The sequence below is a fragment of the Anas platyrhynchos genome, chromosome 1, assembly GCF_047663525.1.
Source record: "Anas platyrhynchos isolate ZD024472 breed Pekin duck chromosome 1, IASCAAS_PekinDuck_T2T, whole genome shotgun sequence".
NCBI classification, from domain to species: domain Eukaryota; kingdom Metazoa; phylum Chordata; class Aves; order Anseriformes; family Anatidae; genus Anas; species Anas platyrhynchos.
This window is the reverse complement of record NC_092587.1, coordinates 32,728,834-32,800,046: the sequence shown is the minus strand read 5'-3', so window position 1 is coordinate 32,800,046 and position 71,213 is coordinate 32,728,834. Positions and strand designations below refer to the sequence as shown.

Below are 71,213 nucleotides of genomic sequence, written 5' to 3'. Positions count from 1 at the left end.
AAAGTGAAAAATAACCTCCTTTCTTTCAGTAGCCATAGGAGAGGAGGTGGAAATAAGAAGTCACTCCATAGACAGAGGAGAAAAAATTTTGTGGTGACACCTCATAATGTTGCATGATACATGTCACTTAATTCTCCTAGTGTAGCAATTTCTAGATTTTGCATTGTGGTGTCCTTTGACTGGCTCTCTACCTGCAACAGTTGAGTTCCACTTGGCTGGGTTGATTTCGAATGTATGGTTTTCTTGAAACTTGTCTGTTTAAAGTCACGTACATAACAAACCACCTGAAAGAGCAGCTTCAGTATTAAACCACTGTTTTGTCACCTCAGTTAGACATTACCGTCTTCCATGATATTTCAGTCATAAATGTAACATTATTTATAAAACATTAATCCATTAAGCCTAAGCCTATTTTTCAATATTTATGATAGTCTATGTACATAACTTGTATGTGTGTATATACTGTAAGTATAATGTATATAATGTAGGTTTGGGATTCGGGATTTATGTATATATTCCTCTCTCATTACTAAATATTACATCATTTCAATGAGTTGTTCATGTTGTACATCTGTGTAACAACTGTCAAAAGAAAGGTCCTTTTACAACATGGAATACCTACAAAAATGGAGGTAACATGTTAACACCTGAGGTGTGTAGGAAACACTACGGTTGTATTTATTACAAATGTATATGTTGCAGTAAACACAGGCGTCACTTGGGTCCATAAAAAGCGTAGTTCAGGTTTGTGTATGCTTTTCCTGTAAAATCTACCATGGATGTTACAATCTCCTGAATGCAGCAATTTAACAACTTTTACGATCTAACAGCTGTTAGGCCATCGGCTTCAGGCATCCTACGGTACATCCGTGTACATATGTGAATATCCACTGTATTGTTAGAGGCCAACAGTCTAAGGGCACTTGTTGGCAAAGAGCGCAACACAGTTTCAATGAAACATTGTATGTTTGTTTTAACTGAATTAAATAAATAAACAGATAATCTTAAACAGTGTTGTGGTGGTTCTTGAGGGGTGGAGGCATGGGGAGGTTTTTCTGTAAAGCTGGTATTAAAGTGCACCTATAATTTCATGCATGTTTAATAGATTTACGAGCACTTTTTAGGAAGGAAGCAGGGGGAATTACATCCAATGAAGTCTACAACTTATAAAACTGCCAAAGTAACCAGAATAAGTCTGAACATCAGAGAAAATGAGAGATGAAATTCAGCAAGAAAGCTCTGTTATGTCAGTCTTTGCAGCACAGGCACAAATACCCGCAGACAAGATTTGTTCTATTACATCTTGTATAAGCATAATAAATGAGCCTTGCCAAAATCTCGTTCCATTTTCCTGCAGATTAATCTCTAGGAGAGTGACTGAAATTCTGTAAAAAAAAAAAAAAAAAAAAAAAAAATCAAAAGGGGGGCTTCTGTGTGTTTTGAATTATATCTTATGGCTAAGATACATATGTAACATACCAATTTTTTCATTGTCCAGAAATTTGTATCAATTTGTATGAATCTTCATCTTTCCTAAGTATTAAGAATGAGATTTGAAAGAAGAATAATGAAGGTATAACTGTTGTATTTGCTACAAAATTCTATATGAAATGACTACTAAAGACATACGGTTAGGCACCCTGAAATTAGGGAATTACTCAATTAAGGTTGCTTTAATTACAGGGTCATATAGTTGTTTGTGTTTGTTTGTTTGTTTGCTGGAACCCCCACAGAGTAGCTAACTGTTCATTATTTTCTATCACATCCAGTACGTTCACAGCATTTACGTGTTTCTCAATGACCAAAGCCCATTCTGGTGAGTGATGGACATGCTCATTTCTTCCCAGTTCTCATTTTAATGACATCTCTGTGAAATGTGAATGATTATTCATTTTCTCAATGTTGCAGGCCTGTAAGAAGGTGTTACTGTTCAGTCCACACGTGGGGACAGCACTGTGAAGCAGACATGCATTTGAGGGCACAGTTTAATGTCCTGCACTCACTTATTTCAGCATTTATTTATATGCATCTGAAGCCATAACCCTAATGGATGTAAGACAGAGGTTTGGAGTGATCATCATCCTTGAAACAAGAGCCCTAAGCACCATGTTAGCCACCTGCAAGCAGTAGCCATGTCTGGAAATGTCAATTCTCCTAACTTGCCTACCACCACACAGGCTTCATAGCAGTCTAGGAACCATCTCCTTATAATACCACTCAACTTTGAACAATTAACCCACCCTTCTGCAGTCAGGCATCTCCATCAACTTAGATAATAGGGGAACTGGGGGAGTGGAGGAGCCGCAGAAGTAAGTTATTGTTGATATACTCATAGATATGGGCTCACCCTGTATGATAAATGAGAGAGTGTAATTAAAAAAAAAAAAAAAAAAGACCTTGCACGGTGTAACAGTGTATGTAAAATCGTGTTCTCCAAACCCCTTTACCCATCACGAGGCCTCTACAGAGATAAGCTGTCACTTAGGGAGGTTTTATTCACAATGCTCAGACTTGGGGATTTCTGGAGTCCTCTGCAGGTGAGAGGCAGCACCTTCACATTCTCCTGGCTCCCCTCTCCTTTTGGTCTTCCTTCCCCTCCATCCTTGCCCAGCAGCTCTGTCCTGAGGCCGTGCCTACTCTCCTCGCCTCCAAATGTTCGTGCAGTGCCTAGATCCTGTCAGATGGTGCCCAAAGGCCCCCATTACTTAGCTTGTGTTCCTGTTGCAGAGCAGCCTTGCTCCCTTCTAATAAGCATGCCTGGGCTTCTCTTCTAGAGAAAACAAGCAGAGAGGCGGTGTATGTCCAGGTTTTGGTGCTGGAAGGAGCCCAGATGCCATGAGGGACCCCCAGTCCTGTCCTCCCAGGCGTTTGGACATGCCCTCACACCTCCAGTGCAGAAGTGTCCAGTGCCTGTTTCCCCAGCCTCACATCACGGTTTCAGTTCCTCAGATGTGACAGCCTAAACCCCACCTCCTCTCAAGTCCATTCCCTTCCCCATCCCATTCTTGCTTCTGTCCTCACACACCTGGTTTGGGCTGCCATAAGGCGGCTCGTGTCAGCTCCGTCGCTCTCGCTCTTTGCCCAGTCCCAGCCTGCTCCCTGGTCCCACCACCCCCAGTTCTTCCATGAGCTGCCTCCTCTCATCATCCACTGCCTGCCCGACCACCTGCCACAGCCCAGCTTCCACCTTTCCTAGGCATGGCGAGAAGTCCTGTCCATTGTCCCAGTCTCTTGTACTAGAAAGTGCCAGGACGAATATCTGAAACTAGATAAAACTTCAAAGAACAGAAATACGTTCCAGTAAGAGAACTGTCAGGTAATCTCTGTACTAGGTGGCATCATCAACTGAGCTCGACAATGTTATTTAAATTATAAGTGATATTTTTTATTTTACATATATTAATTTTTTTAAAGGTTTTCCAGTTGCAAAACATAAATTGATAGATAATATATGTTGGATAGGTACCAACAATACCATAATCATTCATTATGGGTCTCGGAAAGGAAGTGTAGGTTCTGTAACTCTCCTCTTGGTGACCCTTACATTTTCTTCACATCCTCTGCAAAGAGCTCAGACTGCAGCCAAACAAAGGGGAGCAGAGCAAAGTGATGTGCAGTGTGTATCCCCAAATGCTTTGGAGTCATTGGGCTTCTCATCCACTTGGACCCACCTGGAAAGCCAACAAGAGGTCAAATGGGAAAGAGAAGCCCACGAGTCCCTCTTGTAGCAAACCAGACAAAAACTCACACCTACACTATTTTTCTCCATCCCAGAAAGGTCCGTGATTTGCCCATTGCATGGGCAAAATGCAACATTGCATGTTTTTGAAGCACAATTTGAATGCACATTGCATGTTTTGAAGCCTGTGCTCACTCTGCTAGCTGGCCTTCCACCTCTGGTTCTTCTGCAAGAGCATTCATTTCGTGTACACCATACTGCACCTCCATGGCTCCATCAGACCTTTAACAGCCAATTTCAACCCCAAATCCACTATAAGGCAGAAAGGCAGCAGCCTCTCCTTTTCCCAGAAGCCAGCCCCAAATTCTGCAGTAAGCTCTTCTGAACGAGCAAGGAAAGCCCAGTCCGTGTCACCAGCTGGATGACACCAGCATATGAACTGTGTTTCCAAACCAAGTCTGTCGTTTAACATAAAACAAATGTTATTCCTCGCTGCCACAGATTTCCAGCCATTATGGCAGGTCAAACACAGCACTTCCCTATTCCTGCACTTAACAGAGCTGGTTTCCATCTTGTGGTTAAATTTCTCAACCCATTTAAACAATCCCTATCTTGGATCAACATGCTGCTTATCTCCGGGTCCCAGTGGAGAAGTCTTATGACGGTTATTATGTCTGAGTGTGGCTAACTGCTAGCACATCCATCCATCCTCCCCTGCAAATTTCAGCTTGGCAGGCAGCAGCGGTCTTCTTCTCTTCTGCATTTTCCAGCAGCGGCTTGACCAGAGCTAAACCTCTGGAGTATTTTCTTTCTCACTTGTGTATGGCTAAGTGTGGGAAAGAATCACTTCCCCTCTTTGTCATCCAGAAAGTCTGAAGTAGGGTAAAACCCTTCTGAAAACTGTCCCTTTTAGCAAAAGGCATCGACAACTCCTTTGGTAACTAATTCACCTTCCAATTTTTATAAATACAGAGGAAATATACAGAATCTGAAATGCTTTTATGGGTGATTTTTTTTTCTGTCCATTCTGCTGTTCCCTGACTAAGCAGCATTGCCGTGTGCCACCAGACCTTTCCCTTGCCCATGACACGGGTGCTGTCCCCATCCGTGGGCCATGAGTTATTGCCCACGGCCAAACAGCACACAGATAAAGCTAGAGGCGCCCTTCTGCAAGATCATTCCTGGTTTCATTTCTTTTTCTCTTCAGGCTAATACGCTGTGGCTTTCACTTCTCCCCTCCACCACAGCCATCCAAAAACTTTCAGTTTTCATACTCATATGAGGTTTTGCAGACTTCTCCGGACTTCTTTTTCCAAAAAGAAAAGCCTTTACTTTCCATTTGCTACGTAGTTTCCCGTGTAAAGATCCCAGAGGCTGCAAAGAATTCATTTCCAAGAGGAAGTAAATATGCCCTTTTCACCCAGCCTAGCAAACATTGCCAGATGATAGCTTTACAATGGGATTTTATAAAACTACACAAGAGGGGGAATTTTTGCATGACTCAGTGATAAATATTGCAGTGTCAGCCAGTGTGACAACCAACAAGAGAGGTGTCCGAGAGAAAAATGGGGATGTTTGCCGTCAAAGGGGGAGCAGCCAGGCGATGGGACAGGGTGGTCCCAGCCTCAGGCCCCCCACACCAGAGCTGTGCCCCTAGGTGGGAGCTGCCACCACCAGCAGCCATATCCCAAGGTGATCCCACCGAGATTTGTTGGCCTCTCTGTCTTCTCTTAGAGGGAGCAGGGGCAATGTGGAAGTAGTCCTGAAGGAGGTACGTATAACAGAATGTGGGAAGCACTCAACACCAGCCAGCCCAGCCCGCAAAGCCGCTTAATTAATAAATTTTCATTTAAAAAATCATTTAAAATTATTTTGAAATCATGTGAAAAAAAGGGCAGGAGAAAATGGTAGATGCTGACAGCCTCCAAGAGAAGCCTGAGTCATTACTTAACTCCCGTTCCTTAGTGCCCACAGGACTATCTTCTATCCCACCGGCACATTAACATAAGCAATAAAATAAATCACCATAAGCCAGAGCTCTTTCCTGCTGACGGAGCAAATACTGGCATCTAAGTGTTTGGTGAAATGAAGGAGACAGCCTGTCTGAAGAGCATGGAGGGCCAGATCTCACGTGCACATGGTTCCTCCTCCTTCCTCCAGATGTACATTGAACATGCAGCCAGGTGCGTGTCGCTCCCCAGAAAACCCTTCTCTGCCATCCTGGAAAGTTTTTGCAGTGATGAGCTTTGATGCTACAGATGTAAGAGGTAAAACTGACTTGCTTTGCAGGAAAATGCTCAGCCTGACCCCTGGCCCCAAAGGACATACTCAAAACCAAACCATGCCAAGACTGCCCTGCACTCTTCCATGCAGTCGATTAAAAAACTCTGAATCACCAGGACCATGTAAGAATTTCAACATCACAAACAAGGCTCCAACCTTGAGTCAGTAACTTCACCTTCTGAAAATAAACTAGTGGGAAATGGTAGATTTGATGCGATTTTCCAGGATGCAGACAGGAAGGGACACAGGCGAATACTTCCTTCCAGCCAAGAGATTGATGAGAGGTATTCACATCTGAAGGGAGGAATTTGCTTGACTCATAGGAAATATTTTTGTTCTTGGGGACTGAAAAACAGCTTTTGTGGAACAAAATGGATGGTCTGAGCCATCACTGCGTCTCGAGGAAGAATAGCTTTGTCTACTGAAGAAACTAACAAGGGGAAGAAGTATTTTAATGGTGTGAGAGGGTGGTTTTTGGGTTTTGTGTAGTTTTTCTTTCCTTTTTTCTTATAGCTGGCTTTACAAAAGCAGAGGACTGGTGAAATGTTTTTGTTTGTTTGTTTGTTTGTTTTTTAAGAGTATAGCAACAGTAATTGAACAATATTTAGATTTTGAATGATTAATTTGGGTTATGATACTTCTTGTAAAGCTGTTCACTTATGTAGAAGAGACAGAAATGGATAAATCTTTTGCTCTGGAGACATTTTAGTATCAGCATTAGCAATCTCATGCAACAACAGTTCTAGCAGTCACACCTCAACCCCAGCTCACTCTTTTTAAGCCTAACGTGAAGCTAACAAGGGTTAGCTGAGGCAACAACAGAGGCAGAGACACAAATCCCCTCCAGCAGCCCATGAAGGCATTCACTCCTCTTTAATTGACCTTTCTAGGTAGAAGGGTGGCTGGAGCATTAATTAAAATGATCTCCAAGTGTGAATGTAGAGCCACGACAGTTGGAGGGCTGCCTTTTTGCAGGAACATGAGTATCTGTACACCACGCACGACGACTGAGCCTCCGAGGATGGTGTGGGGAGCAGTGCCCCAGCCCAGGTGGCTGCCAGGACCTGAGCTTAAAATAAGTTATTTCTGTACTCAAGTACATGGAATTAATTCAAAAGCCAAAAGCAAGAAAACAGAACTCAAATTCTGCACCGCAATGAGACAGTGACCCAGGTGCTTGCAGGGGGAGAAGCCCTGCGGCACAGGAAGAGTTACCCCACTCCCAGGCCTACTGCTTATTCCTAATCCTATTAGAAATTGTGTCTGGATCATTACCAAAACTATTCTTGTGATATTTTCCAATTCAAGACCAGAATGCCTGTGTGTGCCTTACAGCATTGTGCCTGGCACACGGGGCACAGCTTCCACAGGGCCAATAAGGCCTGCTGTGGAAAAACTTGCGGTGTTTCTGGGACACATTTACCAGGTATTTGGTCTTGGAACTCACCTTTTTTTTTTTTTTTCAGTTTTGTGATCTCTTAGAGACATTCAGACACATTACCCAACCAAGGAACTTCTCAGAGCTGCCCCGTGGCAGTAAATGGTTTGCTGCACAGATATGGTTTGATAGATATAGGTTTACAGATATAGGTACCACAGATATAGGTTTGATGAACAAATGGTTTGATGCTCAGATAACAGACCTGAAGGCACCTGAAGACAGGTACGGGCGGTCACTCGTGGATGGACATAGGGACCCCATCAACGTGCCTGTGCTGAAGCTGTGGGGTTGCCTGTGGGGCTCTCAGTCAGATTTGGGGGTTTCCACACTGCCTGGGGAAGCAGCCAGGGCAGCACTTCCGCCAGCTCAGCATGCAGGGCAATGAAACCAAGAGCATCCACTGGAGGTGATGCAGCACAGAGCTGCATTTGTGTCTCCTTCCCATGGGCTGATCGCAGCCTAGTCTCGTAGAGAATTAGGACAACGCTTGTCTGATGTTATTAAGCAGAATGATTATGGAAAAAGCAACCACTCGCTTTGAATCCACTTTCATTCTCCCTCTTGTTGCCAGCATTTTTTGTTCTGCTGTGATATAAGGTTTTTTAACATTATTTTGTGTCTGCTAAGTTTCCTGTGTGGGAAGCACCATCCTGACGCACTGTATTAATCCTTAAAGAAGATCAAATGAAAAAAAAATAAAGATAAAAAATCAAAATTTCAGAGTTACTACAATCCTCTTGAGGATGATTTTCTTGTTTTCCATTTCCTGTCAGAATTTGATTTTGCAAATGAAGCTGACATATGCGAACCCTGCTCACATCCTGCTCTTCACTTTATACTTAGATTTACAAGCATGATTTAGATTTAGTTTGGGATTATCAGGACCTCAGCTGCTGTTTTTGTTAACTCCAGGTTCTGAAAAAAGTCTCTGGCGGGAAAGCAAAGTCATGACCAACACCACCCTAGATCAATACAGGTATTATTTGTCACAACACATTTCTATAAAGATAAAGCACTTCCTGCTTTCTAAAAGGTGTGCACCTATCTCCCAGAATAGTGAAAGGGAAAAGGGACAAACCCATGTATGCCAAACGAAATGCATACCAAAACTTGTGTGGAAAACAGAACTCAACTAAAGAACTTTCGGTGTTGGTGTCAAAGAACCCACACTGAAATCTTTTTGCACATTTTAAGCAGGACTGTGAAAAAACCAGCAGAGAAGCAGGACGTACATTCCCAGAACCTGGACTGCCCTGCAAGAATTGTGATTTAATTTTGCTCCTTTCCTCAAATAACTTTGCCACAAGAGTATATTTTCTCCTTCACATGCTGTAAAGTGAAAAAATAGATTATGTTATCGCATAGCAAAGTAAGTTGTATTTGATGTGCATTTAAAGTGTGTCAAGAGAGGTTGCACTATTGTAGCCAAAAAAAGCATAAGGGACATGAGGCAAAATTTATAGGTAGAGATGATATCCTTTATTAGATTAAAAGGTCTAATTAGAAAAAAAAAAAAAGAAAAAAAAAAAAGAGTTTGCAGGAGCCCTTGGGAGCTCAAAAGTTTGAATATCACCTGGTTGGTGATATTCATCAAACTCGTAATGATGCTTATCTCAGCCTGCACACCTTGGCTTGCACGCTATCTGCACGCGCTGTCCCCTGTGTTTTTGCCACGCAGTGTAATGTGTTAGCACAAAATATGCCACAGGACAAGAAACCAGAGGGCAAGTTTTACAACAGCAGCGTGACAAGGATGTAAATAATTCAGGCATTAGCATAATGACATCTGCAACAGGCAAGGTATTAAATACTCTCGTGTCACTGGCATAGGGGAAAGCAAACACTTTTGCCCTAAGAATGATGGCACTTCACCCTTCCCATGATACGATGTTATCCTTGGCAGACCCCGGCCCTTAATAAAAGAAGGGGAAAAAGGGAAGAAAAAAGGTGTGTGAGGAGAAACTAAGTGTTGGCAGGGGGTCAAAACCATGAATTTTAATTCAGAAATTCAGAAATTTCCAAACATGAGATTAAAATGACAAAGACACAAATAAATAAATAAATAAATCTACTTCTAGAATACAGCATTGCTGCCTGCAGAAGGCCTGAACACAGAGGTCTTTGGTTGTGCTGCCTCTCCGCATTGCACAGCTCACAGCCCTGGCGTGGCAGCACGCTCCAGCAATCGATTCCCTGGTTCAGAAACATGGCTTAATGAGCCATAAGCAGCGGTGTTGGCCATGAGTGGCACGTGTTTGTTTAACTTACCTGAGAAATTAAATGTAAAGCATCAGCTGCCATTTAAAATTACCTGGACGTCAGAGAAAAGCAAACAGCTTTGTGCATGTAACATTAGATGCAGGCACTGAACCCTCCTCCTGCATGAAAAACGAAAAGCAAACATGGAGCGAGGGAGATCCTTGGGTCTGCATTGCCAGCAACAGCCAGCCCTGAAATAAATGGAAAGCAAATGTTTGCTCTGCTTAAAAAATGCTCAGATTGTAATAACTGCATAATGCTCTAAGCTTTGAGAGCTTTCTTTTGATAGTTTGTGGACGCTGCCTCTCTGCTCGCTGAATATTTACCAGGAGAAGGGTGAGGTTCCCATCAGTTTGATATGGCTCGCCCTGTGGTTAAACCCAGCACATTTTCAAACAAAGCTGTGAACGTGAAGTGAGCTCTGATGTGCCATATTTTTAGTTCCTCAGTTCCCCGTAGCACATGCTGCTGTGTTTGTTTAGCTTTTTCTCACTGCAGGCAGTGGGCATGCCCAAAAGCCCGGTCACTCTTTTAAGGTCCTGATTTTGATTTCTTAAAACCTTAAGATCTTGTTGAAAATTCACGTGAAAAGATTGTTACTCCCCTTTGCTGTTGGCAGCTGGATTTTTTTGTTGTTGCTGTTCAGTTTTCTGGCTCCCTGGTGCCCAATCAACAGTTGCATGGAGCAGGGGGAAACGCATGATCCCTTCCAGCTTCCCCAAATGCGTTATGCTTTGTTCAGAGTAATGTAATTTAAAACACATTTACAAAATACATTTATTCCTTCCTTTTACTACTGCATTAGGGACTATGTTAATAGCGAAAACATATTGGATCGAGCAGCTTAGTGTAGCCCAGTCCATAACAATATTTACAATACGGCCTCAGTACATGAGCACACAGAATTTGCAGGACCAGGCTATGATTTGCAGCCACAGCAAGGCTTTGGGAGCACAGCCTTTCCTAGTGGCCGTCTGAGACTAAGAAACCCCTCATAAAAACATGGTCAAGTTCATACATTGAATACACGTTCTAAACCCATTTGCTTTTTTTTTTTTTTTTATATATTTAAGAGGTAAAATAGATGTCTGCTAGCATAATACATATTGCGTATAATCCATCTGTAAATTTGTGGTATAAAATTGTTATATATATTAATTTTATGTATACCACATATTGTACCATATCTTCTGCCTTCTGGTTACCATGAGCTCTATGCACCAGACCTGCTGGTAAAGCACGTGTTACACTCATGCTGTAAGAACTTTTTCTGCTATCCCGTATATCCAGATTTTTTTTTAAGCCAACTACAGTCTTCTACATGGGTCTTAGAAATGTTACTGCACTTTTCTTCTGACCCAGCTCTGCCAAAACGTAACTTGCTTTCTTCACCTCCTGACTAAGTAATGTGAAACAGATGGAAAAATAGGAGGGATGTGCAGATGAGATAAAGCAGTGGGAACCAAAACTACCGAATCCCTTTTCTGGTGCGAACGGCCTCTACCGATGTCTGTGTATGTCCCACTGATAATTATTATCTCGTCTGCTGTGAGCATGTACACAGTTAGCTGCATGCATTGCTAAGTGAGCAGCACCTTCTGTTAAGCCCCGTTTACCAGAAGAGGACCAGGTTGTTCACTTGGTTATATGTCCAACTTCTGGTCACTCCAAGCATCCCAGCCCGGCCTGGCATAGGAGAGGGCTGCAAGCCCACAGCTCTGCAACACAGGTTTAGGTGGGTAGATATATGGCCACTGGGAGGCAATAAAACAAGCATTGGTGGGAGCAGGTTCAGCTTTCCACCTCCAAAGATGCCAGAAGCTGGCACGAAGGCAGACCTACCACTGCAGAGGGACATACTGATGGCTGAGAAAGACGTATGGAGTCTTTTTAAATGTCTTCTCTCTCTTAGTACTGTGCTCCTATCATTAATATTACCATGTAAGTCTTCCTAGTTGATGTGCAAGAGAGGGCAACAACTCTCAAAGAGAAAACTTGCAAGTGTTGTATCCAACAGGAAAATGCGCATTTGTGTTTTGTACCCAAAATCTGTAGCACTGGGTCTGGCATGGAAGACTCCTGGTTTCCATCCAAAAGAAACCCAACAAAAGCCCTTTTGCTGCTACAATCCTCTCAAGCACATTAAAGGGAAGGACAGCTAGCCATGCAAGCTGTGGCGCAAGTCTTGCTCCACAACTTGACAGGGAATCCTGAGTAAATCTCTCAGTATTCTCTCAGTTTTCCTCCAAGCGTTCAGTCTGCAGCGGGACTACTAATACTTGCCACTTGTAGCAAAATATTAGGAGATTCTGAGATGAAAAACAGTGTGTAAGTTCAAAGTGCTTCTCACAATCAATAATTCTACAATATGATAGACTCCTCACTTTAATCAAGTGCACTTTAAAAAAAAAATGATTTGCTTTAAAGATAAGTTCCCAAAGACTATCCTTGAAATCAGACGGTTCAGATAGGGAGTACTTAACGAGATTGCAGGAATGCATGCCATTTCTAGTCCTGTAATTAGGCAACAGAGCAGATCTAATCACTTCGTTGCTGTAATGACAGCTGCTACACGAAGCCTAAAAACAGAGAATGCAGGAGGATACCCCACAGGTACCTCAGAAAGTTTTTAGCTGTGCCTCCGAGCAGAGGCCTGCACACTTCAGCATTTTTGCACGCCGTTTTCCCTTCTCCTCACTGCAGCTTGAGCTCAGTGGCACGCCAGGGGGTGCAGCAGGGGTGGGCAGCTACGTGCAGCAGGGGAGGCACAGGGGAAGCACACAGTGATGCTGCACACTTCCCCATCTGAGGCAGATCAGGAAGTTTTGGTGTATTTGTAACAAGAATTTCCACCTAGCTTCACTTGATCTGTTCAATGCATTTCCCGCAGAACTTGACTCCTCCACAAACACATTATTAAAAGCTTGCACATTTAATAATCGCCGAGTGCACGCGGACTGCTGTGGCCTCAAGTGCTGTCACCATCTCTAGGGAAGGAATCTCCGGCATACATGATATCCAGAGCCTTGTAAATTACAGATTAAATTTTGCTTCCAATTCATTTAGGCTTAGCACACTGGAAAAAAAAAAAAGTTTGCATTGTAAAGAATTGCAAAAGAAAATGTAATTGTCAGAGGAGCAATGGCACAGGTACCAGATACCACATGAGTCACCTGTCCAGTCCTAGAGATGTGTTAACAGCCCCAGCTTTCAAATAACCTTAGTATTTCTGCTGTATTTCTGCCATATTTCCCAACATACCCTTGGGTATGTCAATAGCTGTCTTAGTTTTATTATTTTAAAAATATTAGTGATCAAGATTTTTTTTAAAGGACTTCGCTTTAATCTAGCCCTCTACTCTTAAATATGAGTTTCTTGTATCTAAAGCTAATCTGTATTAGTTTGTTGGTTACTGTGCTGATTTAAAAATTAGTTCCTCATTTTGCCACCATCCTGAAAGGCTGATTTCATCTTATTAGATAGGAATTGTCAAAATTAAGAATTCTCCCCCCTTCCTTTTTTTTTTTTTCAACTTTGTGTTGTTTCAAGGTCCCGTAACATCTCCAGGATACCTTACTGTGGGATTACAATATGGTCAGTATGTGCAACCTGGACACTTACAGGTTAGCTTCCAATTTCACACATTGTCAGGTAAACAAGCACGCCAATTGCTAGAGACACTGGGCTCCCTCAGCTCCCATAGATGTAAGGACCAACAGATGCTCAGCAACTTTGAGTGCTTCTAATTAATGGTATTTGGATATATAATATTTGGCATCCAAATTCTAAATTAAACTTCCACATTCTTTTATATAAGTATCTTATTATAAATCTTTTTTAACAGAGAATCCAATTGCTGGGCTGTGCGCTAGGAGGCCAATCCCTGATTAAAGAAATTATCTTCAGTATGATTTAATGCACAACAGTCACCAATCATTTCATGTTTCTAGGGACATCCCATCTTCCACAGCTACGCCTTATGCTGGGACTGGGAGTTGCAGGTTGCCAGGACCAATTCTGGCACCCCGACCTAACAGATACTTCCCCTCCACACGCTGAGAAAACCTTTAAAATTACTCTGTACAAATGGCTTGGCAAAACTATCCTTTTCTGGGGGAAAGGAGAGATAATCTCTTCTTTGCATTGTATCACAACACAGCACCATGGATACAACGAAGTCTGAATCTACTCATTCAGAAAGATCAAAGTTTTATGGTCTCGTCAGACCATATAAATTGGTCTATAGCACTATAAATTCATGGTAAGAAGCAACGCCTTAAATGAACATAAACAAAAGAGCATTTCATTACACATAGTCATACTCTTAAAGTGTGTTTTAGTGAAGTTTTCACTATCACTATCGGCATCTATCCCTTTGCTTTAGTCACCGGTATTTGCTTAGGCTCATGCAAGAAGTTTGAAGCCTTTCTATCCTAGTAAAACATTTGTTCAGATCAGAGAAAAGAGCTAGAGCAGATGTTCAGAAGTTAAGGAGAGAAAGCACAGCTACCTGGTTCCTTGCTTGAATTCCTGAATCTAAAAAGGAGTAAGAGAGGAGAGCTCCTCCCACTAAGCCAAGGGTTAGTCACTGCAGCTGAACACCACTTCTTGGCCAGGAAGCCAACAGATGGTACTATCGCATGATCATGGAGTCACAGAAATGCATGCAACATTTTACAGCCCTCAGAAAACTGACTGCCTCAACTTGCAGAGTTGGAGGCGGCTGAACACGTTTAAGCACAGCTGATGCTATCATTGTTCATGAATTCTGCGACAAGTGTGGGCAGTTCTTTACAGAGTGTCATGCAAGACCAGTCATGTACAAATCTCCCCATTACGCATCATTGTCAGTGATGCTCTTCCTTGCTCAGCTGTTAGACAAAATATCCTTGTCAAGGACCATCACGGAACCCACACTGGGACCCTGTGAGCACCAGCAGGCTTTCATCATGGTGGTACATTTCCAAGAAACCTTTATTTTTGTCTGAGAGCAAACCCTGGCACCATAGGTAATTGCTGAGAAGTTTACCTCCAAGAAGAACACTGCATGAGGCAGTGCAATAATTTGCTGTACCACTCTGGCAGAGTTCAGCCTCCTCAGTGGACTCTGAGCATACCCATGGTGTGCTAGTGCTTGAAGCACCCTCAGCCTTCAGGTAGGTATCAGCACTTTGTTCCTCCTTGCAGCACATCTGCAACACTTTCTGAGTACAATGTCTCTGTGAAGTCTTGATGGGAAGAGGGCCTTGCTGTTAAACTACTTCCTAAAGGAGGATCAGCCCTCCTGTGAACAGCCCAGTAGAGCTTAGATGCTGCTTTTCACAGGTCTAAGCTCATGGGTACTCTGCAGCAACAGGACATAGAGTTCTTAATAAAAATAAAAATTAAAAAAGGAGAATAATAATAATAAAAAGAAAAGCCCCAGAAGTCCATGTGCCCTTTATTTCAACTAGCACAAGACGTAGATGTAGCACAGAGGCACAGAAATAGCCATTGCCTACATGCTGTGCTTCTTCATCACCCTTGGCCATTCTTGAAAGCCCGTCAGGACTTCAGAGGTGTTCAAGGTTATTTTCTGGCAAGCAGCTTTTTCTGCAAAACACGAGATCTCTCATTTGTCTCTTTCATCTCCTTTCCTGTTTCTGATCTCTCTTTTATTCCCCCCTCTTTCACACATGCCCTAAAACATAAGTCCAAATGTGCCAATGATGGATGCACTAAAATAAAGAGAACTCTGTGAGCACTCCCCATGACTCCCCCTACCCACACACAGCCACCTCCAGCACAGTAACTGCTTTCCCCCGGGCTTTAGCCATGCATTTGTCCAGGGGTACAATATCAGAATGGGTAATCATCCCAAATCAACGACCCACCATCACCAGCTTTGTGTCAGGTGCAAGAGTCATGCCCAGAATCTCTTGCAGTCATCATTGAAATTTTCAACCATAAGAGAGCCAAGGAGCCAACCAAGTCCCCATTTAAAATGCACCCCAAATCAAGCAACATTCATAAACTGTGCGTGGAGAAGCTTGCCCAGTGCTCAGACGTGTGATGATTTAGTCAACCAAAGGATTGTTTGCTTTTTTTTTGACTTAAGTTCACTTGTATTCCATAGGTAGAGCATTTCATTGCATACCTGCAGTTTCTATTAGGCAGTTTGAGCTAGTCAATAAGCAGAAATTTCTGAAGGACAGCTCAGACAGGAAATTTCCAAACTCTGGAAGAACATTGTACTACGGAGAGCAGTTCTGAAAATGAGCACGGCTGCTGATGCATTTTAGGCAGCAGAAATGTAATCTACAGAACATTTGGAGGCTGCAGGTCTGAACAAAAGAAGGATGGAAATGGCGTTTTCACAGAAAGAGAAAGGCTCAAAACTGTTGCAGAGGAAAGGGAAGAGGATCCATTTTGATGAGATAAAGGTGCATTGAAAGGCATCCAAGGAGAGAACTGCCAGCTCTAGGCAGACAACAGGAAGAAAAACGATGGGCCTGAAATATAAAAGCAAATTCCTGAACCTTTCGTACATCCGAAGCCAGGGAGATTTAATACACAAAAAGATAAAGGCCCATGAGTGAATAAGGCCAATAAGGAGCGAATGGCATGAAAACCTATTGAAAAAACCTTACAAGAAATTGTAAAAGATAGAACTAGAAGGTGCTGGTCACAAACATCAAAGTTTCACAAAACATCTTGGCAAACAGAGCCAAAAGTGTCAAAATCAGGAAGAGACTGCGAGTGGAGAAGTATGAAATATTAAAAGTGTCAAGTAAAGTGCATGGTCTGGTGCTGTGCCCACAGGGCTGGATCCAGAGGCAAGTCCCTGTCGTGGATGCAACCCCACGTCCTTTGTCGATATGAAATTTCTATGGGGCCGCCTGGGAGTGATTCATTCAGGGGAAGAAGTGTCAAAAGAGCAGCCCTGGGCTCACCAACCCTGGGCAGCTCACTCCTCCTCTTGCCTGTTTCACTGCCAGGAGGGTGCGTGGCTCTCTTCCTCACAGGGTGCAGTGGGGTTGCTTTGTGGTTTGCTTCATGCCCAAAGAACGACCCTAGTGAGGAAAAACTAAAATGCTCTACAAGCACCGTAAAGGGAATCCAACTCCAACATGCAAAACCGATGATTTGAAAACCACAGGTCTTCATGTATGACATCTGCCTTTGTGGCCTGACATTTAGGGGCCCTGGGAGGGGATGTCCCGGAGCGTGCAGCCCGTGATGCTGTGGGTGGAGCAGCCATGGGAGCTCCCCAATGGGCAGCCGGGCTAGTGGCCCCAAAGCTGTGCATGCCAGTATCTGCTCCTTGCCTTGGGATGTCCTGTGTGAGCCAGCGCTGCGTGGGGTGAGGGCAGGGACTGCAGTGTCACCCCAACAGCCCTAGTGGCATCTAGCTTCAGGCTTGTTCCCAAGTTCTCCTTCCTTGCTGGAAGGCTCCTGTGGTTCTTTATGGATGTAACTCTAGAAATAAGCTACAGCAAATGGTCCTCACATCGAATCCTCCTGTACATCTGAACAAAACGTGTGTCTCGCCCTAGCTGAAGACGCCGTGACCCCGCACGCGAATCGCAGCGCTTGCAGCCCATACATCTTGCATGACGAAACAGGAAACGGGCAACGTGCTGGTGCCCAACCTTCCGTGGCCATTTCGGGGAAGACTCCACCAAAATAAATAAATAAGTAAGATAAAATAAATAAATAAATAAATAGAATTAATTGAGAAAAAAAAAAAAATGCGGCCTCCTTGCTAGAAGGGGCTCTCCTTTGGGCCAGCCGCGGAGCTGCAAAAAAGCGAGCAAACACCGGGTTTTCGTTAAAAAAATAAATAAAAAATAATTTAAAAAGAGTTCGCACCGCGGGACGGCGGCGGGAGGGGTCCCGGGCGGGGGGTCCCGGGGGGTCCCGGGGGGGCTCCGCGGCACCTGGCGGCGCGGCCCCGTCCCCCTGCGCGGCCCCGATGCCGCGTCGGCGGCGCGCCTGGCGCGCTCCCGGCCACCCGCCCGCCCACCTCCACATGCACACACCCGCGGCGGGAGGAGGAGGAGGAGGAGCGGCATCCTCTGCGTCCTCTGCCCTGCGATTTAATTCCAACCTCCCCCCCCCCCCCTTTCCCCGGGTCCTCCCGCTTGCGCCGCTGAGGTTATTTTATTGAATTTCTTTAGCGCATCCTCGCTCCGGGGGTGCCGCCGCCGGCAGAGGGGGGGATCCAGCGCACGTCGGGGGGGTCCCCGCGGCTCCGGGGAAGGTAAGGCGGCGTCTGATGCAATCGGGGGCCGGGGCCGCGCTCCCCGCGCCGCCTTTGTCTCCGCGCCGCGCACGGTGCTGCGGAGCCGGGCCCCGGCCCCCCGCCGGCAGCGCTTTGTCTGCGCCGCGAGCGGCCCCCACCCCAAAAAAAAAAAAAAAAAAATGCCAAAAGAAAAATCGTAGCCGGGTCCGACCCCCGAAAAATGCGCGGAGAGAGCGGGGCCGGCTTGGGGGGAAATGGGGAGGGGAGGTTTGGATCTGGGGAGGTTTGGAGAGGTTTGCATTTGGGGAGGTTTGCATTTGGGGGGTTCGGATTTGGAGGTTTGCGTTTGGAGGTTTGGATTTGGGGGGTTGAATTTGGAGGTTTGGATTTGGGGGTTTGCCTTTTTGGAGGTTTGCATTTTGGGGAGGGGGAGGCATGCGGCATTCCCCCCCCCCCCCCCTCCATACACACACACACACGGAGGGGGGAGCTTGGAGATAGGGGAGGAAAACGAAGGGGGGGGATGAGTGCCGGGATGCTGCCTCGACCCCAAAATGTTAAAGGAAAAAAAAATGTAAAATGGCAGTTAGCAGCCAGGAGCTTTCGCTGGCAGCGCCAACATGATTTTAAAAAATAATAGAAATTTGAAATAATGAGGGTTTTCACCCGCCTTGGTGGCCCCACGTGTGCCGCAGCGGGCGCCTGCTGCGGGCTGAGCCCTGCTGGGCCCCCCCAGTGCCTTTCCCTACCCAAGGGGCCCATGGGGTTCGGGTGGCTGTAGGGAAATGCAGCAGGGCCCAGGGCACGCGTGTGCATGGGGAACAGCCACGCTGCGTGCTCCTGGCGAGCCCAAGGAGCGGACAAAAAAGGGTCAGGTTTGGATGCACACTTATACATGTGCTCACATGTGTGCAAGGACGTTCGGCTCGCAGTACGAACACACACGTGTGTGCATGGACCTACAGCTCGCAGTACATGCACACGTGTATGCATGGACCTATAGCTCACAGTACCTACACACACTCGTGTTCATGGACCTGCAGCTCGCTGGTAGGGCAGTGGTATCGATCCATTGTTTCCCCGACTTTGCAACGCAACCTGTGGCTCTAATTTCCACCACCCTCCCCCCCAACCCCCCTCGTGCAAGAGGCGATGGGGAAGTGTGTAAAACTGCGCTTTGTTTATGTGACGCTGGAGGAAGTGAAACGAAAGCCCTTTGCGGCAGCTGGCTTCGTGGAAGGCACAGCGGGGATCCTGCCGCGTGCCGACAGCCCTGCTGCTGCTGGGCACCTCCGCCAGCGGGTGCGGGCATCCCGGGCTGTGTCCGTCCCCTCTTGGTGGCCTTGGGTTTTCCTGTTGCTTGAAAGGCAAAATAAGGGTGGCCAACCATTGCTGTAAAAGTATTAGAAAAAGTAGAAAAAGCTCCTTTCTGATTGATCAAACATGCTCTGGAAGGAACCATGGATATATTCTGAGCCTGACCACCTCAGAAGTAAAGGTGCTACAAGGAGAAAAAGCAAGAGCACCATTCCACCTAACTTTTTCTTCCTTCACCCCCAAAGCATGAACTTCATTTAAAAAGCCTCTATAAGGAAAATCCATCTGTTGCTGAAGGATGCATAGCACCAACAACTGCCGTTTCCAGGCTAGGAGCCCACTCCCAAATTGCTCAGAGGCCACCGAGCAGAAACCTGTCCGAGATCTGGGAACCACCACGCTCCTGGTGAGCAGAGGCCCTCTGCGGCAGCCTGGTGGCACGGCGCCGACTACAGAAGGGTCGCACCAAATGACTGCTATTTGACTTTGCCTTTTTGGAGGTTTTTAGTCCAAAGAGGCAGCACAGAGAGCGTGGTTCAGCGGAGCACGCTGCGGCAGCAGCAGCAGCATCCCCTGCCTCGCTGCTTGTGGCAGGGAGCAGCGGGGCCGGCCTGCTGGGCCATGCGAGCCCCGGGCACCGGGCCTCTCCCTCGCCTCTCTGCAGCCTGCGGGAGAACATGGAGGATCGATCCTCCTTCCTGGCCAAACCCTGCTTTTTACAAGGGTTTTAGTGCCTGGAGGGGGAGGAAGGGCGCTCTGTGCTTGCAGGCTCCTCCTTCTCCTCTCTCTGATCCAGATTTTCTAATTTGGGGGGGATGTTCTTTACCGGGGGCAGAGGGGTGACTGAGCAGAAATGGGACTTTCCTTCCTCCCCTGCTCTCTCCTTTCCCCCTGTGTTATTTCTCATTTTTTTTCTGAGCAACCAGCGTGATGATTACTGCTGCCTTAGAAGTTTGTGTTAAAAAGGCAAAACAAGATGTTGTGGGAATATGTAAATATTTCAAGCCTGAATGAAGTTTTCTTTCTGATACGTATTTACTGCTGTAACCTTAATCTAATCCAAGAAGCCTGAGCAGCCACTCTTGGGAAAAATAGCAGCTTTTCCATGTTGAAAGTGCTTTACAGCCCTTTTCCAGTTAACTCATAATATTTGAGCGAGGTTATCAGGTAAATACTACTCTGAGTCTTGTACAGTCAAGGAAAGTGAAGTAAAGAAATTACACGTAAACAGGAAAAAAGGAAAAGTGAGTTACATGTGAACCTACGCAAAGAGTTCTTCTTTCTGTGGTACAAAATTTATTTTAAATAAGAGTTTCAAAGCTGCTATTTAGCCCTTGTGGATTCATTCTGGTCGTCTGCTGCCCTGCTGTAGCCCATCCTGCAGCACTCCCACCGCACAGCCCCTGTGCAACACAAGAGTTCGTTTATTTGTGGGGGTGCGTCCTGGGATCTCTTCAGCAAAACCGAGACTGTTGAGAGGATTTCACAGAGAAATATAATTAGGAAAAAATGTGACTATATTCCTCTGCCAAATGCCTTCGCTAAAGTGACTGGGAAGGGCTCAGAACAGAAATGTACTTAAAACCATTTTCCTTTATGGCTCATCTTTAAGTGTTTTGCCTGAAGTAATGAATCACAGGGTGAATCAGACTAGGATTTTATGATTTCTGATTTGCCTGCCTTTGATCAGCTGAGTAGCCTGTCGAGACTTAATTCGGGGACTCTTCCCTTCCTTCCTGCAGCCTGGAAGGGCAGCACAGAGCGCGATGGGGCAGAGCAGGAGCGTTTTCCCGTTGCGAAGCAAGGTCACAGCGCCGAGGAGGGCTGAGCATCTGCGTCTGTGCACATCACTCCTTTCTCATCGCATCCTTCTCCAAGCTTCCTTGTCGAGTCTCCTCTCACTGGCTTGTTTCTCACCACTACCTTCTTTATTTTAACTGTTCCCTCTCCACGTGCTGGGAGGGCTCTGTGCGAGAGGAGCCTGGATGTGGAAGGTGACCGCTTGTAGTCACCGAGCCAACAGCTGCTGCAGCTGGGAGGGCTTTTGGTAACCTCATTCCCCACGGCCTGACGGGGTTGCTGCTGGTTTCAGGGGCACGCTGGCACCTCCTTGGCCCCCCCGAGCCAGGGTGGCTGGGGTGAACCCGCTTCCTTCCTCCCACTCCCAGGGCTGCAGAGGGGCAGTACCAAGTAGCTGGAGGCAGTGACATTTTCAGCAGCTCAGATGTTTGCTCAGTGGATGTGAGTCAGTCTTTAATTTCCAAGCTCTTTTGTTATCTCAGTGGCGCTTCTCTCATCTCTCCATTTTGTCCTTCATATAGGTTAGGAGTAAAACAGGAACTTGATGTTCCAGATGTCAGGTGTCACTAATGCTGCACAGAAAGGAGGTGGTTGATTCTCAGCCTTTCAACGTGATACTGTTACGTCTAAAACCTATTATTGCTTTTTGTCATCTAAGCAAATAGTCCGTACGCAGAGTTTCAGGCTCGGCGTTTCATTATTTATATCCATGGAGTCTTACCGGTCACGTTGCTTTTCTTTGAAAGAACTTTCAACAGTATGAGCAAAGAAAGATGTATCATATCTCAGTCTTTGCGGGAGTGAAACGGCGTGTGAGAAACTCGGGTGCTGGATTCTGATACCTCCTAACCGAACAAGAGGGAGTTCTATTGGCAAAACCCCTTCCGGCCAGAAAGTTGAGTCATATTTCAGCTTTTAAGTAAATTGTCTTGAATTCCATGCTTAAAATTGCTTAGTGTGTCTTGGATATTTGCCATCCCAAAGACTGCGGGAAATGTGCAATGAATGAAGTGTGCGGTGAGTGTACAAGTCAACGTGATGAAAACCATACCCAGAGATAGGCAAGATGGTGTCTGGCCCTTCCCAAACCCTGCCACATAGCTGGGCAGCTTCTGGGCAGCCATGTGTCCTAAGATGGCACTTTTTGAGTGATGGCATTTGCAGGGTATGACAACAAATACCTGTAAGTTACAGCATCACCATTACCACCAGTAGTGATATTACTGTTAAATATCCTGCTTCTAACAAAGGGTTTTCTGATAATACAGCTCTTCCAGGTACTGCCTAGAAAGGGTTCATGCCCGAGTCAGGAGAAGAATTAAGTTAGATTGTCTGCATGACCATATTTTTTCAAATACAAACTTTTTGAGCCTGTTTCTACTGTTGTGGAACTTTGACAGTCCAGAAGAGTGGAGTAGCAGGATTTGTTTTTTTCTTTTGATATTTCAGAAGGAAACAGAGAAGGGAGCCCAGCTCTTGGAATGTGCTTTAATGGCTTGTAAAGGTCTCCATGTCCTTGAGGAAAATAAACTTGTTTTATCTTCTTGTGTCATCTCACTGTCCTCCTCCTGAAGTCTGTGACCAGTTGTAATCTTTCCCATTTTCTGCAAGGAGCACACGATGAGTAAATTATCCATAATGGTTTTTACAGGACATGTCATGGGATGTCTAAAGAGAAATCCAAGCTCATAGGCCACTGCAGAGCTTTTTCTACTGAACTGAGGGCCTGAATCAGCTACCAAACACAGACCTTTGAGCTTCCTTTAGAAGTGACTTTAGCCTTTTCTGGTTTTCTCTCAGGGCAATTCATACTTCAGTGAACTATTTGCCCATGTGAGTGGGAAAGTTTGAAGTAAGGGCAGAATTCTTGTTTTGTTTTTGTTGTTTTTTTTTTTCTTGCTGATTTATTCTGTGTGTCTGGAGACTGTCTGGTTTGACTGCAAGTATCTGAAACTTCTCTGTTTGGGAAGTTTAACGATGGTCAGAGTAGCAAGCACAGTGGGATTGCTGCAGCCACTCTTCAGATTATTTTTAATTCATATTAAATAATCAAGCTCAGTCAAGGATTTTTTTTGCCAAGATAACGTTTTTATTTTCTTTTATCTTATGACATTGCTTGAATGAAAAGGCCTTCGGGTAAAAAAACATCCTTCTTCAAGTACAGCTCAGAATCAACATATAGTGACCCTGACTAGTTGAAGCTTTTCTTTTTCCTTCCCACAGCATCACTGGCACCTACACCAGAGGCACAGCTTGCTTCCTTCCCTCTGCCTTTCCAGCTCAGCATGGCTGGGCAAGTTGTCGTCTGGCAGTGCCCAAAGCTGATGGGCAGCACGTGGGGAGAAAACCCGGCTGATGTGAACCCTGACCCTGGGGGACTGTCAGTGTTGTTTGGGACCTGTGCGCTGATCGTCACAATGAGCAAAATAAAGCCTGCAATGTAAAATGGGAGTTTTGGGGGTGAAATTCCTGCAGCCACTTGTAGTACTCTGCTGACTGCTGAGGGGGCGTAGGGTGGTTAGCTCTGACAAAGGATTTGCACTGTATATATCTAAGGAAAGTTATCTTTGCAAAATTGTGGCGGTTTGCTTAGAGTTTTTTTCCAGATATCACACATATCACCTTTCTCTCTGAACCTGTGAGCACTTCACAGACTGAGCAGTATTGTTGCTATTGTCATCCCAGCTTTACAGATGGAGGTGCCAGGGATGGTGTGGTTATCCTTCGCCAAAGGCTTGCAGTGAGTTCACGCCCCGTGACAGTTTCAGTCCCCAGCCCCGTGGTTCTCTCTTCGCTGCCCTCATGTTTTGGCACTGAGATCAAGTGTTCTCATACTTGAAAGTGCAATGAATTATTTTGTTCAACAGTGTTTTTGGTTTCAGGGTTTTGTTTTGTTTAAGTAATTCCCTTAACTTAGCGAGAACCTAGTACAGGCTCCAAAACACTGTCACGCTGTTGCAGGAGCCACTCATCTGTCTGAAATCTGGAATCTGCTGAAGTTGTTGCTAATGTTTCAGCTGGCTTCGGTTGCACTAGCATTTTGCTGCATCTTCATTCAATCCTTTTTTGTGTGTGTGTGTGTGTGTGTGTCGAATCTGAGCCTTAGTTCAAACAAACAAACAAACAAACAAACAAACAAAAAGTCATTACTTTTGCATTGCAAAGATGCCATGCAAATGAACCAACGAGCCACTCCTGTCGGTCCAGCCCCAGCGTTTCAGCTGCACCACAGCAGAAAGGAGAAGCAGGAGCTGCACGTCAATGAGCTGTGCAGACTGCTTTCCAGCACACTGTTTACCTCACAGAAGGGTGAATTTCAGCACCTGTTTTTGAACATGCTCAGTGTGGAATTTCTTAAGCACACAGGCAGCGGCAGGGCGATTGGGAAAATCCTCTTGGGGGACCGAGATGCAAAACAGCCCCCAAAGGGAAAGTTGTACTGCTTGAATTTCAGAGGAGTCTCTGCATAGCTTTAAAAATGTCAGCAGATACAGATCTCGGCACAGACACTGCCACTTCTATTAAGGCATTGTTTATTTTAGGAGCTCACGGTCACAAGAAGCTTCAGGATGCAGTGTGCTCGGCCCTTGCTACCTCAGCAGCCACTGCCTCCTATGGCTTTATCCTTTCAGAAAAAGATCACGCTTCCCTTCCAAAATAGGTAGACTGTTTTATGCCTCTGGGAAGACTGTTCCAGAATGTCACCGCCAGAGCCACCCCCTGTTTGCCAGCCTGCAGCCGTTTGTCAGCAGTGTGCTGCCATGGAAGCACCCAGGAGGACAGGCCCTGATCCCATGGAGCTGCCCCGGCTCTACCCCTGGTGCGCTGGGGCAGCATGGGCTTTTCTAAGAGCACACCTGAACTTCAAGATGAAATTATTTCTGAGAAACCACTTACAGGGAAACGGGCCCCTTTGCAAAGGCCTCCTCCGTGCGCTGGGGAGGTGGCATAAGCCAGCCCAAAGCATCGGGTCCTGTAAAGTTAGTTGGGGATGCTCTTGCTTCCGTGGTTGCCTGTGAGTAGTTTGACGGTTTTGAGGTAGCTCTGAGGGTTTGAGAAAATATCCCCAAATGGATCTGGTATGTGAGCATTCCCCATGTACCCCAGGGTGAATTGCAAATCATTGTTTGGCAGTCGGGCAAACCATTCATTCACAAAATGGGAATTAAGAGAGCTGTGGTGCGGGAGCTGGTTTCTGAATAACAATCCAGTGCCTCAGCATCATGCAGGAGTTGTTGTTCAGCTGAGAGTGGTCAGGCTCCGGAAAACGTTGGTCTTTCAGTTGATTTGCATTTCTGACAAGGAAATGTGTCTGTAGCAGCCTCGCTTGATCTGCCTTTGGTGTTTTTGCTTTTATGCAATGCATCTGTCAGTGGAGAGACCTCCTGATCTCTAAATAATAATTGCTTGGCACAAGCGGTACGTTATTCTTTCTACGTATGAGGTGTAAGCTTAGAGACCTGTTTCTGTCCCTGTTCAGCATAAGTTCATCCATACACAGAGTATCCTTTGTAAATCTTCTTTACCAAAAAAAAAAAAAAAAAACTTCATACATTCAACTACCTGGAGTACAGATAGCAGCAGAGGAGAGCACTGTGATAACTCTGTCCCTCTGTTTCTCCACTTAGCAGCGGCACAGAAGTGAGGTATTTTATATTTTTAAGTAAAAGGCAACAGCGAGAACATACAGAAGATGAACACAGAGTAACTAAATGGGCCTTGGGCAAGCAAACCATTTTATTTTTATTCCTTAATTTGTAGGTTGTGAGTCTCTTTCTTCTGAAACAAACAGAATTGGTTTGCTCACCAATTTATATCTACCAGTACCATCCTCAGTAATCGGTTGCGGGACTGGGTAAATTTGTAAGGTCAGGACTGAGTAATTTTGTAAGGATCTCATTGAGGAGTTTAACATCACTATTCTTCTGCAATGCATTTATGTTGCAGCCTCAAGTGCTTCTAATAATATCAAATTGGTTGGTAGCATGGTCCCTCTTGTCCAGGTGTCACTGCATTCTCCTGGTCATATTGCCTGCTGCTGGTGTGCACATACATTTTGGGCTTTTTCTGTTTCACCTAGGTCACTGACACTGTGGCTGCAGATTACCCACCAGACCTCAACCAAACACTAACATTTCGAGAAACAGTTGGATACGTACAGTTCCTCGCCCAGGATGCCATTCAAAGCTGGATTAGAACTGACTGAATTGCAGAATATGACTGTCCCCGAAGATGATAACATCAGCAATGATTCAAATGATTTCACAGAGGTGGAAAATGGCCAGATAAATAGGTGAGTATTTTTCCACTGACGCTGCCTGCGCTAAGAAACACACTGTTTAAAAACAGCATTCTAATTTTCAGTATATGTTTTGAATTATTCATCACCAAGTCATGCTCCATTTGAAGATGTAATTTGAATTTCATATGTGACATCTGTTGGGCATAGGCTGCAACAGCAGATAAAGCAAACAGAGTGGCAATTTATTCATCGTTTCGAATCTTTCAAATTAGTCTAATAAAATGCACAAACATATAATGTAGCAAAAAGCCAACATTCTGGGACCTCAACTCGCATACAGTGGAGAAGTAATAATAATAAATGCAATTCGACCAAGAGAATAGCAGGGGGCAGATCACTTTGTTGACCTTCGGTCTCTGCTGTGACAGTTGTAACCTGCCTGGCCACATCCCTGGCCCCAGGCTTGTGGCATGTGCGGCTGGCACTCACTGTTCACTACGGGGTGGGATGGACCAGGCAGCAGTATCTGTCCCCAAGGCAGGGAGAGCAAGGGGCTGGTCAGAGACCTGCATCTAACTCGTGTCCACCTGAGGACCGCAGCTCTTTATCAGTTCGGGTGAAAACTGGCCATTGAGTTTCCTACAGGATAGTCATTTACAGGGATGTGATGGCACATCTGCCAGGTGTCTCCGCTGGGCACTAGCATCCAACAGGTGTTGAGATCTGCTGCCATGCCCCGGCTGGGTTTTGCAAGCTGTAGAGCACAAAGCTGTTTTCTGACCAAGGTTCCTGCTGAAGTGCTGAGCCCCAGGGGGCAGGGCTGGAGCCAGCCTGGCCGGGGAAGTCCTGGGGCAACCGCCAGCTGCACCCTGCAGTGCTGCGACCACAGCGCAGCTGCGCTGGTGGAGGTGAGGGCTGGTCAGGAATTTTCTGATGCAACTGCTTTGATGGAAAGTGCCAGGGCAAAACGCAAACCACTTCTGTTAAAAAAAAAAAAAAAAAGTGAGAGCAAGAGAAAAAACCCCTCTGACTGTGCCAAAACAAAACAATTCCTGTATGAACCTGCTGACTTTCCTGCTGGCTCCCCCAGAGCTCAGGAGCTGACAGCGGTGGAGGAGCGCCCCGGAGCCTGCTGAGGATTGATGTCCTTGACAGGAGGAGGGGTGGCTGAGCTCTTGGCTGGTGCCACAGGTAACTGGCAGAGGGAGAAACCCCATTAGTCCATCCTCTTTCAGTGAGTGCTTGTGGAGCTGTGTTGTGAGCACGGTCAAGTCTGAGAAGTGTCAAGCAAAGAAGGGAAGAAAAACGTGGTGTGGAAAGTGTCAGAGAGACAGAATTTTATGTCCTATTCTGGCTTTTCAGGCAGATGAACATATTCCACAGTTCTCTCTTCCCATGTGGGTGATTTTCTTCCTCCACGGAGCACCACTTGGTTGTACCAAATATCCCACCACTATTTCCGCTCTCCATGGGCACCTCCTCACTCACACATCCTGTCCACTTCTGGTGTGCCCTGTGCGTAGCGCTGTGCTCGTGCTGCTCTCCACCTCGCCACTCCTTGCCCCTAATGGCACCCAGACCCCGTTCTGCTCCCCTCAGCAAGCACATCCCCTGAGGACGTGGTTATTCCCTTCCTACAGCTGTGTCAGCAAACTCCCAGTCCCTGTGGGATAAGAGGTTAACGGGCATACAGAAGATCATCTTCTGTGCTGTCTGACACACAGTGTGTAAGACCTTGTGAAACTCCAAAGTCCACCGAAATCAGTGGGACTTTTTTTGTTAATTTCACTTGAGCGTTAGATTAGATCTGTAATTTTCAACTGACTTTTTTTTTTTTGTTTCAACTTGTTTGATTTCACACTCCATATCTCATTTTGAACCATGTTTTTTTTTTCTCAGTGCATAATTTTTCAAGCTGAATGTAGAGCAATGTTTTTAAGGGTCTTTTGGGGACGATACAGCAGTGAGAAGCAGATTCCAGGTCTGATTTAAACCCCAAATATTTCCTGATCTTGGAAAAGAATCCTCTAGTTCCCTACGGATTTCCAGCATTTTCTGGACCTGAATATGCCTTTATATATTCAGTTGTATGTAGGGAGGGGATGTCGTTTGGGAGGGGTTTTTCTTTGCATGCAAGTGTTAAATATTTTCTGGGAATGCCTATAAAGGAACTTGCATCGAATCCAGGCATGGATTTGCCATCGTTTAACCATTCATCCTGGCCACACAACTGTGCCGTCACTGAACATGGCATGCATCAGTGCTTAGGTGAGCTGCTGCTTCGTGTGACAGCAGGACAAATCCTCTAAGCCGTTCAGCAAACTTGAAACTATGATGGTGCTCTCAGGAAGCTGCTGGCTGAATGCTTGTCCTGGTCTGCAGCTACTCGTAAGTTTTGGAGCCCTCCTTGTTCAGTTAACAAGGTTGCTGGTAGCTGTATCCAGATCTGGTTGAAGTTCTGTAGCGTAAGCCAGAGCAAGTTTTCTTCTGCATTTCTTGTTCCTGCTTGCCCTGGAAATCTTTGCCATCGCTCAAGCTGCAGCTCCGTTTAAGAAACTGCCGGAGGATAGGGTTCTGTCAGCTTGGCAAAACCAGCTTTCCCTAGCAAATGTTTAAGGCATTGTCAAATATCACTTTAAGTTAATTATGTTTAAACGTATCTGAGATGGCTAAATGGTTTTAACTCTGCTTAGCCAAAATGGTTAGCTCCAGGATATCACCTTTATCAAACATTTCTCATTTAAGTCCTTTAATAAATTAAATTTTGAGACCATGGTTAAGCACGGTCCTTTTAAAATCACTTTATCAATAAGACTGAGTTTCTACGTTTTACTAAATCAAGCCAGAAAAAGAATCGGATTAAGAAATTCTTTCCAAGCCAACAATGAGGCTTCATTCATCACAAGGACGAGCTGATTATCTTTTGCCCAGGATGTTTTATAAATGTATCTAAAATGTTTTGCATAAACATGCTTGGCTGTGATGTAAGAAGTACACGAGGAAAGCAGAAACATACAAGAACGGGTTATGCCTTTTAAGGCTAAGCTCTCAAAATGAAGACAAGAAACAGCACAAATGGGTTTTGTGCGTGTCAAGGAGTCGCAAGGCGCTGAAGGCACAGACTGCCTCACTGTGCCTTTGTGGGGCACCTGTAATGGGGCTCCAGAGCTTGCACGAATTGGGAGAGTCTGCAGCAGTCATCTCACTTCATTCCAGTCAGATTTATAAAGGTCAAATATACAACATTGTGACAACTAATAGCTCATTTTCTAATCTGTTAAGCAGAGCAGATGCATGGTGTGGTTTAAACAGAAATGTTAGTCGTATAGCGTGTGTTCCTTTCATATACCATAGGAAAAAGGACACTGAAATTTTAAAAGCATTAAGTTTTTATAAAAAAGGCAAATCTTGGGAAAATTCATGTTGAATCTATTTTAATCTATTAGACTACCTTTGCCCTACTTTCTTCTTATTCCTTTTTTTTTTTTTTTTTTTTTTGTCAGTTCAGCAACACATTCCATTCCCGGGAAGTGTAGGGTGTCCCACGGTGCGTCCGTACCACCTACAGAGCGTGGTCCCGAGGCAGCCTTCTCGTCTGGGCTTGCCGGCTGAGCTGTCTGCACCAGCACAGGCAGCCGCAGCCAGGGTGCAGCCGGCAGGACAGACAGACGCCCTGCAGCCCCACGGTCCCCCGCTGCAGCACACAGCCAGCCCCCCAGCTGGCAGGCAGGGCTGGGAAGCCCCCCGCAAAAACCTGGGCACCGTGTGTCTTGCAGGTCTGCTCACCTTGTCAGAGGAGACGACAGGCAGAAAACCCAGTCCATTTTAACATACAACTAACTCAAAAGAAAGTGCTTTGGATCAGTTTATCTTATTAGACTGGTTTTCTCCAAGGAAAGAGTAATTTTCATTGAACTTTATTTCCAGGGAGTAATAATTATATAGTATCTACAGATTTGTTGCTTTTGTGATTCTTAAACAGAGACTGAATGTGTACAGATGAGCAGAAGCAGGGGGATCAGACTTGTTAACTCCTCTCCTAACTCTAACGAAATCTGAAATGACACATGACCTCTGTGGCTGAAAGAAGGAGGCAAAGCCCACAGATGTTCCAAGCAGCGCTCAGAAAATTCCAAAAAAGACAAAACGTTTCTCTGTGCTCCTGCCTGTACAAATCGCCTGCAGGGTGTTTCAAGAGAGAGCAGGAATGTCTTTGTCAGACCGCTCACGCTCAGCTGCCCGTGCTCAGGAGATGGGCTTTAAACAGACGTGGAAAAAAACCCACATGCTCTGAATCTATAGAAGTCCGGGTTGAAACTTTATTCCGTGAGGGTGAAATACCTTCCTGGTGAGCTTCAGAAAGTTAATTTTGGATCATTCCAGCTTAGAAGTGGTTACTTTTCACTCCTTAAAACAGTAGGGAAGGATCAGCCATCTATTCCAGCTGCTTTAGGGCTGGTGAACCTGGCCCATATCTCTATTTTACAGCAAATTAGTTTCTGAAGTTAGTAGCTGTAAAATTCCAGGATAAGCCTATAGTTGGTTTATATCTATAATAGAGCAAATTGAAACAGACTGATAGGTAGGAATCCAAGTTGCAAAATAAAAAAGCAATAACACTAAATACATCTTGCCCGAACACTAATTACAGCTTTGCCCAAATTTAAGGATAAATTCAAAATGTGTGTGTAGTAGAGAAAGGTCAAACTTTCAAAGATATTTGCTTCTAAGGATTTTAGCCTTAATGTCTAACGGATGAGCACAAGGTATGTTTGATGAACAAAATACTAAAGGCATGGAGTTCAGTGCGTCAGCTGCAGATCCAAGTCAGCAGCATGATCTTAGTATATCTTAGAAGCTGTGCTCTCATATATTGGTAGCAATTGGGTCACAACCAGGGCAGTGAGGAACTTTGATAGAGCTCTATATTTATAAATTCAGCATTACATTACCAGACTGAGTGCCTTCAGATGTATGGAAATAATGCACAGCCAGAGTCTGAGCTATGTGTCTATGGTCAGAAAGAAGTTCCCGGTTGTGGGAACTCTGTGTTCAGCTTACTGGTTGCTTGTTTTCATTTAAGAAGAGCCACCTTAATCTGCCTACAGCAAAAAAGGCTCTGAAGCTTGGTGATGGCCTCTGGCTAAGTTTGTAGTGTGTGTGATGGCTGATGCAGTAGCCAGTGCTCAAGAACCATCTGTAAATTAGCAGAGATGCCAGGGACTTAATTGTGCATAAACCTTGAAAAGACGAAAAGCTGAAAGAATGTTTTATACAAACGAAAATTGTTTGTTGAAGAGAATGTCTGGGAGAAAATAGCAGCTCACCCTAATCAGAAGTGTCATAAATCCCTGGGATACCAACACACAAAGGCAGGAAGCAAATCTTGCTCTGGTGTCAGTGAGATCTTCAGTGTGTGGGGGCGCAGAACAAGCAAAGGTGCAGAGAAGGAAAAATCATTTACCACATGCTCTCCTGCACAGAGGTGTTTAATTTTGCAGTATGGTGAATTCAGTACTGAGTTTCGAAAGGCTTTTTGATGACAATATGGTAGCCCAAAACTGAGGTCTTCCCGCAGAGCACGTCACCCAGTTCTGGGTGGTCCCACCCACATCAGCAGGATGGCAGCAACTCAGGGCTTGTATGTGGCATTCCCTCTGGCTTACCCCACTTGCAGGGTGCTGCATGGCTCAGTGGTGCCAGTACCAAAGCCCAGGGAGCGCAGTCAGGCAGGGCACAAGCATCACACTAAGACAGTGGTGGCCACATCTCTGCAGGACACCTGGAGAAGCACATCTTGCTAATGTCTGTGCAAATTCATTGCTTTCCTGCCCACAAAATTGATGCTTTTTCATTACTAAATCTCCTAAAATACCGTTCCCAAAAATTCCCTAAAATCTCCTAAAATACCATTCCCTAAAATACCGTTCTGATCTTGTACAAGTGGTACCTTTACTGAGGCACAGTGTGTGCTGGTGTCAGGGAACCATAATCGGGCTCCTTAAATAGTTACGAGTTTGACCTCTTTTCGCGTACAGCTTTTATACATTGTGTATTTTGTAATCACATGCTGCTCACAGAATTAACTTGTTCGCATTTTCTAACCACTCCTGCTGGAAATAAATCCTCTGACTTCTTTCAGCAAGTTTATTTCGGACCGAGAAAGCAGAAGAAGTCTCACAAACAGCCACCTGGAAAAGAAGAAGTGTGATGAATATGTAAGTCCTTCTTGCTGGTCTTCTCTATCAAAATGAACTGTACTACACTGGGTGTTGGGAGGGCCTTTAGACGTGGTCTTGAAAAAGTGCTGGTTCAGGAAAAGGGAAGTCCCCTGGCCTGTGCTGGGCAGGAGGCCATGGCGATTCCTTGTGGCCTTGCAATATATCACTCGTACCTAAGATGTCCCACAGGCGTGGTGAGAGATGGGTTTTAAAGCTGAATCTATATGAGTTGTCTGTTGCCTACGTATTTACTAGAATTTAGGAAATCTGTAGGACGGCAATCAGAATATAGCTGTGAAAAAGTTAGGTGTTTTTTTTGTTTTCTTTCAAACCTCACAGTTTTTACTAATTTGCTCCCACATCAGTAGATACTTCTATCTGATATATCATGTACCCTGCAAGTCGAAGTGTAATGGCATTTCTGTGCTCTGTTCCAAGCCGTTGCTGACCTGTGAACCTCTATTTCTCCAGATTCCAGGAACAACTTCTCTGGGAATGTCCGTCTTCAACCTCAGCAATGCCATCATGGGCAGTGGCATTCTAGGCCTCGCTTTTGCATTGGCCAACACAGGAATTCTCCTTTTTTTGTAAGTGTGAGCGGGTTGAGGATCTGATCTCTCTGCAGTGCGAGTGCAGTGATTTACGGTCCGGTTGAAATGTGATGTGCTTTTTCACTACGTGAAGTCACCAACTTGTATAAGTAGCTTGGAGTTTGGAGTACTGGTGGATGGTCAGTTGTTTCACATTCTAAAGATGCACTTAAGTACAGCATTCAAACCTGAAAATATTAGCTATATTTTTCAATATTTTTTTTTTTCAGTCAGAGTGATGGGGAGAAATAGCCACTAGTTGTGCTTCTGGAGCAAATTATGTCCATGCCGTTGACTACTGACCTGAGCCTAGCCAGGGATTTTTTCCTATGGTCTACAAACTGCACATACATCAAAAACAGCAAATTTATTCAGCAGTAATACTTGCAGTGTGATAGTACCTACTTCTTGCATGTGTCACAGGTTCTCTACAACTTTCAGCAAAGCATGGTGCAATATCTACTTTTTTGAGCAAGAAAAAAGAATATTTGTATTCTTTTAAATGTTGCATATAGTGTTTTTGTCTCACTTCCACAGTTTTTTCAGTTTCTTATAGGAGAGTCCTTATTAGCCAACATAAATACAGCCAAGATTTGAGTATAAAAAAGAGTTGAGGTAGACTACTTAACTCCACCAAAAAAGAGGCATTTCATAAAACAGAATTTTATAGTTTAAAAATGAAACAGTGCCAGTGAATGAGTAAGACACAGAATACTGTGTTATTCTGGTTTGCAGTGTGAGACATTTCATTGTGAAAAGTGATTGTTAAGAAATCAGTTGGGAATTGTGTGCAGAATCCAGTAATAAATGTTCACTGAGGGAAGAAATACAATAATTTACAATATTTGAGACCTGTTCAACACAGTTATTAAGTTTACAGATCACTCTACAGAGGTGTCATTTCCTGAATGTCAGAACCTAAAAATCTAGAGCTTAGGTTATTTCTTTTTTTTTGAAAATATATAATATGAGCCCTGCATATAGCAGAATGGATGGCCAAGGTGGTATGTATAGCCATCTGCTCTGGGGTTTCGTGCCAGCATAGCTACATCCATGCTGCTGGAGTACAGTTTGCTGTGGTTGGATAAAATCTGGGAATAATCCAAGGAATTAATCCACTTACATTAAGAATGTACAAAGTCTCATAATTGTGTTACAACTAAGCTAGGCTATAAAGTAGATGGACACTAATTGAGTTGTTTTTTGTTTTTTTTGTGTTTTTTTTTTATGCAGAGGGACTGAGTTCATTTTATATATATATATATATTTTTTTTTTTAATTATTATTTTTAAACCAGCATGTGATAGTAACCTGTTTATGATTCTCCACCCATGCTCTCTGATGAGCACACCTTGTAGGGCACAGACTGGGGTTTGCAAAAACTGCTGTAACCAAAGAAGTCACCTCTGCTCAACCTTGTTACCTCTTCTGGGAGACCAGTGTCTCAGCTAAAGAACAGTAACTGTTTACATCTACTCTACAAGAGGAGATTTTAGAGCACCTTCAATTTCACCCTCAGTTGCTTTAGTTTTCCATAAGTAATCTTATCCTCTTCTCTCTCTCTCTCGGCAAAGTTTTTCATGAGAGTTTAAGTGAAATGCATTTGCTCTAAAGGATATAAAAAGGCAGTTTCTTATAAATGAAGTAGATCAGAGGTGTGAAGACTAGCAAAACTTCAAACAACTTGTGGTGGAAACTAGGCTAGTCTTGGTCCGAGTAGTGAGTGTATAGCTGTGCACCACCTAACTGTACAAAAACCACCAAAGCTGATAGCTGGGTAGAGGTTTTATGTAGTAAATAACAGCATTATTCTCTACAGAATTAGACCATGTGGGTTTAAGTGAGAGTAATTGTTTTTGTTAGTTTTGTAATGCCTTTAGATCTGTTAGCTTGGAGATAGATCAGCCTGCTGAGATGAAAGGTAAGGAAGCTAGCAGGACCTTTCTGACCGGGCAAGCAGAGATTTTGCCTTTGAAGCCTGGAGATACAGCATCCTAATGTGCTGTCTGTAGTTATGCCTGAAAATTGAAGTGCTTTAAATTGCCCTTTCACCATGCAATAGACTCATAGTTAAATGTAGACCATTACTTTTATATTTTTGCTCACACTCAGTCAGTGCGTTTTTCCACAAATGTATGGTTCTGCTGTCTCTGTCCTAGGCAGATCTTAGAACCATTTCTGCTTTACAAGTGATAAAAGAAAAAGTCCTAGCATGAATTTGATTTCTTTTTGCGCATGAGAAAGCACTTACATTCATTGCTCTTGAACAGCAGAAATCTGGAAAGTTTCTAGTTTGCTTTGTCCAGGTCATCTGTCTGCCAGTGCTGGCTCACACCATCTCTGAAAAATAGAAAGCAGAGGAGGAAGAACTAAAGGAGCATTTTCAGCTCGAACAAAGCAGACCCAACTTGATTTCCACTCTCATAATTTTTATGCTACTTCAGTGTGAAATGTGCACCCAGTGCACCAGGATCAGTTCAGATCCTATACTCTTGACATAAGATGTACAAAGTAAATATGGTGATGGGTATGTACTGTCACATAATATTTGCATAACTGATTGCCATAGTAAAGTGTCATACTTTCTAGGCAAAACAGCAGAGGAACTCTGAGGAACTTAATCCTAATATTTTTAATAACCACAACCTAGACCAAAGAAGAACGTCCTTTCTTGTGTGAAAAAAAATGGGCAGAAAGCCTTCTTGCTGCAGAAAGATGGCACAAAAGGCTTGGGGAGGTAAAGAAGGGCCAGGCCAGCTGGGAATGGCAGGAGCACTCGTAGGTAGCTTGCCCTGCCTGTGGTTTCACTGGCAGCAGAGCGATGGATCGCACTGCAGAGACACGCGGGCCGCCCAGGCATGAGGTGCCTTCAACCCATACTTAGCCCCGCAGTGCATGGGGCCTGAAAAACCCTTCTGAGAGGCAGAGCTTGTCGCATGAGGTGCAGTGTGAGGTGACAGCTGAGGTTTCACTCTGCTCTCTGCAGCTGCCTCTGCTGAGGTCAGCTGGAAGCTGTCACCAGGCTGGGTGGCCTGCAGTGGCATGGCCCTGCTCTGCCTCGCTCCTCCACATCCCATGCCTTACGGGGTTCAGTGCAGAAGGCAGGGGGCTGCCCGAGCCCCCCAGGCCCTGCAGCCTGGACTCCACGGAGGGCTGGGGACAGTGTTTGAGCCAGCTTGGTAATGTGGCAGCTGTGAGCAAACAGCAGCGGTGCCACAGGAACAGTTTGTTCTTCCTAGCCCTGTATCGGTCCCCTGCCCTAAACTGTTTATTCTGGATTTGTTGGGGGAGGTGAGCTTTGCATGTGCTGATTGCTTGCAGAGCTGCCAGCACTGCTTTAAAAGTAGGCAAAATAATAAGTATTGAGACGAGAGTGCAAGCTACCCCGCTTCTGTTTTGAATTTGCGCGAGGCGAGTGGCAGGGACGTTTCCTTTCCTTTCCAAGGGGCGGTTCTGGCGCGGGTGTCCCTGTCCACACCACAGTCCTAACACAAACAAGTTCCTCATGCGGTGCTAAGGAAAACGCCAAGCGTCTCCATGCAGGTCCTACGGGGAGCTAAGGACAACAGATCAAATACCTGGCTGCTTGGGGGTGTTATTTTTACCGCTGCGAAGACTCCATGAGCTCAGTGCCTGCAGAACGGGAGCTTTTAATATTAAAATAGACTTGGTGCTGGCTTGTGCAGCCAGGGCCACTTGGGGCTGGGAGTGACTCAGCCTGGCTGCCGTGGCTGCGAGCACCATGCCTCCACACAGACAGGGGCGTAGCGGGTCTGGAGGGGACGTGGGCAGCAGCAGGGCTTAGCAAGTCTTTAAAAAATGGAGCAGAGTGACCTCAGCCAGTGCAGGCGCCTTTCCCTTCACCTCCCCAAGGAGAAACACCCTTCAGGCTGTACGAGAAGCGTGGTGTTGCTGTCAACCATGATTCTCTGCAAAAGAGCAGTTCCTTCTACCGCCTCCCTGCTCCTCTGGCCCCAAAAAACTAGTGGGTCAGTATTTGGCACTAAAACATTTCTAGTCCAAAACGGTAAAAAAGGGCAGGGAAGAAGCTTCTCATCCTGATCCTTCTATATATTTCTATGAAAAAGATGTGTCGCTGCCTATCTGTGGCAGCAGCATGTTTTCTGTTAAATTTTAGGCTTGTTTTCCTCGGTGTCCCAAGGGTAGTTGTCATAATAAAGAGAGGAATTGCCAACAGATTGTCTGAATGCTCTTCACACACATCATGAAAACATCATCAGGTCTTTGTGTGTCAGTGTCGGAGGGGAAGGCACACATAGTGCTTGGCTTAAAGACATAGAGCAATGAGCAAATGTGTTTTTATGCACTTAGCCCCCGGCACTGACTAATTATCATTTGTGCCAGCAAGTTCACTACACAAACAGTTCAGTCATTGCTTCCTGCAATTCTTCTATGTGCGAAGTCAAATTATGGATCATGGCGGAAAGGGGAGTGACATCAGTGCGGGGACACCTGTCCCTTCCTGGATGAAACATAAGCCTTTGCTTTCTGCCTTCACTCCCAGGAGAAGACAGTCTGTGAGTGGTGAGGGGATGGGTCAGCTGTCTCCATGCCTAACATCTAAAGCCCAGAGGCCCCAACCCTTGGGATCACTCATTGCGAGGACACGGACAGAATCGAAGCTAGAGACCACATTATTCATCGCGTTGAGTTCACATTCGGGTCCTTTTTGCCTGTGGAAGGCTGGATAGAGCAAGACATCTCTGGGTGGTATTAACCTCCCTCCTCTTCCCTCTCCTTCGGCACTGGGAGGCATGTAGAAAACCATTGAGGCACCCCTCTGGTGGCATGTGACACGTGTCTTGGGAAGAGATGCTTGCATCTGGCACAGAAGGCTTTAAATAGAGGACATCCTTCTGAAATTTTTACTCAGCTTCCAGAAAAAAATCCTTTAGACTGGGTGCTGAGGAATATACCTGGCTCATCCCTGCTCTGATTAAATCCTAATTCCTATATGATGAGACATCTTCCTTCTTGCTTCCCTCAACAAGGAAGGGTATAACTCAGTAACAGGCTGCATTTTTTCTAAGTTTTACTTAGTTGAATTCCTCTGCATACAAGGTTTTATAGCTCCTCTCTAGCCTGGTGGAATTGCAAACAGCATGTTAATCACTCTTGTTTATAGGGCTTTTTGCATTCTCAGAAGATTATAAAAAATATCTTGGCATCAACGGGAATATGACCCAACGTGTAAAATATTGCAATGTTAGAGCTCTGCTTTTACAGTAAGCTTTATCTTTCATTCTTTTGTAGGCTGCTTTTGGTTTCCGTGACATTGCTGTCTATTTATTCAATATATCTCCTGTTGGTGTGTTCAAAGGAAACAGGTAATATAAGATGTTACTGTAGCATTTCAGTGGACTTGTAAGGAGTAAGAGGTAAAAAGTGCTCAGAATAAGGCAAGGTACTTTGTGAAAGACAGAGTTTCTATCACTTTGCTGACACAAAAGAAAGTCCTAAAAGATTGTGGGTCAGAAGCCCAGAATTAAAAATAATGAATGTCATGGCAAAGGGGAATGACATCTGACCATCACTGTAAAGAGAAAAAAATCAAGCCAACGAGTGGATTCTGCTGCAAGGAAATGTTTTTAGTGAGCTAGAAGGAACAGCTCAAATAGTTCCTTTGCATTACAAAATCAATTGCAAATGAAATACAATGAATCTGCCTATCCAGGTAAGCCAGCTTACTTGGAAATAGAGCTCGTTGTTAACAGCTAGTGTGAAATTCATGAGTTTTCCTAGAAGAAAATAAAAAGAAACAGTTCCTCCACAGAGAGTAGTATAACTCTAAGCAAAACACATTTCTAAACACAGAAATTAGAAGTTATTTACAATGTTAAAGAGACTTTGTGCTCTAAGTCAAGAGTCTCTTTGAGTAACAACCTCTGAAGACATACTTTTAAAATTATCTGTGCATAAGAACACTGTCGTATTTTAATACGTAATTTGGATGCACATGAGTTATTATTATAGTGTGTGCAAAGGCACCAACTACTTATTTAAACTAGGTGTGAAGGCCTAATTGTTGACACATTTGTGCCATCTTAGTGCCCAAAATCTGAGCCCTGTTTTCTGTGCTGCTGGATCGCAGATATATCATTACAGCTAAGCTCAGAGTTATTGTTTATACAAGCTTTAAACAAGAAATGTCAGCTATAAGGAAATGTAGAGAAAAACAAACGAGATCCATTTTTAAAATAATCTGTTCAGTGTAACATCTGTAGTATTTCTCTTTCTGTTCTTGTGATTCTCACCATCTTCACAATATCCAGTCTTTTTTTTCTCAGCCTGAATTGCAGCCAAGGAAAAAAAGCATTTAACAGAAACACAATCCAATTAATAGAGGAGTTTCTCAAGCTTGACAAATACTTAAAATGAAGTTTTAGTTATAATTTAAGCTGTTCCCTGCTTTTACCAAAAACATACCACATTTGAGAATTCACAAGTTAAGGCATCATCATTAAAAACTGTAAATCATCCTGTAAACTAGTGGCTGCCTTCATTTGGATCATTTAGTCAAACCAAGCAGAATTACAGAGTTGCAGTCTGGTGTCTGTTGTGGCCAGGCTGCTAGTACTGGCTTCTGGCCCCTGCTGTACTGAATCTGGTCTGGAGTGAAGGCCTTCAACCTTTCTTTCATTGAGACTGCAAAGCTTATATGCCAGGATGGGGATACCTGAACTTAAAATGCCATTATGGGTATAGACGGACTCATTAAGAGGGTCTCATAAATGATCGGTAGCCAAAGACAGCATTTATAGATACCAATATAGATTACTCCGTAAGTTTCAGCTCTAGCAATTACAAGAGAGCTTTCCATTTAGTAACAATGGAAACATACAGTTTTACAGAGGAAAGGAATCACAAGTGGTTTGACTCTGCTTTTGCTGGTGAATTCTTTACCTTTCTCCTGATTTCTTTTAACACAGGCTGCATGGTGTATGAAAAGCTTGGGGAGCAGGTCTTTGGCACCCCAGGGAAAATGATTGTCTTTGGATCTACATCTCTTCAGAACGTTGGAGGTAAAGGAGATCTGGGATATTTAAAAACAAAACAAAACAAACAAACAAATAACACAGGAGGATCTTAATAAAGATCTAAATAAAGGTTACCCATTCTCTTAGAAAAGTTTGGGATCCTCATGCTCCTCCGTATTGGTCTCAATAACATTTTGCATGCAGCCCTTTAAAGATGCTGTATTACTGAATGATCGGTATTTTACAGTCAGTTACAGTTCTGGGTCTTCTATCATTAGAAACTGATGTGGAAAAATGTTCATGATGCTTCTATGTACTTATTCCATAAAATATCTCATCTGTTGTCTAAAGTGATTCTCTTGTTCCACCAGCAATGTTGAGCTATCTCTTCATAGTCAAAAATGAGCTGCCTTCTGCCATAAAGTTTCTAATGGGAAAAGACGAAAATTTTCCGTAAGTTGAATTCATTTTTTGCGATTAGATTACAGAATTTAACATTGTATAGGTAATCTTGAGCATATGTTTATAAAAACCCTTAAGTACTGGATATTCGGATATTCTGTAGGGTTGTCAACAGTAGATCACAGGAGTATCTCAGTGGATTAATAAAACACAAGAAAACTTTGTGAAGGACAAGAGGATGGATAGGAAATTAAAGGTGTAGTTATCAGTATTTTCTCTATTTGCACTCCAGATTTTTGTGCAGAATTAGAAGCTTTGTCTTTTACAGTGTAGGGCAACGCTTGAAGATATTGGGAACAACAAAAGTTTAAGATATTATATTTTTACTTGCATTTTTAGCATCTTACAGGACTTTTTGGCCCCGAATAAAATTCTTCTATACTAATATATGACAAAGGCAGAATATTATACTTAGATGTCTGCCAGTTGTCACTCCTTGACATTTACCAGCTTCTTTAATAGAGGGAATAGGAGGATGGTATTTCTTTACAGTAATAAATAGCCTTTACACAGGGTTATATGATGTATTGTAGAGCACAAAGAAATTAGAGATCCCTTTCCTCGGGTTTTCATACTAAACAAAGCAGTGAAAATATATCACACAGAACACCAATAGTGCTGCATCTGAGGCAGAGCAGTGCCATGTTTTAAGAGCTGGATGCCAAATACCTTTGGTACTCTGCAAAGTTCAGATGTGGTCCCTATTTTGCCTTTCATAGTGTAAGGATATGGAAGATGCTTCTCTAACTGCAGCAAAGAGGATGACTAAGTGTGAGGAAAACCAGAGAGGGTTTAAGGTGTGCTCACGGTACTTTTTTAATGTTTTATACAGGGCATGGTACGTCGATGGGCGGATTCTCGTTGTCATAGTGACGTTTGGTATCATCCTCCCTTTATGTCTCCTTAAGAACTTAGGTAAGATGTAAATCCTATAAAATACAGGAGCCCGTTGTGCCTCCGACAGCCACATTGGCCACTCAAATATAATTACAAAAATTGTGCTCTCACTGTAATCTAAGCAGCCTCTCTGGTCCAGGAAGAAGCTGTGTTTTGAGCATCTTGGAAAAAAGAAGGCCTAAATTGTTACAGCGGTTGAACTCGGTATAAACCAGCCTCATCCATATAATTGGGGAAATTGATTTTAAAAAATATGCTTAAGAGGGTGTTTATTTCATGAGGTGACTGACTCTACTGTATGTGTGGCCTGTAAAAATATATTCACCAACAAAATGTAAGATTATAAAAAATTGCTTATTTTTCTATCAGCATTGAAATTTTCAGTGGTTGGGTTAATTGGAGGTGTTGCCTTTGTAAGTAAGGTGTGTATAAAGAACCACATTTCCAAATGTGTTTTAGTCCACAGAGATGCCAGATGGTGCACTATGTGTGTTTTAAAGCCATGTAACAAGTTTTGGCACTGCATTCCTCTTGGGATCTTCCTTTTGAGAAACTAACCCATAGTAAGCTCACATTTCTCTGCATAGTAGGGAATCTGGGTCACGTTCTGATTGCAATTTCACATTTTCAAGTTTGTTTCAATTACCACAGCCCCTTTCAAAAGTAAAATTAGTTAAACTACTGTAACGATTACCTTTGGGAAGGAAGGTGTGTGTCACATCGGTTAGATCAAAGCCCTGGTCTGTCTGAAAGCCGGAGGCTTGCAATGTGGAAGGCTCCCACACCAACCAGGAATGCTTTTGTCCTGCCCAGAAGCTTGTAATACATATTAAATGTATAATGCATTTAAATTCATCATTAAGTAGAGAATTAAAAAGCAAGATACGGCTAATAAAATAACCTTGTGTAAGATTTCTTTTTAATTTATTTCAGGGTATCTTGGCTATACCAGCGGATTTTCATTAAGCTGCATGGTATTTTTCCTCATAGTGGTAAGTTAAGCTTGGTCTCTTCATTGGATTAGTCACTTGATAGCATATTCAGAATTTCTTAATTCAATTAGAATTTGCTTTTTAGTATTATTCTTAACAGCTGTTTTCTGCTTTTGTCCTAGGTTATTTACAAGAAGTTTCAAATTCCCTGTTACGAATTGGAGCTAAATGCAACATCAGCTATGCTATCAAATAGCTCAGCACATGAGCATATGTGTAAGCCAAAGTATGTTATCTTTAATTCCAAGGTATGTTTCTTTTTATGATACTTATTTTTGATTCACATAATACATGCACCTACACTCCATGTCCTTAATCAGCTCAGCAGCATGTAGGGCCTGCCCCTCCATGCTTCCACATGTGCTCCGATGGCGAATGCACAATGAGAGTCCTTGCCCAGTTTTATGGAGGTGCCTTAAACACCTGTAGCTCCTTGCAGTCTTGCTCTGCTGCTCCGTTCCCCAGGAAGCCAAGATAGGCTGAGCTGCCTTGGTAGTACGTGTGCTAAGGCTGTGAGCCCCAGATGACACCGGACAACAAATGCTTTGTTTAGGAGAGTTTTCCTTTCTGCTGCTTTGTACTGTCTGTGCTGCAACTGAGTTCCTAGGCTGTGGTTCAGCAGACACTGTAAGCCTGCATCCAAAGGCCAGAAGTAATCTGTCTGTCCTTCTGTGCACAAACCACTTCTTTGTGACAGGGTATTTGTTTTTATAGCCATATGGTGAACTGCACAAGGAAAAGGATACAGTCGAAAGCTAATCCAGCAAAAATTTGATTGCCTTTCAGCTGGATGCTTTCCTCGATCGCCACACAGCTGCACAAAAAGTTGTGCCAAGAGAGTACGAAAGAGCAACTGGCTGTAGCTGTGGGAGCAGGAGGATTGCTTCTTCCAGCTGTGCCGGTTTGCAGTGATCCTTGCACGGCACCTTATCCAGTAGGGCAGGGTCCTCAGATTGTCACCACTGCGTTCATAGAGAATGCGTATGTATAGTATATGCCTGAAAAAATTAAGCTTTTTAAAAAAATCATCCAATCATCCTACCAGCTTCAGTCCAAGAAGTCAGTGTGAACTAATTTGAGCACTTTTCTTCAGCTGTGGGCAGCGATCAGCCCTGAACCAGTGTAACTGACCAAGAAGTAGTAAACTTGGTGTGTGGTAGCGACACAGGAGTAGGTACATTTTAGATAGATACTGACAAAAGGAAATCTTATTCTCCTGCAGTGACAGTGTTTACCTCAGAGTCAATGAATGCCCATCAGAAGGATCAGTCCATCTGAATTAGGCACACTGGACCTGAGCTTTAGAGATTTGCTCTAGGGGCCAATAATTTGCCAATCAATTTAGTAACTTAGATGTGTGAGAGGAGATCAGATTCACAGGATCACAGAATGGCTGAGGCTGGAGGGGACCCTGGAAGCCATCTGGTCCAGCCCCCTGCTCATGCAGGGTTACCTAGAGCAGGTTGACCAGGACTATGTCCAGATGTCTTCTGGGTATCTCCAAGAGAGGAGACTCCACATCAGCTGTGTGCTGGAAGTGATTGAGAGAAGGCAGCACAGGTCTGGCTATGGAAGCACCACCAGAGAGCAAATAGTGTGCTTTCTGAATCTCATGGGATGGGGATGTACCCCGCTGGGCAGCTCCAGGACTGCTTCTGTGCCAATGGTTGTCCTGTGGCCAGCACAAGAAAACCTCAGAGCACCAGGAAGAGCTGACCATAGGGATCAGCTCATTTTATCCTCACAGGAGGACCTGTTTTTCATGTGATCTCAGCTCGTACCAGTTTCCTGGGGAGAATGGAAGTGCTTGAGCTCTGAGATCATTCATGAAGTTTGGCCAAATGGTGACCAAGGAAACCCGCTCAGATTTTTGGTTGAGCAGGGGGTGAGGTTCCCCTCAGAGGCCCTCTGCGCTTCATAGTGACGTAACGGTCTCTCTCTTTCCCCAAGGAAAAGCATGCTCCCTCCACACTCCTCCTAGCCCTTTTGTTGGCCTGGGAAATGAAGGGGCTCAGTCTGGTACCTTGAAATATCCATTTATTTGTAAGTTCTGCATTCCTCTTCTCTTTTCTTACAGTCTGGATATGGGCTTCATCTTCAGGACTTCAGCCTTAGCACCACGGGTGCGCACCCCTCTCCATCCCGAGGCAGGGTAGCGTAGCGGTGACCCACCATACGTCCGTCCCCCTTACACGTGGCGGTGTGCTAGTGTCGGTGGCAGCAGCTGGGCAGGGAGACCCATCCCAGGGAGCAGAACCCACAGCCGCGTGGCACCCACCACTGCGCGCTGAGGACAAAGTCAGGGCTGTGCTTGCATGACCAGCGCCAAGATGTTGTCCTCCCATTGAAAGAGCGCTGCTCTCCATGTTTTGTTAAACACGTGCCAGTTGACAGGTCTCCTGCCTTCTCTGAATAGGGCTTTCAACGTTCAGTTGAAAGAGTCCAGAGAGTTGGGAGTTGAGGTAGCTGAACACATTTCTTTATGACTCTGGGTAAAATACTTATTCTTCTTAACTTTTTGTCTGAAACTCTCTCTGAACAGACTGTGTACGCTTTGCCCACCATCGCTTTCGCATTCGTGTGCCACCCGTCAGTCCTTCCAATTTACAGCGAACTTAAAGAGTAAGCCTTTCTCTTTTCTTTTTTTTTTTTTTCCAGTTAATTGTTTTGCACTGTTTTGCATGGAAAATGTTAGTGCAGAGGTGCTCTGAGTCATTCGTGCCATTCGGAGGAGATATGCTTTAATAAAACCAAACAAGCCAGCGAGTGTGGCTGTCAGCTAGGAAATCTGGCCTCCCAGATGTGCCATTGGGGTGGAGGGAAGCTGAGGATAATGCAATACTTGGGGAGTTTTCTCTGGAAGTACACAGCAGCCTGGGGAGAGCCAAGTTGTGCCGACCGTTATTTTGCATAGGAGGGAGACGTGTGTTCAGCCCACGGCAGTTGTTCCAGCACAACTAAAAATCTGGTGCAATACCAGAAACAAAAATCGCTTTCAGCCTCGCCCGTGCTGCGATGCCGTCGCCAGGCCGGCCAGCTTGGTGCAGCCTCGGGCAGGGCTGTGGGGAGCTGGTGCCCGGCCCTGCTGCGGCCTTGCTGGGGTCTGGCATGGGGCCTGGGCCTGGGCAAGGGGTCGGGAACAGTCAGACCCCTGGGTGCCCTCAAAGCTGGGTGCTTTGAGTTTCACGTGGCTTCAGCAGGTGCCGTGGGGCCTGTCGAAAGCATCCCTGTGTGGATTTAAAAGCATATAGATTTTTATGCACTATACTTTATAAATTTCAGAGCAAATATCTAAAAATGAAATATTTACACTTAATCTATTTTGCTACAGTGGTCTGTGTACATCCATTATTACCACCCATGGGGGATACAAATGTGTTTTTTTCTGCAAACATTCAGAATGTTGTTGTTTTTTTGTTTGTTTTTCTTCTTTGCACACTTCTACTGTCCTTATATTTTGGCCTTTTAATTTAATTACTGAAGTGTTTAAGGGCTCTTCCTGCCCACTCAGCTTCGCTCTTCCCTCCAGTTACAAGAGTGTGGCTGGGGAGCAGAGCCACAGGGTGGTTACAGCATGTCTTTACTTAAACTCCAAGGTCCATTGTCCCACCTTTCTCTTCCTTATGCAGCTGTCAATTAATTCCTGTTCTAAATGAAAATGCATTCATGAGTCTCTGCAGAATTGATATGTTTATGCAAAGGCTTGATACATTTTTAAGCAGCTATTCAGAAAGACAGTCCAACCATTTTATTTGTTCTCTTCTTTTCTTCTTTCCCCAGCCGTTCACAGAAAAAAATGCAGTTGGTTTCAAATATCTCATTTTTTGCCATGTTTGTGATGTACTTTATGACTGCCATATTTGGCTATTTGACTTTCTATGGTAAGTATGCAGACTTTACTGATCAAAGCAGAAAGGGAATACATGTGAAATCAGTAACGAATCCCAGATGGAAAGAAAAGTCCATTCACTTATATTAAAATACTTTTTCAAATAATTTTCCTTAGCGTTTTCATACTGAGGGTACAAATCCTTTCCTGTCTTTCCCCTGTGGATGACAAGCACAAGTGAAAGCAGTATTTACAAAAGGCATATTCAAAATATGAGGAAGAGATTTGTTTAGCAGAACTGGGGATTAGCTGGGCCCTACCAAGATTTGCATTCCAGAGTCCCTACCTGAATTTAGTGTGCCTTGGTAATAAGTGATGTGTGACTGGTTGTCCACATCTGTATAAAATGTGACAGGTTTGAGAGCAGGTCCTAGCAAATGGGTATCAAATGAGCCTTCACAGCTTTTTCACTTTCTTATTGGTACTTTCATCATTGAGAGACAAAGGACCACATGTTTTTCCCGTGTCCCTAGGGTTCACTCCTTCAGGTGTTGGTTAAATAAATTGGCAGCAAAGGTGGGGAAGCGCAGAGGCATGTCCCAGCTCTGCAGCTGAAGGATGGTTATTTCAGTGTCTGGGACTAGCACTGTGTCTCTTTTCATGAATATTGATTCACTTAAAGAAACAAACAAATTATGTTGTATTGCAGTCCTAAGGGAGTATGTACAATTTTTAAGTAAATAGGATAAAATATGAATGTGGCCCAGGAAGCTACTCCCATTTCCCAGTATAATGGAAATGTTGATATGTAGTGTGTTTTCTCATAGACCACTAAAGGGTTATGAGACAGATGCCAAAATTTACATTTACCTTTTACCTCAGGGTCACCAAAAGGTCTTCAGTCATCTCCACTGTGTATTCCAAGTGACCTTTTTGTTACAATCTCCCCTTGTGACACCATTCACTGTAAGCCACCTATTACAAGGGAAAGAAAATAGTAAATATGAAAATTGGCTTTTTTTTTTTTTTTCTCAAAGGTGTACCTGTCTTGTTATTTGTTTTCTCAGGCTCTCGTCCTGCTCATAATGCCTTGAGCCTGCATGCACTGAAGTAATTTGACATCATCAGTTCTAATTTTCCCCATAAAACTGATGGAGGTGAGGGGGTATCTGCTGCAACTGACTGCAGCAGCAGCTGTGCTCACCCGACTGCTGCTAGCTAGAACATTGTCACAGGCATGCATTAGATCAGTAGCCCCGTGGGGGGGCAGTGGGAGTGAATCAGCACGAACCCCTTCGCTTTGGCAGGGAGGAAGCTCTGGTGCGGTCGCCCCAGGGATGTGAGGAGGCAGATACCCATAGGATCCTCTCCGGGAACCTCCCACGCCCCACGGAGCCCATGGAGGAGATACAGGCTGCATCCTCCTGGCCCCCTTGGGAGGGAGCAGCAGAGGAATTTTCCTCCCGGAGCAGGCATCCCTGCACATGGACGCCACGTGCCTCTGCGCAGCTCCGCTGGGGCTCATGCAAGCACTGACGATCACAGGATCGGTGCCATGAGAGGCAGCACAAAGAGGAACTGAGGGAATGCGAAAGCTCTACGCTCCAATCCTCCTTACTCTTGGGACTGACAAGATTTTGCCTTTTATATGTGCACTTGGTTTTCTAACCTCTTCCCTGCCTGGGTAAGACCAGGGTTTTTATTTTGGCCATTTCTTTTTTACGCCAATAGTGCTTGTCTGTTTGCTGTGTTCTCGAAAGTGTTGCAGTTATGACTATATTTACATTGCAGAATTACAGAAAAGAGGTGTTTTTCTTCCCCTAAAAGGTCACTGTGGTTGGGCTCTGTGGTGTATCTAGCTGAAAGGAAAACAGACCTTCAACTGTAAGCCTTGCCTTTCACTTCCTACCTGGCTGCAGTCCGTGAGCGGTACAGAAGTTGCAGTCTGTGCTCGCAGGAGCAGAGTAAGCTCTGTGTCGCAGAAGCTGTGCATGTGCCCGGCTTGAAAACCCCACTCCTAACTTGCAGGGAGGTGGGAGAGTGTTTTCTTTCTCCTGGTGGGAATTCAGGCGCTGAGAGATGGTCTCGCCCCAGAAGGACGCCCTGGGGGGAGCGTAGGCGTTTTGCTCTCAGGAAGAGGAGGTTTTACCACAGTTTTGATCTACACGTGCCCACCGAGTTCCTCTTAAGGACTTCGGTTTAAAAGCTATTATGTTTTCCTGTCAGCTTTCTAAGATTAGCAGACAGAAAGAAAACTCGAGCTGTTCTAAAAACAGAGGGTAGCAAGCGTGTTTCTGTGGCGCATTTCACAGCCGCCTCCCTGGGTTGCTGTTCCTAGATATTCAGAAGGCACAAAGCAAGCACGTAGGTCCCCCAGCAACTTGCTTTTCCCATCCGTTACCACTATTTAATCAGAGTGCAAAGGAAGCATTTTTGCAGGAGGGTTTATTAAAGCATCACCAGTGCCTCCCCACTAGGCACCCCCGGCGATCTTTTGGCCATGCCAGGAGCACAGGGCCGGCGTGGGGCCGAGCCGTGGGCACTGCTGAGGAGGGGCGGCAGGTTCAAGAGAAGAAAAAAACAGAAGGGCAGCCCTCTGAGGAGAGAGGAGCTGCCCGGGGGTTTGAGTGCAAATGTCAAAATGTCCCGCTGAGAGCTGACCTCAGCCGGGCTTTGTTCTTGCTTGAGAACAGAGGCACTGCTTTGTGCTGGGAGTTTATTTGCTGTTTAGACCAATTTAGCTCAACCTTGTAATTTATATTAAACTCAGCCGTTGCGGTGCATGTGGTTATTTTTATATCATTTGAAACTTTAAAACAAGCCCACAGAACTGATTAAAAGTAGCTTATTTCACTTTACTTATTTATTTATATGTATATATATATAAGCAAGCTTTTGTGCGTGTCTCACTGTTGTCTTTCCTACAGTGAAAATTACCTTAGATTTAGGCATGTGCTGTCTTGAATTAGGATGCATTTCTAAATCAGGCCTCCAAAGGATTAATCTGGAATAATGGGAGCATTAGGATTTGGTTCAAAATGCTGTTTTAACTCAAGAATGTTTCATTCCATACTCTTTTGTTTACAGATAAATCACTTGTTGTTCAAGAAGGCTGTTGTTAAGCAATGATTTTTTGTGAATGAATTGCCTACTTGCTGGAACACTTACCGTATTGTCTTTTCCATAGACAATGTGCAGTCAGATCTGCTTCACAAGTACCAGAGCAAAGATGACATCCTCATCCTGACAGTGCGCTTGGCTGTGATTGTCGCAGTTATACTCACAGTGCCAGTGCTGTTTTTCACTGTAAGTAAAAGTCTCCATGCAGTTTGGAAGTAGGTAATGTCTGTATGGTTGGATTTTTTAAAAACACAGTTTGGTCATTTCCAAGTCAGTAATGCTGCAGCTACAAACACGAACTCGAGCTTGGATCGGTCTTTTGCCACACCAGATTCCCAGTAATTTCTGGAAAACTTCTCCCTGCAGGAAATAAATGATTCACTTTTGGTCTTAAATCAGTTTTAAATTGAATCCACAAGGGCCTTCTCTTCCTTCACATGATTTCACTGGAGCAGACTCAGAAGTGAAGTTCACTGTTAGGTGCAGAAGGACCCCAAAAGGCATGGTAAAAAGAGAGGAATAGCCTACTTTGGATATATGCAAACATACAGTTGTGAAATATCAAAGTAATTGCAAGGATTGTTTCAAAGAGCATTATGTCAGAGTCCCCACAATTTCTGTCAGATCAGTGTAGAGCGGAGTTGCCACATGAAGAACCAGTTAAAATAATCATGGGGAGCTTTGAACTGGCTAATAGACTATTCCTGACATCAAACTCTCTCTCTTCCTACAGGTACGTTCATCATTATTTGAGCTGGCGAGAAAAACAAAATTTGACTTATGCCGTCACGTTGTGGTTACTTTTGTCCTTTTGGTTATCATCAACCTGTTAGTCATTTTTATTCCAACCATGAAGGATATTTTTGGAGTCGTAGGTACAGTGTCCTGGCTTTGTATTGCTAATATAAAACTGTTGATAATCAGCAGCATAATAATTATGGTGTTGGCAACTAAGAAAACTCATTCATTTCAATTTTGCAGGTGTCACTTCTGCCAATATGCTGATTTTCATTCTTCCTTCATCATTGTATTTAAAAATTACACATCAGGATGGATCAAAACTGACTCAGAGGATTTGGGTATGTGTTCTTTTCAGGTCAATGTGTTTGTCTTGTCATTTCTTAAAACGTGCTAGATGGAAAACCCAACTAATCTGAAGATTTGTGTGAGCTGCTTCTCCTGACTTTTCCCTCTTGCTTCCATCAGCTGGCAGCCTCGCTTCCCCTTTTTCATTTGCCCTGTGTGTCTTCTGGGCCAAAGGCCCCCTGTGCTCGCCAGCCATTCTCTTTGGAGCTGGGGACATTTCCTTCCAGGGGAGCAGCTGCTCTGCAAGCAGCCGTGGCTTTGGCCAGGGCATGGGTGCCCCTGCAGCTGCCCTTGGCAGCCCTTTTAGCCCAGAGAGCTTTCTGTGTTTCGGTGTGCCAGTTCAGAAGGCATACAGCACACTCTGTCTTCAGGCTTTGAGAAGAGCAGAGCTGATAGGTCCTAAAGATGGACTCATTTAATCCTTTTTAGGGATGATCAACATTTAATAAATGAATTGAAATGGGGAAAAAAGTGGTTTTGGTGTTCAGCAAGTAATTATTAATGACACTAATCTGTTAGTTATCTGTGAGTCTTGTCTTCCCCAGCAGTGCTATCTCATTTTAGCCCATAGCTTTGATACATCACCTTGTAAATCTCCTTAAGAATGAAAGTTAACACACTTGAATTAATTGTCTTTTCTTTTAGTTCATTAATTTTCTCTCCTTTTTCTTCCAGGCTTCTCTTTTCTTGGCACTGGGGATAATGTTTTCCCTAGTGAGCATCCCTCTGGTAATCTATGACTGGGTACAGTCAGGAGGCAGTGCCGAAGGCCACTGAAGCTGACCTTCTGAAAAGGAGACATCCCTGTTTGCTACACACCAAAATCGCAACCATCCGTTCTGTTATCTATTCCACCTTTTGTGAGTTTACTCAAATCAAATCCAAATAATGATTTTCCAGTACTGAAAATACTGTTATGGGTGTATTTTCTTGCAGAAAACAGACCCATTTTTCCAACAGGCATATCACTCTGTCCCATGATACTGAGTTATCAGATCAGCGTTAAGTCTGTGTTAATTGTTGAGAGACTATATAGAGCGTTGCTCATAGGAACTCATCACAATTAGTTTGTTTTTCCTCTTCCACCCATGAACTGCATTGTTCCGTTATTATTCTTAGCCCTTGAACCATAAGCTCTGCTCCTTTAAAGCAGCAGCATTTGTTGTTATCAATCCCAGCTGGAGTGATTGTCCCAAATGTCATCAGTTCACACCCTTTCCCTTTCCCTTTGCCTTTTAACCAAAACTCTGCTCTCAATTGTATGCATTCGGCTGGTTTGTTTGTTTGTTTGTTCTGTTGCTGTTTTGTGCACCATTTGCTTCACCAAGTGTAGCATTCTTGGTACAGACAGGAAAAGCACCATGGGTGTAAATGAGCATTGTGTAAACCTAGGTCCTAAATCTGGTGCTTCTCTCTGTAATGTTGTGGTGGAGGAGCCAGCCCTAGACTTGGCTCTTTTGTTGCTTTGGGGAGCAGACCTGTGTGTGTGTGGGTGTGTGTTTTTGCAAAGGAGTGCAGGGGGCGGGAGAGGGACAATCACCACCAGCCACCATTTCCCTGCTACATTTCAGTTTGAACCTGGCCACCAGTAGACTTGACAGCCAGCAGTGAGTACTTGAACCTGACCAGAAGCAGACGCTCAGAGATATCTGTAGGAAATCTGCATTTTCTTCAGCATTAAACTGTTTGCTAATGCCCCGTTCTTCTCAGAAACGGCAAGCTCCAGTTTTATCAAAACCTACACGTTTAGTCATACCTCATGCCTTTTGCATTCTTGGATTCATCTGTACATACCTAAGGTTGGCCTTGTAGAGACTGGCTCCTCTCTTGTGTCTCATCCTCCTCCCCCTGAAGTCAGCAGGGTTTCTGACAGCAGCGGGAGCAGGATCTGACTCGCCCTACTGAACTACTGGATATCTAATGGAAATTGAAATATGTAACATTTATTTCAACAAACATACACACTTTATATATTTGAAATGTTTTATTTACATTTCACATCAATTCTCCATAGCAATTACAGGAAATACATTAAATTACTACTAGCAGAAACACTGTAACTTGCATCTGCTGTCCACAAAACAAGCATTTGCCTAATGCCTTATAGCTGGTGTAGAGAACTACTTCTAGAGATTCAAATGCTAAGCAGGTGATTGTTGACCATCCTCAGCAGACATTTATTAGTACACTGCCAGCAGCATAAATGTGAGCTAAAAAGTGTCTTCAGTTTTGCTCTTGAGATGAACCAGGCTCCCTCTGAAAAAAACGATGGCTAAGGGGAGCCCTAGATCGCATGCAAGGGCTATGTAATGCTCTCTGTGCGTGTGAGACGTACCTGTCAGTATGCAGTGACCCTCTTGTTCCCTGTGGCTGGTTCATTTCTGACTCCCATTGTAGCTGTGGAAGGAGCCTGTCATTAGCAGCACTGCCTGTGGGTAATCTGTCATTGCAGCTTGTTCTTTGTAAGGTCAGGGGTGGAGAATTCAGGATCTTAGGGTTTCTGTGAGCTGTTGAATTGCCTCAGTTGCCACTGCCTTATCCTATATGGCTTGAAGCTGCTGAGAGTTGAGACTGTAGAGCACTTCTCAGGACCTTAGGAGCAGGTTTTTAAGGGTGACTACAGAGAGGTTAGTTTGGGGCCTTACTTGGAATTTAAGCACTGACATGCAGAGAGGCCTTCAGAGCAGGCTGGCAGCAGGAAGTCCCCTCCCTTCTAACAAAGACCTTCTGGCCTAAAGAGTGGGGCTCCTGCAGCCTGTCCTGACCTGCCAGACTTTTATTCCCAGCAATACAGGCTCCCAGCAAGGTCTCCAGCATGCCATCCTTCCTCCCGTGCAGCCCAGGGTTTAAAACACAGACAGCTGAGCTAGATGGGATCAGGCAGGCTGAGGATCAGCTGCTTGTGGCTTTCAGCAAGTGGCCTCAAATGCCCGTGCCTGTGACAGCACAGCTCACCAGTTCTCTCTGCACCTCCCCTTTATGTGACCAATACTGCCTTAGGCGGGCCCTCATTCACAGAAGTGCATGCTGTAGCCTACAAGTCCAGGTGTTAGTGAAACCACAGAGAGAAGAACCTGTGCTTCTGTCTCCTCTCAGCTCATTCTAGCATTTTCCCAGCTCAGGACATCATTTGGGGTTTCCCTTTCACAGGCACCCAACTCTCCCTGGTAGCTAAAGCAGGAGCCTGGCATCTAGCTGCTCTCTGAATCAGAAAGACTTCTTACCAAGGCCTGTAGAGTCAGGGGAAGGAGCAATGCTTGTAAACTGGAAGAGGGTAGATTTAGAGTGGGTGTAAGGAAGAGGTTGTTCCTGGTGAGAGTGGTGAGGCACTGGAACAGGTTGCCCAGAGAAGCTGTGGATGCCCCGTCTCTGGAAGTGTGCAAGGCCAGGTTGGATGGGGCTTTGAGCATCCCGGTCTGGTGGGAGGGGTTGGAGCTAAGTGGTCTGTAAGGTCCCTTCTAACCCAAACCAGTCTATGATCAGCTTGCTGGGATCACATGTCAGGATTCAAGGCACCTTATAATCTCTCTGGATCTCATCCCAAAGAACCTAACTCAGACCTGAGAATGCTGTACAGTGTTATCCTCAGAACACTCCAGGGCTCTTCTGCTTTCCTTCCCCCTTTATCCTCCTACTACTGATTTTTGAGCGGTGACTCTCTGTGCACTGGGGGGTTGTAAAAGAGGAGATCCTGGGAGTGATTTTCAAATACCCAGGTAGGAGCTAGAGGTCTGATATGCTGCACAGGGTCCCAGAAAGGTCACAACTATGACATCTGCCCCCTCTCCGTATTTTGTAGTCTCGTGTTTCAAATAATGACCATTGACTTTTGACACCCAGCTACCTTGGACTTGAAGGGCTGTTGGGTGGCTGATTGCTCTTTGCATCTTCCTTAGTCTCCTCCATCACAATCCTTCTCCCTCCTCTTTGCTCTTCTGCCTTCTTCTTTTTCCCAGTTTATATGTGTACTGGAGTTTTACTGGATGCATAGGGAGAAGGATGAGCTGGGTGTGTGCACAGAATGAAATTACCCAAGGTACCGGACTATCAAAGCATATCGTAGATACTGAAAGACAGATTCCTGAAATATTGAGTCTTTAAGTAGGCTTTGTTTCTGGGTCTGTGAAAAAAAAAATTAAAAAAAGAAAAAAAAAAAAAAAAGAGGGAATTTTGCTTAGGCTGATTTACTGGCATCATATTTATAGATATTTATGGAAAGGAATCATGTGTTTATTGATGTCTGTGGTAATGAACGTGAAATAACGTGCTTTTTGTTTTCTCATCAGGTTTATACATTCTTAACAGAATGCAATAGACCCTGCTGTAACTGTCAACATCAGTGATGGATGACAATATTTGTATGAGGTTATCTGTAAAATGTACTGCTGTTATTCAGTTCATTTGGAATAGTGAACTTGTAGCCAACAATGTACGAGTCCCACATTTTAGCTAGGATTTTAAGAGCACAGTGAAATGCTGTAGGAGTTTCTCTGTTGTTAAATTAATAGGATCCAGAGTACCGTATCTACTTAGTAGGTGGTAGCATGCTTTCTTTTCATAGAGAGTTTATCACTATTGTGAGCACTGCAAATTTCATAGACTAGGTGAAAAATTGCTCCTAATAACTGCAACAAAGTAATTTAAACTTCTTTTTTGCATAATAGAAACAATCGAGTGGTGAAGGACAAGGAAAGACTAAATAGAAGCAGGGGCTCCCAGTAAGATTGCAGGAGCTAATCTTACACTGAAAAGACAGCCTTGCTGCCTCTCCTAGTCCACAGCACATTGCAAAGAAAATAGTCTTGAGCTTAAACCACTCTTATGGTTGCAGAATACAGCTGCCCTTCTCTGGCCAGCAGCAAGCATGCCTGGTAAGTAAAACACAGTGGATTGTTACCTGGGAGCAGCGTGTTGGGAGCTGTGATGTCTCTGGGTGATGCTTGCTCCTGGTCAGAGAGCTAATGCCAAATCTGTGCACCAGCACAGACCTTTCGTAGGGCTGACATGGACCCAAGCAGTGCCCATCCCCAGTGTGGGGCTGCGAGGGAAAGGCCAGTCCCATCCTGTGAGGGCAGGGACACCCACCCCTTCCTGAGGGCTGCTGTCCTGAGCCTCACAGAGATCTATAGCTTGTGCTCCCCTTGGAATAGGTCATATCTGCAAATGCAGGTTGGGTGATAGATGGGTTTTGTCTGTACATCTGCCTTACAATGCACAAGCGCCACAGCTCTCTCTGATAATGAGTATTAACAGTAACAATTAATGGTATCTCTAGCTCATCGTTAAATTAACACGTTTCTTTGCTTGAGCCTTACATTAAGGCTAAAGAGCATCTTGGTCAAAGCAAAACTTTCCATGTGGTGTTGTCCCACCTCCAGTCCTACCGTCCCACCCTGGTGCCTTTATGAGGGAGGCACAGCCGAATGTAGTCAGGTCCATCAGCGGTTCCACAAGATGGCTTTATCGCTTGGTGCCAGGGCGCTCGCTTAAACAGTTCCCCAGAGCACCTGGCATCAGGAAAATCCTTATTTCCTATAACTTACACAAAGAATGTTTTATTTGTATCTAATGTAAGGATTTCTGTAACAAACTGTGAAAAAAAAAAAAGATAATTAATAAAAAGTACAGGGCTGGAAAGGTCTAGAATTCACAAATTGTACACATGCCTATGTTTCTGAAGACAAATCTATGCAGTTGTGTTGTATTGTAGGAAATTTCATTTTTATGTATATATATATAGTAAATAAATAGGATGCTGTATATTTTTGCAGTTGTTTATGCCCTATTATATAGAAGTGTTGAGATAGGCTCTGCATATTACGAATAATTTTAATAGATATACAAATACTTTAGCTTCAGACTTAGCAAAATGTATATCCTTTCCTTTCTCCCAAGAGTTCACAATTTGAATCCCAAACTTGAAATTATAATTACATTGCTAATGTAATAACAAGAAAGAAAAGAAAGAAAAAAGAGAGAGAGAGAGAGAGAGAGAGAGAAAGAAAGAAAGAAAGAAAGAAAAGGAAAGAAAGAAAGAAAGAAAAGAAAATAAAGAAAGAAAAAGAAAGAGAGAGAGAGAGAGAAAGAGACCCAATGAAATTCCTAGGAATAGTTCCAGCACAGGTCTCCCTGTTTTCTCCATAGCAAGTTATCCAGTCTTACTACTGGGTAAGATATCTCCCTGCATAAAGTGCCCATTTGGTACCCAGGTACCTGTTCCTCTGCCGAGGCCATGTGGCAGCAACATGCTGAAATGGACTTACGCAGAAAGCAGAGCAAGCTGCAGCCAGCAGCCTGCCCCAGCATTATGCCACGCTGGGTTTCAGGCCCGTATATCATTCCGCAGAGGGTAACTAGTACAGATAGAAGTCAGACCAGGACTTCTGCACTCCCTTTTCAGCCAGCAGAAATGTAGATCAGAAAAAAAAGTATCACGTGCCAGGGGTGGGTGACAACCAGAGCGATTTGTTCTGTTTGTAGCCTGCTCCCTGCAGCTCCCTTGCTGCAGAGCCCTGTGGCAGCTCCTCCAAGACAGACCCAGGCATGCAGCTATGGTGTGCCCACAACACTTAGCATCTCCTGTGCTGGGAGAGCATCCCCCACCCAGGGACAGCTTGCACATCCCTTATATGATCAGGCAGACGCCAGCATTTTGGTCACAGGATGGCTGCATGTCCAGGGTGGGTTCGATGGAAGGGGACAGATGTGTAAGCCCCGAGAGTGCCTCGGTGGGAGCGCAGCCTCGGCGCTGCAGGCGAGTGCTGTCAACAGTTTTGCATAGAGTCTCTCACTGGTAAAGCGCAGAAGCGCTTTTTTTTTTCAGGACTGATTAAAAATGGAGGTTGAGAAATGCATCTAAAAATAATTGTATGTTTTTCGTGTTTAATTTATGGTCTTGGATGAAAATGAAACTTGAAATAACATTTGCTTTAACCATGAGCACAAATTTGAGGAAAAATTTATATGCAGTCACTTCTATGGAGCTTTTCAAATTAGTACAAGTGTACGTTTTGTTTTCAGTGTTACAGCCAACAAAATATAATCTGTAAAGGTATTTTTCCACAAGACTTGAACTTTAACTTGTTTATAGAAAGCTGTTTTTAGCATCCCAAGATATGTTAAGGCTTACCCAGATCCAGTATAAACAATACTGTTTGAATGATGTACACTTGATATGAGCTCATCTCTAATAGATTGTTCAAGTGAGTGAATGGTAATATTTTGCTCCTGCTAACATCACCATACTTTGTGCTGTTCATATTCGAATAAAAGATGCAGTTTTTCAGTTTCTGTGTGTAAATAAAGAAAAAAAAAAATGTATTAAGTTCTATAATCTCTGTTACCTCTATAGTTTTTAAACATTAAAATTGTGATCTAAACTAATGCCTTGGGCTGTACTCATTCTTTCAAAGTGATGAATATCTATCATTTTAATCCCTTAAACAGGATGTGTTCCCAGCTCTTATGCAAGTGCTTTCACTGTCCTCAGGGCATGCAGCTCTGCAAAGCCAGCTGTACTAGACTCAGTGCAATATATAGAGCAAAACATCAATACATGGCTGTGGAGCATCAACAGAACATTTCTAATACAGCTTTAGAGGGACTTGAAGCCAGGCATACAGTCACCACAGACCAGGGTTGCTGAAGATGGTGTTTGTCAAACCCAGTGTTTGCTTCTGACCGCTCCCTAAAGGCTGTCCCTACCAGGCTGTTTTGGTGTAAAGTCAGACCCTTTAGCTTTAAGGGCTGCTGTAGTTTGTTTCAGCTCAGATGCTAAACTAATGCCTGGACTAGATAAACCCCTGCTGTACCTTGTCTGCTACTGAGGCAGAAACTTGCAGCAGATGGATGAGGAGGATATCTGAGGACAGTGATGTCTTCAGCATTCCAGGCTGGATCCGCTGAAGTGTCTCTGTCAAAGCCTTAGCGGGTCTGGCAAATGTTAACTTTTTGCCTTTGACTGCTTATTTTAATAGTTCTCGTGTTGTAGTGACCACTTAAAAGAAGAGCCCTTGGCTGGAGTCCTAGCCGCGAGACAGCTGGCTTGGCTGAAGAGAGGGAGGGAACAGCCTGTGGTGCCGGGCCCCTCCGCAGGACACGCAGTGGGAGGATTTGTGAACCAGGTGACCCTCGGCAAGCCTCTGCCTGGTCCCCAAACCCAGGGAAATGTCTTGAAGCTGTGCTGGGAGCAGCAGTGCACTAACCTGCTCCAGTAGGCTGACCCCTTCGGACATACCATTTGCTCCCAGTTCTCTACCTATAATCGCCTCAGAGCCATACCTTAACGCACAGGAGCGTGGGCTGCAGAGTGGAGGAAGAAAGAGGAGAAGCTGTATTTCTTTTCTTCCTTCCTTGCAGAGATGAGCACAGGCATCTGTCTCCTTCTGCAGTGCATTTTGACAGATTCACCTCAAATTCACCTAAAACCACAGAGCCAAAGGAAGAACACCAGCCGCCTTTGCAGCCGCAGACTGCTACCTTTGGCTTGGCTTGGTCTTCATGCATCCCCATGGCTGGCCAGATCTCTGAGTTCATCTGACTTCCCCCTGCTTGAGGGTGAAAAAAGGGAAATTACCTTTTCCTTGGGCAAGGGATGCAGCCTCATCTAAGGGCAGAGACCCCCCAGTTGGTTGAAATGAGATCTTAATTTGACTTCAGTTATGTGAAATCGCAACTAGTCTTCAGGCTGAAGCCCAAATTCAGGCCCCTGTTAAGATGTCTCATTCCCCGCTGTGCCCAGAGCTGGAGCTAAGTGCTCACACCAGCTTTACAAAGTGTGGAGGAAGCAGAGATGCTTCCCTTACCTACTCACAAGCCCACGGCAGACTGAATGTGGGCTTCGCTTTGTTCTTGGTCCCCACAGGGCAGCAGCACCACTTGCTTTGTGTTCAGCTGTGCTCACAGGCCCTGGCCAAAGTAGGCCCTGCTGCCTGTTAAAGGTGCTGTTAGACACGAGTTCTCGGCAGCCTGGCATCAGTCTTTTGCAAATGTTATGTGCCATGCATTTCTCTTTCAGCTTGCTATTACAGAAAATGAAGTCTCTGTGCATTATACTGCTAAATGCCACGGCTTTGGCAAGGGGGAGTGCTACTGGCTTAGTGTGCCTCAGCCTTGCCATGGCTTACTGCTCTAAAAACATGAGGTTATTGGGATTCTTGGAAAAAGGTGTAGCTCGCCTGAAGTTTAGACAATAGGGCTAGGAAAGTAAACTGTGATGGTTGGGGTGTGTGTCCCTGGGCATAAGCCAGACTGTCAGTGAGCCCATCCGCAGATCAAAGCTGCCTCACAGCGGTGACGGCACTGCCTGCCTGGCTGCCGCCCGCCTCCAAGTCTATGGGGTGTAGCCACAGGCCCAGCCCCACAGGCACTCCTGCCCCAGAGAAACAGCCAGAAGGTACCCGGGGCCAAGAGCCACGTCCCCTCCTCAGAAGCCTCGTGTCCTCTTCTCAGAGGCTGGGTGCAGCTCCAGCCCCCTCCCCTGCCTGTCGTGGCCCTTTGGCAGTGTATTTGCCTCACAGCTGGCAAGCTCTGCTGCCAGCTAGGAAAAGCTGGTGACGTTTGGCTGGTTTTTGGTGGAGAGCATTACTTCAGGCTGTACTCTGTGGAAGCACCAGGCACTGACCATGCTCATGACAGGCTCCTGTGAGCTCTTCCTTCCTGCACACCTCTGGGGACCTGCACTCAGGTAATATCCTAAAAGCAGCTCTTCCCAACACCTGCTGATTTTCCAGTAGGGCTCACTTTGTGTAAACTTTGCAAAAGCTGGAGCAAATTGCTAAGGCAGGTTGCCTTGGCCATTGGAAAGATGTAAAGACCAATCCTAACAGTCAAGGAAGGATTTGGGGTTACCGCTGGATGTCCCTAGGGGTGATGTGATGCAAGGTCATTCATCACTTTGCCCCAACCAGTAAGGCAGTGACCTCCCATCTTGCTGACGGGGCACACACGTGTAGCACACACATAAGCACACCATGTTTCTGACCACCCAATCTGCCACAGGCAGAACAAAATTTCAGTGTGTGAAATAACACACATGATGAATTTAACCACGCTTTGAGGCCACCTGAAGGTGCTCAGATGCCACCATGGTGAGCGTTAGGCATAAAGCAGCCAAGGGATTGCTCATGCTGTGGCCACAGGCCTGCCCTGTCCCACTACCACCTATTACAGACTGGCCCTGCAGCCCAGGCAGAGCTGCTGCCACCTTGCCTCACCCAAGACAGCCTCAAGTTGTGCCAGGGCAGGTTTAGATTGGATATCAAAAAGAATTTCTTCACAGAGAGGGTGTTCAAGCATTGGAATACGATGCCCAGGGAAGTGATGGGGTCCCAACCGGAGGTATTTAGGAGATTTGTTGACATGGCACTAAGGGACATGGTTTAGTGATGGGACTCAGTAGGTCAGGTTTGATGGATTGATGACCTTGAAGATCTTCTCTGACCTAGATGATTCTAAGATAGCTTGGGTTGCTCATCCCTTCCCTTTGCAGCTTCTCGTTAGCCACACAGCATTGGATGGCAACAAGCTTTGTGCAGAGATGTTTGGCAGCAATTGCAAAGATGAAAGCTACGTACTAGTTGCAGTAGCATCAGATGTGGTTTCCCCTCTGCTCTCCAACTGAAGACAGGCAGAAGAGCACAGCTAGGGGCTCCTTGCAGGCACACACCCTCTCAGTTCTGCTCCTGAGACTCACAATGACCAAACCTGTGCCTCACAGGTACAGTGTTTGTCTGGGGGTCTCACCACAGCCTTCAAACCATGTGTGCTGATGCAGGATGGGGTACAACCTAGTCTCTTCACCAGAGCTGGATGTTTTTCTCCAAAATGCTCCATCAGACTGTGTTCGCCTCCGATGTGCTGCTTCATCCTTCTCCCTGTGTTTCTATGGAAACTGCTCTCACCTCTGTTCACTGCTCACGCGGCCATCAGCATCCCGTCCTGAGCTTTGGGGGCTGCAGAGGAGCTGGTGAGCATCTGATGAGGATGTGTCCACGCAGGTGGGCTCTCCAAAGGCTCACATGGAGGGTACTTGTCCCTGCTGCACTGCAGAGCACACAGATAATTTTCTCCCTCTGTGGTCTGCTCCCACATCCACCACTATCACCACCACAGCATCGTGGCCGTCACCCAACCCATTTCCATCCACAAGCAAGAGGTGGGAGGAGGATGAGGCATGAGCCTCATGCTGCCAAGTTTTCACACATGGCCCAGAGCACGAAGGGTCTGTTGGCCAAATGTCTCCCTAGCCTCCGGGACCAGCTCTGCGGAGCCCCAGCCACGTTCTTGGATGCTCAGCCCACCACAGAAATGTGGTGAACATGGTGCTCAGCGGCTTTGCCGAAGGAGACGAACATGTCAAGTATAAAAAAGTGTTGTTCTGCCCTGGGTAATTATACTGGAGCAGAGCAGAGCTAGGTGCCAAGGTATTGGAAAGTGTTATGATAACAAAGAAAGTCATAAAGAGGGTGGAGAAATTTTTACGACGTGAGATCAGATTAATGACCCGTACAACGACTGCAGTAAAAACAGCAGCATACAGATGCTACAACATTTGTAGAACACATTTCTTGAAACCCTAACTAAAGCCTGTAATTTCCTTGGATGTAAAAAAAAAAAAAAAAAAAAATTATATGTTCGTTCTCTGACAAAGGCGGTTCTTGCACACTCTGAAGCCTCCTCGGGCTTTGTGCAGACAACAGCTCCCACTAGGATTTTTACATGAAAGCTGGGTCTCCTATTAATTTTCAGATACCGTTTGTAAATAATCAGAGAAGTACCAGATGCCGGAGAAACAACTTCCCTGCCATAACAAGGAATTATATATCTCTGGCAATTAGATCATCATAAAATAAAAGGAAAACAAGCATCAGTCTGCCATTCTTGCATTCAGTGGCATTTAAACAATGAAAGCAGTCTCTTTTACTACAGCTGGCAGCCTTCCAGCAGCACTTTGAAAAGGCAGTGTGGCCTCCGTGTAAATTGATAAACAATCTTGTTGAGCAACAGGCACAGGAACATTCAAGCCTTTGTTAAATTTTGACTCGAGTGGAGCACTAATTGGCATCTTTCCGGGCAGAACAAACAGGGTCAACCTCGTTGCTTTACACAGGCAGATTATTTTAACCAGAACACACGGCTAATGAAACAGAACCCAGGACTGGGGATGCTAAAAGATGCAGAAATGGCTTGATTTCTTAAAGAGCTCTGGTTGGGGGCAAAAAATCAAACTTGGTTGGTTAAAAAACTTGAATAACTGAGGCCTAGCTGTGTTGGTGGCTTCAACACCAGCTTAGGCTCACTACAGAAGCAGATGTTTCATCTTCACTTGGGTTTATTTCCTGCTGATCACTGACCATAACGTTCAGGACCAACACAATCCAGAGAGGGGATAATATCCTCACCTCTGCTCTGGGCCAAGGATCAGAAATCTTTTGTACGGGGCTGTTAGGGCCCACCAAGATGCAGAGAAGTCTCCGGTGTGCGGGAAGTGTGCTCAGACACCTTCCTGCCAGCTAATTACCTCCTGCTGCCCAGTGCTCCTGCACATCTCTGCCTGCTCCAGAGTACACTGGGGCAAGCTCGGCTCTTCTCTCTTCCTCTTTGTGATGGAGCAGAGCACAAACCCTGCCAAGCAGAAAGTGCACCCCATGAAGTCTGCATCCCCCAGGCAGGCAGCTAAAGTACCAAGCAAGTGGGGTGGCACCGCAGCTCACCAGGCAAACAAGTCAGCGACACTTTGACTTCTCTGGGGAAAATTTTACTAAAAAAGGGAGATCAATTATAAATTAGTTCATTCAAATTAGAACATGGCCATATTTACATTACAACCCTCTGTCAAGCACAAGAGACCATTAGTCCTGTTTACTGCAGAAATAACCTATACCTCCTTTGAGGGCACCTGAACACCACTTAGGCTCAGGACTGTCGTCTAAAATTGGACATTTTTTGATTTGGATATTTACAAACAGCCCAGATGCCAGTAAACAAAATAGGTCAAAACCAATAGCTAGAAAAAATAATCTTGCTACATGCTCTTTACCTTCCCACCTACCTCTGAGAAAACAGTGCGGTTAGCACAGCTGAGCAATGAAAACAACATCCACAAAAAGCAGGATTCATTGAAGCCAGCTCCGAGAGCTGTGCTTTTCACATGGGGACGGAGGTGGCGAGGGCACTTACCCACAAGAAGAACCTGCAGTGTTTCCAACCCTGGTATTTTGTAGAGGTGCACCAAAGGAAGCACTGTCCCAGCACAGAGTCCATAATACCTCTGCTACCTTGCTGGGGAAGTACTAACTTTGGGAAGTCCTGTGTCTCAAAGCTGCAAGAGTTTTCACGTGTCCTCACCACTGCTCTGCCCAGCAAATATTTGGTCCCAGGGACCTTCAGGAAGATCAGGATGAACCCACAATCTAATTACAATAAGCTGTACAACAGCCATATACAAATGCTGTATGTTTTCAGAGAATGAGGAGCTCATTAACTGTTAACAACGATGCCATTAAGAATGTTGTGTTTTACTAGCAAAAAAATTTAGCCACAAAGATGTTGTGTTGGCAGAGCTTTTTTCACAAAGGTCACTGGGAGCCACCACAAAGTGGTAAGAATACTACTGAAAGGGACCAGACTAATTTACTGATTACATACACAAAAGATTACTTCCAGACATCACTTCAAAAGACTTTCCAAGGTTCACAGCCTGCTACAAACTGGTTAAAGTTCACTGTGGTCAGTGGAATCAGCCTTAGTTTTATACAATCAGGCTAAATGCTTTAGATTTGCACAATCTGAAGAACTTCCTCAAAGCTTCTCTACTAAGATATACGTCAATTGCTTTGAGGGGGATTGATAGGAATGTTAGGTAGGTTTTAAGACTTTTTATCTTTTATTGCTGCTGTAGGATTTATATTTTATTGATTCTGACCTTGGTATGAAATGAAAAATATTATTCAAAGTGACTCTGTAAAAGACGTTGATAATCAACCAACAGGCAGGATAACAAATAGCAAAGGATGCCCATGTTGTACTGCTGAGGAGAACATTGGAAGGAATGAAAACCACCACAGTGGAGTTGTAGGAGCTCCGGGAGCTTGCAGATGATACTGAATTGGGAGGAGCTGATGACTCCATTGAGGGTGGTGAGGCCTTGCAGAAAGATCTAGATAGGTTGGAAAGCTGGATGATCACCAACAATATGGAGTTTAACAAGAGCAAGTGCCCAATTCTGTACCTGGGAAGGGGTAACCTTGGATATACGTACAGATTGGGGGAAAAGATGCTGTATATGAGCCCCGCAGAAAGGGATCTGGAGGGTTTTGGTTGACAGCAAGCTGAACATGAGCCAGCAGTGTGCCCTGGCGGCTGAAGGGCCAACCGTACCCTGGGGTGCATCAAGCACAGCATTGCCGGTCGGTAGAGGGAAGGGATGGTCCTGCTCTGCTATCCACAATGTGTGCATTCTGTGCAGTTTTGGGCAACACAGTAAAAGAAAGATATAAAACTGTTAGAAAGTGTCCAAAGGAGGGCTGCAAAAATAGTGAAGGGCCTAGAGGGCAAGATGTATGAGGAGCAGATGAGGTCCCTTGGTTTGCTCAGCCCAGAGCAGAGCAGGCTGAGGGGAGGCCTCATGGCGGCCTGCAGCTCCCTCACAAGGGGAGCGCAGGGGCAGGCGCTGAGCTCTGCTCTCTGGGGTCAGCGACAGGACCCGAGGGAACGGCATGGAGCTGGGACAGGGGAGGGTCAGGTGAGGGGTTAGGGAAAGGGTCTGCACCCACAGGGTGCTCGGGCACTGGGACAGGCTGCCCAGGGCGGTGGGCATGGCACTGAGCCTGCTGCAGTTCAAGAAGTGTCTGGACAACGCTCTCAGATACATGGTCTGATTTTGGGGTGGTCCTTTGGGGACCCAGGAGTTGGACTCGATGATCCTTGTGGTTCCCTTCCAACTCAAGACATTCTGTCAGCTGTAGAAGAAAATCATCAGCTGCAGGACTTTCTTCTTGTGGCCTACACACGCAGGCTAATCCCTGACAAATTACCCAATGGAGAGGCAAATCAGCACGGACACCAGCCTTTCAGCACTATCCCACTAGGCTTTGCAGCAACACTGCATGCTATAGAAAATGCATCTGCTCTTAACACTGGTTAAACTAGGTCACCAGAAGTGTTTCTTCCTGCACTGTCATTTTGAATCTGAACATGCAGAAACTGCAGCGTACGAGTTCCTGCGGATGGGCCTGTGGAACAAAACCACCTTGCCAGGAAGGAAACTAGGGGCTAGTGCAATCCTCAGCACTACTCTCAGCATTTTTCATGGTGTTAGGTCTGGGATAAGATAGATACTGGGTGTTTTGCTTTGACAGCTGAAAAAAATAGTCATACTACAACTCTCATATGTGCTTGTCATTTAGCAGCCCTGCTCCTGTTACTTGTTATGGCCTTAACAAGTCTGCAAGACAGTGGGTGCCTCCTGCTTTTTCTGTTTCAAGTCAGCAGATGGTGCTTTTAGAAGGACTATCTTCTATCTCGGCTGCTTTAGAGCCAAAGGAGTTTGGTAGACCCTGTAAAGAGATGCTCCAGTGAGCTGTGTGTCACCTGGGAAACCTAGAAGGGGAGCAAAAGGAAAATGGTCCTTGCACACGCAGCCTTAATACTGGCTGAAGGAAGGAAGGACTGACAGAGGGTCAGAAAGCTTTGCATTAAAATATAATCCCTTGATGAGTCACGCTTTCATTTTCAGTAACGTGTTACCCTTTTATCTCAGCATTTCATACCGTTATTTCTCAGCACAGAATCTCAAAGTGCCTCCAATGCACAGGCAGCAGAGATGGTGAAGTCTCTGCTCAAGTGTATTCTGCAGTGAGGCACAAAAGAAGCTGCAAAGGAAGAAAGTGCAGACAGGAGACCCAGCACTTCCTCAGAGCTGCCCAGGCAAGGGAAGCTGCTGCTCTGCATTTGGGCGCCCAGAGGAGGGCAGAGGAAGAGTGTAAGATAAATCAGTTATTTATATCTCCCTTTTTAACACTTCTGTCATTTTCTGTCTGACTCAACGTCTGCCCTGTGGTTGGAATTTCGGTGTCAAAATCTGAACAATTTGAATGCATTTTAATAATATTAGTGATAATAATAATTTTATTATGAATAATACTGTAATAACTCAGGTAATGTGCATTGTGTTTATTATTAAAAATGTTCATTCCCTCTGCCTTTTTATTGAAAATTTTTATTTTCTGAGCTTTTACAAAATAATTTATGCACTTCTCCCTGCCCCAGGCTGGTGTGACCACAGCTGGATTCCCGCTGGGGCAGTGCAGACCTGAGGCTTCAGCCATGGCCACGTGCCCAGGCCACATCTCACAGCAGACGGGATGGGCAGGGCTGGCTCCCCAGCCGCCAGCCTAGCTCCTGACCCATGCAAGAGCAGAAGTAACGTGCTGCATGTGCCAGGCCAGCTCACCAAACCACAGCCAGGCACACAGTGCTGGTGCTAGGGTGGGCAGTCCCACTGGTCACCCACCCCACTCTTTTCATGCCATAATAAAGCCATCATTTTTCAGCCATTTCCTTCGTGCTTTTGAGGGACAGCCAACAGTCTGGCTCCTGTAATACCAAACAAAATACAGGGGCAACGTGTTCACATCCATAGCCACCTGTGCTGCCCTTTCGCTTTTGCTGAGCTGCCCCCTACTTTTATCACCAGTGACTTATGCAAGGTCACACACCACAACCTGCATGGCATCAAGAACAACAGCTACGGTGAAGGCTCTGCTCAAATGCTTCCATTTGACACATGCAGCTCCAGCATCCTGATATTAAAACAGTGCTAATAAAAAGTAGAGATGTGCAACCTTCATGAGTCCTTTGGCATAGGTGAGATCTAACACAAATGTGATTCTAACATCCTCTGAACAAATCCGTAATAAGTTTCAGTTCTACATGGAAAATATTTCAACAAATGAGAAGTCCTACATCAGTTTTCTTGGTATTTTACAGGATGAACATTGTCAGACATATTTTAAACTTTAGCTTGGTTGATTGGTAATACCCAGTGTGTTTTATAAACCTCATAAAAGTCAAAGCTATCGGAATCAAACTCTGGGGTGCTCACTAGCTAATCGGGGGAAGCCACAGATGGGTGTCAGTCCTAAGCATGCAGAAGTTAGCCAATATGGCTTTCTTGGTGTAGTGCCACAGCAAATGACAACACAAAACTGATACTAGGCAGAAGACCGTCAGAAGATCTGCAAACACCGTAAAGGAGTTGGCTCTCTCCAGTTGCCTTAGCTGTGCCTCCTGCAGTTTGTTATAACATCATTCGCGCATGGAAGCAGATGGTATGCTACGTATCAATTTACTATGCCTCTCTTTCACAGATTTTTTCGGTTCTGTCTGTGCATTTTTATTCAAAAGAGGACCATATGGTCCCTGTGAGGTAGTTTATAAATAATTGTATATTTACAGTAGCAATTGAAAGCAGAGTCACATGCTTACCTTCAGGAAGGCAGCTGAAAGTAGCTGGGTATTACAGGGTTTTGAATGATTTCCTCAGTACAGCACAGAGATAGGCAATGAATAATTAAACAGAAATTGATTTCACGTGGCCTTCCTGATTGCATTTGTTCTGCTACTGCTGCAAAACACTCGGTTCCTAATCAGAGCTGGTCGAAGAGAGGTGGGGTCATGCATGCTCTAATGGCATTGCCTCCATCCAGCTGGAACAACAGTCCCAGGCCGCTGCTCTGCCAGGGGCTGGACCAAGTTCTACAGGGACGGACAGCAGAGGCAGGATGGTGCTCCACCACCAGGAGACTCTCCTTCGCCCTTGAAGTTTGCAGGGGCTGGTTTGAGCCTCTGGCTCAGCTCTTCCCCCAGGGGAGCTGTTCTCTGGGTGCAGGTGGCCCGAGGGCAGCAGACAGCACCGCTTCCCCAAACACCCTGAGAGGCTCCTGCGAACAACCAGCTGCCTTCTGCTTGTGCTTCCTTCCTCCTCCCCACACGCTCAGTCACCATCTCTCCTTGCACTCTCAGTGCAGAGCAAATTTACCTCCAGAAAGCAACTGTCTGAAGAAGCAAGACCAAATTTGCTTGTATAAAACCCCAGCCAGTTTCAGTGCCCGGGTGACTGAATTGAGGCCTGTCCCTGCCCCCTGTGAATATTTTCAGCACTACCCTTGCTTTCCACACAGAGTCAAAGACAAAACCACACTTCCCAGGTGCCAAGGGAGGGTGTGCAGGGTCAGATTTCCCAGATGCTCAGTCTCCCAATTAGGGATAAATTGTCAGAAGAGCTCAACTTCTACTTAGGTCTAATAAATAACGGTAGATTTTTTAGAAGTGTTTCACGTAGCTATTACTGGCCAGGATATGCCCATGAGACCTCTCTTTTGGAGACTTTAATATCTCTTTGTAAATCCCCTCTATTTATTTGTGGGTTTAACTGGGGATACAGGAATAAGCATGGTGTCCAGGCCTCCAGCTCCTCTGGTCACTGTATCCCAGTTCTGCTTCATTCCCCTTCCCCCTGGCACTATGTTTTTGTGTGTGTAAGAATAAACATAGGACAAAAATGAAGATAAAATTGATTCAATCTAGGTGGCAAAGTTATAATTCTCTTTACTTTCCATTCTTTATCACTTGCTCTGCTGATCAGTAATGAGATTTTCTTTTCATCATGATCCTTGGGGTTGATGCCTAAGGAGAAGGCTGTGGGCTGTGATTTACAGAGCTGAGTGGCAGGATTAGGTGGGTTATGTAAGTAAGACAGCAAAATCAATCGTGAACAAGATTTAGACTCATTCTGATGTTGTATTGAACCCTGCCCTCTCCCCTTCAGCTTGAGAAGAAAAAATGGCAGAGATCTGAAAAATAATTTGGGAAGTCACTTTCAGGCATTGTTCTTCCTACTTTTTTGAGCTTTTCTGTTAACTGATAGATGTTGCTGAAATCTTTTGCTTCAGTTATGCAGCACTTTCATCAGTACCACATAGTGTAATGTGAGCTGATATGGTTCTCTCACACGAGCATGAAAGAAAAGTCATATAATACACACACGCAGTCCCAGACGATTCTTAAATCCACTCACAGGCTGTTCTGTAATAAATCAATCTGGACTTGGCTGATATCTTTCACACTGCTGGATGTAAGCTTTCTGCCCACTTTTGTTATTTAAAGGTGAGAAAGAAGTTTTGCCTTTCATTGCTTTTTTCTTTTATAGATTGACAAACAGACTTTTCACTGTAACAGAGTTAGGTAGAGATTAATGAGTTTGTATTATCAGGAGATGAATGTCTGACTCCAACAGGATATTTAGGTACTTGCCCATGGACTTGCCCTAGATTTCAAAACTGAAATGCAAGAGATGTGTGCACTTGGCATTAAGGGACATGGTTTAGCAATGGGACTCAGGTCAGGTTGATGGTTAGATCTTGGAGGTCTTTTGCAACCCTGATGATTCTATGAAGATCTGGGTTTAAGTGAACATATCAGTAAAACTGGGAACCTAATTACACAAAAATGGCTTTCAAATGCATAAGATTATCTTTAAAAAAAAAATAGAGATTGCTTTTTGTTAATTTCTTTCATTAATAATGATTTCATTGCTATTTGTGATGGTGGTTCAAGCTCTTTTTCTCCTGATGAGATCCCCATAAATGTTCCAATGCAATGTAGATACAAATACAGTGGACCTATACTGTGCTTTTCCAAGAGCTCTGGAGAGTAAAAGTGATATAAAAATGAGAACTGTAATTTTTGTCTAAGGTGATTCACTGTGATAAAATGAGAAAGCAAAATATCTAACAATATTGAATTTTAATGGTGTTATTGCTTCATGTAATTTCTAAGATTATTGGTTATTAGCAAGCATACTTTAAAGACATATTTCTGTTTCCAAATATACGGGGTAGCTAGTAAACACACAATTAGTGAATGTAAATAATATTCCACTGTTTCCATCAGTGGCTTTAATTTATCTTAAATGACCATCTAATCCAATAGTATCTGTCCCATGTTTGTAGCTGGACTCCAAAACTCTGCATTGTCCCTTCCATAGTAAAATGACAACTTCCACAAAGGCAAGAAACTCATTGACTTCATTATTTAAACAAGTCATTGTTATAATAAATGGAAGTCTCATAACTCTTAACAACAGTGAGTCAGACCCATCTGACCTTTGTGGGTGGGCCTTTGTTATGTCCTCTACGTTTAAGAAAGTACAGTATTGTAATATTATTCACCACATACCAAGAGTTCCATCAAAGGCTGACAATCACAGGAAAAGGCACATCCTCATTTACAGTACTGCTGAAATGCTAAATATGTCCGGTCATATAAAGCCCGATCCTGTGAAGTTTTGGCATCGCCCCTCAATAGGAACTAACAACATCTCCGCTACTCCCTTTCCCTAAGGGATGCCCATTGTGCTCACTCACGGCTCGCAGCCCTTTAGTCCTCTCTCTAAAAAAGCCCTCTCTCTAAAAAATAAAAAAATAAAAAATAAAAAAGGATAACTGGAATGAGACTTCAGCAGAAACAAGTGTTGCTCCCTTAAAATGAAGTGTCTGGTTGGGACAGGGGTGTGAATACATGGTTACCTCGAGGGGAAAGACAGAGATGGGCAATTGCAGAAAGGAGCGCGGTGCCTGCAGCACTGGAGGTGTTCAAGGCCAGGCTGGATGAGGCCCTGGGCAACCTGATGTGGTGGGTGGCATCCCTGCCCATGGCAGGGGGTTGGAAAGAGATGATCTTTGAGGTCCCTTCCATCCCGAGCCATTCTCCG

At 44.7% G+C, this 71,213-nt stretch overlaps 2 protein-coding genes across 3 annotated transcripts in view; both read left to right on the top strand.

The window, feature by feature from the left end:
* Window positions 1–1,009, top strand: part of SLC38A2 (solute carrier family 38 member 2) — a 15,463-nt gene extending 14,454 nt beyond the window's left edge. The window contains exon 16 of the mRNA XM_027456747.3: window positions 1–1,009. This exon is cut by the window's left edge and continues 2,333 nt beyond it. The gene's annotated coding sequence lies outside the window, so the exon portion shown is untranslated.
* A 16,664-nt stretch (window positions 1,010–17,673) lies between these two features.
* SLC38A1 (solute carrier family 38 member 1) lies at window positions 17,674–56,462 on the top strand. Of its 2 annotated transcripts, XR_003497045.3 has the most exons (17): window positions 17,680–17,904; window positions 26,084–26,296; window positions 32,388–32,463; window positions 32,938–33,053; window positions 38,331–38,404; window positions 40,007–40,099; window positions 40,426–40,507; window positions 41,349–41,431; window positions 42,347–42,405; window positions 42,528–42,653; window positions 44,948–45,027; window positions 46,186–46,286; window positions 49,422–49,540; window positions 50,088–50,229; window positions 50,336–50,433; window positions 51,116–51,300; window positions 54,727–56,462. XR_003497045.3 is itself a non-coding variant. In XM_027456755.3 (16 exons), exons 2-16 carry the CDS (start codon window positions 26,178–26,180, stop codon window positions 51,215–51,217), a joined length of 1,470 nt encoding a protein of 489 aa, XP_027312556.2. In that variant the 5' UTR covers window positions 17,674–17,904; window positions 26,084–26,177; the 3' UTR covers window positions 51,218–56,462. The 2 variants fall into 2 exon arrangements, 1 of the variants encoding a protein (XP_027312556.2); XM_027456755.3 differs by having other exon boundaries at window positions 17,674–17,904; window positions 51,116–56,462.
* The last annotated feature ends 14,751 nt before the right edge of the window (window positions 56,463–71,213 follow it).

Excerpts from the sequence above, each read along its gene's own strand:
- SLC38A1 (XM_027456755.3), top strand. The coding sequence starts at position 26,178 with ATGCCATTCAAAGCTGGATTAGAACTGACTGAATTGCAGAATATGACT. Across the intron at positions 38,405-40,006 it reads GGTGTGTTCAAAGGAAACAG|GCTGCATGGTGTATGAAAAG; the intron begins GTAATATAAGAT and ends CTTTTAACACAG. Across the intron at positions 42,654-44,947 it reads ATGTTATCTTTAATTCCAAG|ACTGTGTACGCTTTGCCCAC; the intron begins GTATGTTTCTTT and ends CTCTCTGAACAG.